At 45.0% G+C, this 72,089-nt stretch overlaps 2 long non-coding RNA genes across 3 annotated transcripts; one reads left to right on the forward strand and one right to left on the reverse strand.

Moving 5' to 3' along the window:
- Positions 1 to 2,770: 2,770 nt before the first annotated feature.
- Positions 2,771 to 5,086, forward strand: LOC121065475. Its single transcript, XR_005817090.1, has 3 exons — positions 2,771 to 3,313; positions 3,757 to 3,911; positions 4,717 to 5,086. It is a non-coding gene; the product is annotated as an uncharacterized LOC121065475 (long non-coding RNA).
- Positions 5,087 to 15,685: 10,599 nt separating this feature from the next.
- On the reverse strand, positions 15,686 to 28,325 carry LOC121065426. 2 transcript variants are annotated; one of them, XR_005817051.1, is made up of 4 exons: positions 27,973 to 28,325; positions 23,760 to 23,809; positions 23,163 to 23,296; positions 15,686 to 17,301 (listed from the first exon to the last, which is right to left on the reverse strand). It is a non-coding gene; the product is annotated as an uncharacterized LOC121065426 (long non-coding RNA). The 2 variants fall into 2 exon arrangements; XR_005817052.1 differs by lacking the exon at positions 15,686 to 17,301 and adding an exon at positions 21,742 to 21,901.
- Between the last annotated feature and the right edge of the window lie 43,764 nt (positions 28,326 to 72,089).

Here is a 72,089-nt window from a genome sequence, read left to right on the forward strand (position 1 = left end):
AAAAAACTGTGTGACTGTAGGGTGAAAGTCTTCAGACAGGGAAATTAATTATATTTAAAGACATTACATCCTCCCCTAAAATGCTTTGTACAATTTCCCTTCCGCAACACAAATAGCACTTCCCTATTTATGTTGTAGCAATGACAAAGCTTGCAAATTACCCCAAATTCTGCAATAAGCTTTTTTTTTTTTTTGACTCCCGTACAGTCGGAGTCGGCAGATATTTATGAAAATTTTCTTCCTTATTACAAACAGTCCAGTCCTGATGGTTGCAAGGTTTGGATGCTGATGTGAAGCTGATGGGCTGTAGAACCTCAGAGGCTGGGGTAACCCCTCCATCTCCGCCTTTGGATGGAAGAATGAAAGCCCTCTGCTCTCCAAAGTCTTTTAGGGCTCTGGAAGGGGACAGGCCTGACTCCGAAGCACCCCAGCGCTGCCCAACCAGACTTTGTGCCCATCTCCCCGCTCCCCGTTTCGCCCTGAGGCCGGCAGAGGGCAGCGCGCCCCCCTCGGCCCAGGAGGCCGCGGCCATTTTCCTCCCGCCCGCGGGCAGGGCCCGGGCAGAGCCGCGGCCGGCCGGGAGGAGGAGGCGGCGGCGATGGCTGCCTCGAGCGGGCCCGCAGGGGGCGAGGAGGCCGGGGGCACTCGGGGAGAGCCCCTCGGTCACCTCCCGCCGGGTTTTGCCACACGGGCTGGTGGGGACAGCCCCAGAAACACGCAGTCCTGCATCCCTCAGGGACAGGTTTCTTCACTCCTTTCCCATCCTTCGAGGAAGTGGCCGTGGGGCAGGATGAAAGTGTTTCAGTGCCAAGCGCTTGGTGCCCTGTGGAAAGTACAGAAATTCCTGTAATACACAGCGATGGAGTAGTTCGACTAACAAAAGTTTCTTTTTTTTTTTTCATCCTAATGATGTATGTCTTCATATGGATCTCGTTTATCCTCTTAGAAACCTGATATAGGCATGGCTCAAATGAAATCATGAGGCTGTAAGTGCCAGAGATAACGTGATATAACAATTCTTTTGTTCAACTTAAAATTATCCCTAAAAGTGTCACTTTTCAGTTTCATTGAATTATACAGTTCCAGTGTTTCTCGTTGCTCTTTTTCTACCTTTGTAATCATTTTCAGTTCCTGCCTCCTAGCTCCCACTACCTCCACATCATTTCTTGACACTGACTGACCAGTGCTGATCAAATTATTCTTGTCAGGGCAGGCTTAAGGATTTACCCAACAGTTTGAAATACTTTTTCGTTGACTGGGCTAGAGGATATGTAATGGGGACGGAGCAGGGGCAGCTAGTTCAGAGCTGTGGATCTAAGTTTTGTAGGATGTCCTGGCTGTTTGGTAGTTCCCTCCTGCATATGTGGCTCACAGCTTGATTTCTGTCCCAAAATGTGCTTTAATGCCATAATACCGCGGTCACTGTAGCACCGTGAAGTGAGTATAGCCAGAGCTGGAGCAAGGGCAGGCTGACAGCCATCAAGGGAAGCAAATAAGTGACTTCATCCCTCTTTGCAACACGCAGTGGAAGTTCAAGTCCTGCTGTCATCGTGCTCTGTAAAGGGCATCAACACCTGCCTTGGAAGTGCTGACACGGCCCGCAGGCACACGGTGACTGCTGCAGATGGCGGCTGGAAGGCTCTCATGGAGGGGCAGCATCAATTAGCACTGGAAAATTGGCCCAGAGGATGCTTCTGACCTGGGGGCACCCAGCTCAGCAGTGCGCTGGGTCTGGACAAGTGCAGGTGTCTAGACTTTGCTCTGTGCCTGTAGCAGTTCTGCTGGATGTAAAAATAATCTGGCATGTTTGTAAGGGGAGAAAATGACCAAGGCAAAGCTGTTCCTCCAACTGAAGGATATGAGAGGAGACACTTTTATAACCATCGGAGTAATCCTAAACAAATCCTGAAATTTTAATGGGAGTCATTTTAGCATATTTCCTGTAATTTGTAATATTTATTTTGATATACGTTCAGAAAGTTTATGTAATATTTTTTTATGCATGAGCTGCTTTTGGCAAAATATAGAGATCTTCACATGCGTACAAATTTGCTATTATGATTGGCTGAGCTTTAATAAATGATTTGTAATACCGAATATTGGACGTGTTTGGAACAGAGATGTGCCAGGACCACATTACCTAGTGCTCCGGCATGGAAATATCTGCTTATGGCAGATGACCTGACCTCAGCTGGCCTTTGTGTGACCACTGTAGGAATCGCTCTGATTTGTAGCCCTGCTTTCTACCCAGAAAGCTTTTCCAGCCTATACAAGACAGTAGCTTTAAGGGGCAGATTCATCACTTACACTATCATATACGCTGTCCCTATCATTTTCCTTTGACTTTGAGAGCATTTTAGTCTGGCTTTGAATATTCTTTGTACAACATGAGAAACACTGGTGAATGGGCCAGAAATTGATTTCGCTGTCACTCATAAAATCAGAGAAACTGCCTGTCATCAGAGTAATTCTGAATTAAGGTCTGAATCTGAATACAGCTTGTTCTGTCCATTAGCAAGTGTGATTAATTTCTGCAGGAAATTGAAAGTGGTACAGGAAAAAAACGAAAGCTGGATTTGGTAAGAAACATTTAGAAACAGGAGTTTCTGTGTCACCTGTATGTGCATCCATGAGAAAGCTGCGCCCTGTATTAACTAAACATGAGTAATTGTTATTTTGTGGTAAGTGCATTCTTTCAAATAAGAACAAACTTGACAAATGAACTGTAATGGTTTTCTTAATACATGAGAGGATGTGCTGCAGTGCTTGATGTCCTCAGTCTGCTGGGTCCCCTTCCCCACAGGTCCCACTCGGCGGCCATACCCAGGAGGAAGGTGTCCTCTCCTTCCCACTCTGGGTCTGGGGCTTCCACACATCACTGACCACTGTTCACCAAAGGAATTCTCTGCTGGCCACCACCCATGTCAGTACCGGCTTCCCAGCCCTGGGGCTGCTGCAGAAATGACACGTCACCCACATCCTTCATAAATCAGTTTCCTGACTGACTTTCTTGGACCACGAAACAGAGAGGAACAGTGCAAAGCCCATGTCTACAGCTGCAGATCCCATGGGGATGCTCCCGCCTGTGAGCACACACCTCCGTTCTGTGCCCGGTCCTGGCAGCGCTTTCTCCTTCAGGAGGCGTTTGAGAACTTGGCCGGCTGGAATGAAAGGCTTTTCTGTTTTGCTGGCTGCTGACCTTTCGCTGAAGGCCACGCTGGCCATGGATGTGAGCGTGGTGCTGCGTTAGCCAGTGCCCAGCTCACCTGGGCAATGGACGGGGGGGTGAATTCTTGGAGCAGCGTTGCTACAGGTGAGGAACCTGAGCCTGCATCCACGCCATGCACTGCACCAGCCTGCCCAGCATTTGCTGCTCATGAGGGTACCAGTTTGAGAAAAACTGGAGACACTGAAGTGCATCTGAACTAAACCCTTTCTTTTAGGGCACATCTGTAAACTAAGCAGATCAGATCAGAGAAGGAACTGTATTGGCTTCCAACTGCTTTTAAGCTACACACTTTGCACACTGCAGATCTGTGCATCAGTGAAGCATTGCTGCTTCAGCAGTGGTGCAGCATGAGAAAGGGCAGTTACATTATTTTCTAGCACCATCTAGTGGGCAGACAGGCCCCAGAAGCAGCCTTCCCGCACACTTCACATTAGCAAAATGTTTTCTCATTATACTGCAGGTTTAAACAAACGGTTATAAAAGCTTGCACTTGACCTCTCCTCTTTTGTCCATTCATTCCTTACCAGCACTGTCTCATGAAAAGATGCACTGATCTATGAACAAGCTGTCTGGCCCAACCCTGGAGGCATGGGGCTGCTGAAGAGCACCAGAAGATCTCGGTTTATCATCAGCCCTTCACGGGAACTTGACTGGACAGGCTCTGACAGAAACTGAACATTTGGTAAGAAAAAAATATGTTTGACAAAGCTGCTACTGATCTAATTTTGCTGCCTGAAATGCACTGGACAAGCCATCTGCAAGCAGATATGAAAAAAGAAAGCATTAATTTTCTATTATTTATAGCGTGTCTGTCACACACACAAAACGTGCCAGAATTTTCTTGGCGGTTGTTTCTCCCCTTGGTTTAAAATGCACAAATAGTAAACAGAGAACAGATAAGACTCAGCCACTGCAATATATAAAAGAGGCAGTGAACAGCAAGGCTGCCTGCAGCCCCTGAGCGCTCCTGGAGCTGGGTTTGTAGATTGTGTTCAAATCAAACAACCTTTAAGCTAAGCTTTAACATAGCTTTTAAGCTGTCAGTACACGAAGAGCCAGGCTGACAGGTATCTTTCAGCAAAAGCTCTGCCTGCTCCAGATGTGCATGAAGACCAAGCCTGTTTGTTTCCATCCATAGGAAGGTTGCAAATTTAGGTGCTGCCTGAAGACATACGTGGGAGGAAATATATAGGAGAGCACGGGGTCCTTGCTTGCTGAGTGGCACTCCCTGCAGCACAGGAAACTAACCAACAGGGCTCTAACCCCAAGTGTATGCTGCTAAAGTTTTACTTGCTTTAGGAGACTTGTACCTTGTTCACTCAGAGCTGAAGCAGGATCTGGCCTCTGGATTTCAAGGAGGTTTGGGAGAAGCCTGTCCTTTGTTTCTGTGCAGACTTTTTTTTTCTGCAAAACACTTGCATTTGTATTAGCTGTATGTTATCATTACACAGCAACTAAGTGCCTTTTTTTCACTTGTATGCTCCCAGATCACCTGGTTTATGCCATTTTTATGTTGATATCTGGAGAATTATTTCCAGTTCTTGCCAAATGAGAGGATGTCTCATCCACTGTAAGTAGCCTAAGGCTTAAATAAATTGTGCAGGAATCAGTAGTGGAACAAGAGAGGACAAAGTCGGAAAAAGGCATTTGGCTGGATCCAGCATTGCACTGATCTACTAGCACTCCAAAAATGCTCTTCCAAATGTTAAGACTTCTACAGATAATGTTCAGTCAGATTCATGCTTCCCTATCTCAGTCTCGAGGAAGGAGGTTGTTAGAGACATTGCTTGAGGGACAGAGATGGTGGCAGTTCCCGTACAAGTGATGCCTGCTCTGGGAAAACCTTGTGGGTGCTATTGCAGCTGACACAAGCAAAGGCTTTCCCTGGCCAGGATGTTGGCTTCTTCAAGTCTGCCCAAGCCTCAGCTTCGAAGTCCCAGAGGCTCATTTTCCTGTACCTTATTTCAACTTTTCCCAAGCACAGAAGGTCCAGTCCCCAGTCTTCGGTTGAATGTTTTTATTTTTTTGAGCAGAACTGCACCCAGTTTGCACAGTGCTGATGTAAACATCGACCTCAAATAATTAGTGCACGTGGCCAGTTAATCATCTAGCTGGCTCCAGGTGGAAACGTGCCAAGACATTTCTGTAGTAGTGAGGCCATTACATTTGTACTTTATTTGCATTGGATGTTTAAATATTTCTGCATCCCCGTCACAGTTTCCCCCACTAATTTTTTAAGTGCTATACATGTTTTGGATGAAGCTGAGCAGAAAATATTTTCAGTTAATATATACATTTGTGGCAGTTTTAGAGCAATTGAATCAATTTGGGTCAAGTCTGATAAATCATTTTGACAAAAAGCAGGGAGAAACCTGGAAAGCATCTTGACATTTTGTTTAAAAATGATATTTTCATTTTGAAATCAGGCTATATTTAAAAATGAAAACTTCAAATCAATCCTGAATGCTTTTTTCCAGTTGGGAGCTAAAAAAATCCATTATTCACCCAGTTCTACTGGAGAATTTGACAGGGCTTGGTGACCTAGTGAACACACCTTAATAGGAGAAGAAATATTTCTGGATAATTTGTGGTTGACCCTATAACAGCTTCCCACTCTGGACTGTCATGAAGGGTTTTGCAAGCAGGGGTCTTACAGTGTGGCAGTCCTGAAGAAATCGTTAGGCAGATGACCATCCCTTCCAGATTACTTTCAAGGGCTGATAAATCACTGCAGCATGAGGAGAACTTCTGTAAGCCAGGAGGCTGGATTCCTTGCAGGTAACATTTCCCACAGTCTCTTGGCCAGGAAAGTTTGGTGGCAGTGTTCATAGAATGATTCTCCATCTCAGCTCTTGGCTCAGGTTCAATAGGATCCCAACAAGGAGCATTATGAAGAAGTTTGTCAGGTCTTGCCCTTTTTTAACCCCCAGGTGTTAAAAACACCTGCTGATGCATAGCTGTTAAGCTTCCAGTGTGTGTACTGATCGTGCTTGTAACCTATACCTATACCCTGCATGAAAGGAGAAGGCAAAGTATGGTTCATGTATGGGTGTTGCACTACAGCACCCAGCAACAGCCATTTCCTGCACTCTCATTAGTGTGTTGCTCGTTACCATCTGATAATGATATGCTGCTGTCAGTGCTCTGGCTTGTTTATACTTGCATAAGAGCATGATGTATATAAATACACCCCCCCACACACATACACATGAATATATTTAATTGTGAATAAAGCCTCTGATCAGTTTGATCCATCCTCTGGTCATGTTCTGACTTCTGTTTGCTTGTTCGTTATTCATAAGCATTTGCTGAATAACACAGACAAACAGTTTTCAGACTATGAGTTTTCTGGGAATCATTCACTTCAGCTATTCACTATTCATCTTTTGTGGTATAAGACTGGCTACTTAAACCACACAGTGGTTTTTCCTTAATTCCTAACTGGGTATTTATAAACAGTAAAATAAAGACGGACGAATTGTGAATGCATTTCTTTGATTGTGAAGATCCTGTTTGCCTGCCTACGTGGGCATACATCCCAAGAGCAGCCTTGCCCGGAACTGCGTGCATCCGTGTAAACACACAGAAATTTGGGCTTTGGGGAAAGATCTGTGAATATAAAGGAGAACAGCGTGCCGGAGCCACGTTTCAGGGCATTGAACCGACCATCTAGCAGCTCTTTGCTTCGCTTTGCAGTGCTGAACAACCCTACTAGTTCTCACATTGAGGGCTTTGGTTTGGCTCCTAGCTTTATGCATGTGCACGTCCCTCCTAGTCAGAGGGCTGTCTGTTTGGGTGGCTCATTGGGCACCTGTGTCCCTGGGTGGACTCCACCTCCTGTTGCTGATTCCCTCTGTGCTTAGGAGGGCATCTCAGGAGGGTGATGGATCACCTCTGATGGTGCCGATTTCCCTCAGTGGACCCCAGGGCTTGAGGCTCAACCACAGACGTTGGCATTTTCCTATACTTGCTGGTGTCAGTGCTCTTGCAGCTCACAAAAGTCCATCCACAGAAGACTGTGAGCACCTTCGAGAGGTTGGCTGCAAGAAGCCTGTCTAGTTTCACGTGATAATGAGGTATTTTCACTGTCAGCTAGGAGTGATTCATAGAGCTAAGGAGAGATTAGGTGAAGGACTGTGGCGAGCTGAAATGATTTAGCTTTTACTGGTATTTTCCAAGCAGAGATCCTTCTGGGGAGTGCTTATATACTATCACCACTAATGTGCTGCCCAGGCAGACCATACTGAGAACCTCCAGAGTGTGGGAAACTGGGTGTCTGGAGAATTTAAAAGTAAAAATATCCTGAAGTATCTATGGTTAACGCAGCAAGTGACTGGGGATTTTGCATACTACATCTGCTTACGTGCTAGCTTTGGTCACCACAATTTTTTTCAACTTGAGCATAGACAGCAGTGGTATCCTGGGGCAGAGGGTGATTGGCTTACTCGCTGCCAGTTAAGATATCCATTTTCTGCCATTTGTTTTGACTTGTTTCTATCTATGTATCTATTTCGAAGTTTATTGCAGAGCCCATTATCATTGTAAATAAACAGATGGAGGAAAGGGAGTTTCCATGGTGATGTGCTAAGCAAGTAGTGTTTGATCTAATCAGTTTTTATTCCAAGCATTTCTTGGTCTGTAATTTAATAACAAAGTAGTGAGTTGGGTTGTGGATCCTGTTAAGTAGACATTGTTATTGCCACAGAGGGAAAATAGCCCTGATCTCAGAGAAGACAGGAACTTAAGCCCAGTTCAGACAGCACCTTGCTACTCCCCAGACTGCAGAAAAGTGAATAGTAATTCTTCTTCCCTTACCTGCAATGTGTTTTATGAAGATCTTGATTCAAAGACGGGGATATGGAGACACAGGGAGGCAAACTACTCTTACAGCCAGGGACTGAACACCGGGCTGCTTTGCACAGTGCCCTGCCCCATCCCTCGGCCACGTTGCAGTGGAGACTGAGAGGATTTGTCCTGGGCTTTGGGAGACGCTAGCATCCAAGTGCTAGCATCCTTTGGCAGAACAAATGGTGGCAAGCAAGGGAGCTGTGCTTGTCATTCCTTCCCCAAACAGCATCAATGCATTCAGAGGAAGTAGAGGAGAAGAGAAAGGGAGAGATTGCTGTAGACACTTGGAAAGAGAAATGACTTAAAATGCAGTAAGATTTACGAAGCATAAGAAAGAGTACAGAAGGCATCAGGAAGCATCCCTAAAGAGTGGGAAGAAACAACGACTTTGCACTTTCCAGGCCAAGCAGTAAATACCATAAGACACCTAGAAATGTCACACCCTTGATAAAGGGTCTGAGGGCACTGGGCTGTCAGGCACTTTACCAGTTATTATTTACTGATTCGCAATTCCTGAGTTGTTACCCTGCCAAATGGAGAAGGGCCAGATCAGCTCACTGAAGTGCCCAGGCGAGATTATGTAAATCTTCCTTTGCCTGTACCAAGTAAGAAGAAGCTGGGACACAAACAAACAAACACATTTATTTCATTTAAGTAGAATGAATGTCAAAAGCTTTGAAGGCGGCACGCTCATGGGCTGGGCTGCCCAAGGGCTGAGAGAGGTGAGGGCAGGGTGGGCTGCCTCTCCTCTGCAGACGCACCAAGGTGGGTCCAGCAACGCTGCAGTGTTACGTCCAAAGTCTTAGATGAGAACACTTCTCTGCAGATGCATTGGTGAAAGCTTTGACCGAGCTGGCCAGTGAGCGTGCCAGAGAGCTGTATTGGATTCCACTTACTAGTTTGATGAGGTACAAGTTTCCATTCTCTCCATGCAATGTCTGTAAACCCATGACCTTGCTGAAGAAGTAAAATAAAATAAATAAATAAAACAAGGGTTCATTTTGTGTCCATGTGCTAGATTACTTCAACAGTCCGTTTTCAACCACAGTCAACAAAGTACCTTATGTTTATCAAGGCAGATTTTCCATTATATATACAAATACATCTTTTTTAAATATGAAAGGTCATTTTGAGAGCCCACAATAGCACCCTGTTACGTAGGCCTAACAGAATTTCTGGAAATGTTTAATTTGTGTACTGTGTTGAAAGCTCCCTCAAACAAAGTCTGCATCGTTTAATCTATTTATAGAACTTCCTTGCTTTTCCTAAATATACTCTCACTCTTTCTTTCAGCTAAGAAAGCCTTACTCTCTTCTATCATCAGTGTTTAGTATTTTATTGTGAGCATTAAGGGATAGTCAAATTTGTTCAAACCAAGCAAGAGTATCTGTCCTCTCTCTCTCTCTCTTTTTTCTTTTTTTTTTCTTTTTATTTTTTCTTTTTAATTTTTTTCCTTTTACTTTTTTCTTTTTTCTTTTCTTTTTTTTTTTTTTTTTTCTCTTTTTTCTTTTCTCTCTTTTTTTTTGTTTTTCATTTTTTTGTGTGCTTAAAGGCCTTTTTTTTGTGTGTGTGTTTAAAGGCCTTCTTGAGGGCTTGGTAAAACACAAGGATTAAAAAAAAAAAGGAAAGAAAAGGAAAGGAAAACACCAGACATACTAAGCTAAAAGACTCCCTCAGTACACGACTTCCAGTCTGCTCTGGTAGACTACAAAGGCCGTGGTCTGGCAATGCCTTCAGCGTTACCTGAGCAGCCTCCTGGAGAAGGCAGGCTTGCCCCTGTGTATCTGAGGGCAGAATTGGGCCCCGTGCTTTGTTCCCAGCTAGGGGCTCAAGTCTGCTGTGGTGAGGTCAGACCGTAAGGAGAGGTAAGGAAAGGCTGCAGAGCTTTCTCTTGGCTATGCTGGGCTTGCTTCAAGAATTTAATTTGGCCATGGAAATATTCCCAGCACAGCAGTATTCCCCCTCATTAAAGGAAGGAATATAGCTGTAACCCATAACCTCTGCAGGGGAGGAATTAACTTTTAAACTGAGCTCTGCGTTCGAGTAGGAAATGAGCTTAGCGGGGTCTGTGTACTAAGGACCGCATGCACTTTGATACCAACATGCTTTCAAGTTTCAACCTATGTGCAGAGGAACAATAGTGAAACACAGACCAGAAATTAATTACTGAGAAGTGGCATCCAGTTAAAAAAAAAAAATCCTTATCAGTTTATTATGCCTTTCCTAGATACTTTCTGGTGTCGTATAATTTTGCTGATCAGTAAGATAATTACAGAAATGAACCATGGAGATTATTTTTCCAGACAGAGGGTGTGAGAGAAAACTGTCAAGCAGCTCTGTATTATTTGTGAGCAGGTGCAAAGCTGCGTTGTGACCTGCAGCCATCCTGCTCTGCGTGTACCACCCAGGTGGGCAGCCGTAAGCAGAGCCGCGGCCAGGCTCCGCACGGGTGGGTGATGCAGCACCGCAGCATCTGGGGAGCCTCGTGGGGCTTACGTCATGAGCCAAGCAAGCCTTTCTTCCACTCTGTCTTGCCTTTGGTTTCTTTTTCTTGCTTTTATTCATGATATGAAAAATAAAAATAAAATTAAAAAAAATAGGATTTGGTTAGGCCGTTAGGTTGATTTAATAGAAGTATAAAGAAAAAGTTGAAGCTCGAAATTGAATCTTTTTTGATTACTCATTCTTGCATTGAAATTTTGCAGAATATACTCTACTGCTGTCCTGTTGTCAAACAACCATGCTTCTCCTGAATAATTTGTTTGAGAAAACTGAAGCAACACTTTCTGATATTTGCTCTGAAATATGGGACCTCGGTGTTGAAGGGATAAACCGGAGTCCTGAAAATGTTCTTTCAACACTCACATAGATTACTGGAACTGCAAGTACAACTTTTGCCAGTTAATACAGCTGAAGCATAACATTTTTATGACATTCCCAGTCGTTTAATATGTTTTCTTTCTAACTGAAATGTGGCTCATCTGCTAAATGAACCAAGAATTAGCTTAATCTTTTCTGGAGCATTTCTAGGTCCAGATCACTCTTCTTTTCTTGGGATATTTCATGAGCCTTAAGTAGTTCCAAATTCTCATCAGATTTTTCAAAGCAAAACATGTCCAACTTTGATTTTACATATGTATAAAACATTACTATTTTCAATTTCTGACTGAAACTTTTCCAATTACATCCTTGGTTTAGCTAGATGAAATATTGCCTTACTTTTTGCCAAAGAATATCTCCTGGATATGTATATAAGACAGAATGTGTGTCACCTTATTTTTGTTAGATTTTTTTTCCTAGTTGTTTTTTATCATTCCTAGAGAGGATTCAGGAAAAAGAGAAAAGCCATTTGATATTTCAAAGTGGCATTTTTAGTCAAGCACCATACATGCTCACCTCTTTATACCAAGGAATATTTATTGACATTTTATCATCTTTGGTGTAAGTCCAATGCCTTTAAAGACACCATTTTTTTCAGGTGAAGCGCTGGGATTTGTGGTCCATGTTCTGGCAGAAATCCCTGTGCTCCAAGAATCAGTGCAGCATCCCAGCTGCCCACAGTCCAGTAGGATGGGAATATGGCTTTAAATTTCATTATAATTTTATAGATAGAACCAGTCTCAGTTTGTTTGGATTGTTTCCATTCTTTACAGAAATAAGGTGCTTTACCTGTTGTGCCAGAGGTTTTTGTTCTGGCAGCATCCCTGCTGCAAGCTGCAGTTTATGGGCAGAGTGATTTTAAACTCCCGGCTTCAGCAGATGTTTGCAAGCTCTGTGCTGTGATGTTGGCCATGCACGTTCTTGGACACCTTTCCCAAAGACTGAATTTTCAGTTTTCCCCCCCATTTTGCTTCTTTGCTTTATTCGGCTCCCATAGTCGTTAGCTTTGTTATTTTCATCACTTGCTCCATTTTCTGTTGTGTTATTCCAAACATGCCAACAACTTAAAGAATCATTGATTTTTAAAAAGAAATAGTTATACCTTTCCTGACACCCTTCCAATATTACAGTCCAAGAGCAGCCTGTCTTGCAGGAATGTAGTGAAAGCTTACTATGAAAAAATGTTGTGCAGTACAATACATTACAACGAAACTAGATTTTCCCTCATCTCTATTTTGATATACCCTGAAAGAAGGTTGTTGAAGTGGTAATTTTGTTTCATGTGCTTTCTGTTTTAGTAATTTTGACCTCAGCTCATCCAGAATGGAGTCAATAATTTAGCAGCATATTGAACCTTACAGTAGTTTAAATAATTTGATTTCAGTGACTGAATCTAGACAAGCAATCTGGAAGTTAGTGTCATCATAGTGGCATCAAGTATTATTGTAATTGACTTATTTTAAACATGAATGCAGAGTAGCTTGTGTTATATTAAAATTCTGTGCTGGGGCTTCAGCAATGCTTTTTTCATATAGAAAAAGAAAATGCAGCATACCCCCGAGGGCACTGTCTTTGGCTGTAGTTCACAGTTTGGTGAGTATGCTTGCTGCTTCTTCTGGCTAACAGAGGGGTTCCATTTTCGTATTGTTCTTTGAAAAAACTCTTATGTGAGATTTTGTCCTAGCTAGTGCGAGCTCTTCAGGCTTGGGGAAAGGGCCTGTTCATCTCTGTCCTTGTCCGGTCAGTGAAGAGGACACAATTATGGGCAGACTCCACTCCAGTGCTGGAAAAAAAGAAAAAAGAAGAAATAAAACAAAACAAAACAGAAACAATTCTCCAGTTCCTGTTTGGCTTCAGTTTAATCCTGTTGAATTGCTTCTAGTGGCCACAGAGCCCAGGAGGAGCATCTTCCATCCCCTGCCTGGTGCTGCTCCAAAGTCAGGATGGAGCTGCTGGGAGGTGATGTCTGAAGAGAGGCAGAGCACAGCAATGAATAGCAATGGTCACTGCCTGGGTCGCAGCTGGGTGAGAGACCTTCTCCTCATCCTACCCCTGCAGAAAATGCCAAGCCAAGTTGCTTAGGAAAAGAGTGTGTGAGCAAGGGATTTAGTCACACCGATGCCCCAGGCCAGAGAAGAGCAGTGCCACCAAATGCACGCAGGCAGCATCTCCATCATGACGTAAGTGCAGAGCGTGTTGTTTTGCCAGAGACCAAATGACCTGTTTCTTTCTTTAAAACCATTTTTACAAGTTAACTTTTTACAGTTAAAAAGTGATCCTTCCTCACCTCGCTGAACAGCTACCACATTTCCACACCCGGGCTGGCTGGCAAAAACCAGCTGGATGAGGACATCGCAGACACGTTTGCCCACATGAGGATTTACTTGTGCTCCTGTCCACATGATTCGTGCTTGCTTTGGGAAGGGGGGAAGCTGTAGGTGTTCAGAGATGTTAAGCTACCACGATTTTCCATGTCTTCATATACATGAGAATCTTCTCTCCTTTTATTTTTTGTCCCATTCAGTGATGATGTAGAGTGCTGCTAGAACAATAGTCACTCTAATCCAAACAGTTATTTCATTGTAAATCACCAGCGTGCCGATTTTACAGTTCAGGTATTATTGTTTTTCTTCTGTTTCTTCACTTTGCAGGCTCAAAATCAGCCAACATAAGCTTTCAGAAAATGAATAAAAAATTAAATGGCTCAGGACTGGGTGATGGCTTGCCAAGTATCAGCCTGGGGAGGTGTTCTGTAACTCTGCGGTAAACCCCACTGTACATAAGCACAAAGGAAAAGCTGACGGACCTTTAGCAGTAGCTTTGCAGTAATAAAGTGTTATTACTAACAGATCCTTTCATCCAGGGATCTCAAAGCACTTTAGGAATATTCCTTTATGGGGAAATGACCAGGGGAAAGGCACGTGGTTTAACCTCCTTTATGCTGTGGCATATCAACAGCTGGGTCCAGACCCTCTCTTCCCAGCACGTGTCCCAGTGTGAGGGACTCAGACGTAGGGACATTGCCATGGCAGAAGGGCTGGGGAGGCATGAGCTACTAGGAGGAAGAAGGGCCAGATGAGACACGTACGTGATGGCAAGTTTCTCTGGAGAAACAGCTCCATGATGAATATCTTACAGACCCTGACAATGTTCTAAAAACCATCAGGGACCCGAAGCATTCAGGAGTGTTTTTTTCCCCTCTTTCCACAACATGCTTTATGCATTCCTCTCTCTTTTGCTGGGACAGGCTGCAGTGGAGGCGCTGTGCTTGTGAGGGACGCTTTGCTTTGGACACATTCACGAACCTGCGGCTGGCAGAGCTGTTTGTCTGGTGTCTCCCTGGCTACAGAGACCCATCAAGCGTACGTGGCCCCAACAGGCATCTGAAGGAAGTCGGCTAATCCTTGCATGCAAAGAGCTAGGTCACGAAGCTTAGTTTGCCTCGTGTTTGCCAAGACTCTAACAAAAAAATGCAGTGATTTTACTTACTGATTTAATCCCTGGCCAACCACTGCAGGACTTGTACTGCAAAGCCCCAGAGTGCGCCTGTGCTCGGTCTGCTTGAGTGACTTTAAGAGTTTGGGCTCTCGCAGCAAGACCTGGGCTAGCGCTGGTCACACTCAAGTGGCATGAGCATCCTTGCTGTTATGCATCCCTTCGGCCCATCTCTGCCACACCAACACCCTCTGCGCCTGCGTGTGCTGCTCAAACATCTGCTGGCAGCCAGCCTGGGGTGGCCTCAGGCAACATTTTTCTTCCTTCTCTTTGCTTACCCCTTCATTCAACAGGTGTATTTATTAGATTACATACCCGCTACGCAGCATTTCACCATTTAGCCTGGGAAAGGTTTTATTAATTTCTGACTCCCCTCTGTCTCACTCAGCAGCTGTTTGTTTAACATGGACTCGGAAGGCTGTACCCACAGACTGATAGAACATAAAGGCAGTCTTTAAAGGATTCATTTCTAAAGCACAGCACATCTGCTAATGAATTTAAGGACATTTTTGTGGCACTAAAATAAATGTTGCAGTTAGGATGCCAGAGTGATGGATAGCCATGAGAAAAGGCGCAAGGGGGGCTACCCCTTGCACAGAGCTCCCATCCCAGCCTTGTGACTAAAGCTCTCATTTGCCTGTCTTAGCTCCCAAAACACTTCTGGTGTGCCAAAATTGTCACCCTCTGGTGTGAACGTACCTTAACCGAGCCCAGCACTGGCCTGCGCTCACAGGGTGGCTGCCAAGGTGGCTGCCAGCTCCTAGGCACGTCGCATGTGCCTTGGCGAGGTGGCCACAGCCCCACCATGCATTCCTGGTGGGAGAGGCACTGGGACGGCTGGAGGACTACCAAGGGATGAGGGCTGTCTTCGTTTGACAAAATAAAACCAATGGCAGAGTCGGGAACTGGTGTCTTTCTCCTGAGAACACCGTTTTCTCCATATGGCACAGATGAGCTAAGACATCAGGTCATTTCCAGAGCATCAGCTCAGCTCTGTGTAAGCATTCAGACATGGGTTTGGACCAGATTTAGTACGAATTGAATATCTGTGAGACACAGCCAAGCTTTCAATGCCCCAAAGTGTCCGCATTGCCCCACCTCCCCACCGGGGAACTCCACAACACCTCAAGGAAACACATTTATTAGGGGGTTTCTACCTATTAGCACACTAGCAATTTTTCTTTTTCCCTCTGTCGTCTTGCAGCAGACAGGTTTCTTGTTGTGGGGAAGATATATGAGCAAATAATTCATTTTGGAGTCTGTGGGTGGCCCCCGAGGTGAACTGGTGTGCACACACCCCCACACGCGGGCTCTGCCTTTGCTTCAAATCAGCATCAGGGAGCCCACGCACACCTCTCCCGAGGCCTTTGTACAAGCCCTTTATCCTTCTACCAACAGGGAAGCCAAGCCCCCAGGGTGGAAGACAAGTTGAAAGCTCAGATCAGAATGATTTGGCAGAAATCGGAGCTATTGCGAGATTTTCCAAGATGAGCCCACTGGGGGACTGGAGAGCTCATCGCGGTTTTAATGTCTTAAAAAAATAGAATGGGGCTTAATCTAGACCATGTGCTGGGACGAGCTGCTGAGCATGGAGGTAGAGGACGGCAAACCCACCCTGATTACAGTGCCTGCACTCCCCACATCTGGATCGCCTGGAAATGGCGCCTTCTTCCTTTCCTTGGCCTTAAAATAACGAGGTTCTGAGCCAAGCTGCCCTCTTGTGGTTGGGCCCTCCTACGTGTGGCCGGCTTTGCACCCTGGGGGTGCCCAAGGCCAGCTTTGGAGAGCTCTCTGGAGCTGCAGCATTTTGGAAGCGGTTGGGGAAGGTGAATTCTGCCCGTGAGCCAGGTCAGGCATGCAGGGTCCCTCAGCTTTTGCAGAAGATGCTCAGGAAAAGCATCTTGAGGCATCGCAGGAATTAGCCCGGCCAGGCAGATCTGCAAGAGGGGCTTTGGACCCTGAAGCTGCGGCAGGAGGAGCCTCTGCAGTCAGCTTGCTTAAGGCACGTGGCAGTGCTGTGGCTCAGGAGATGAAGGGACACGTCTCTGGCTGTTGACTGCAGAGGTCTTCAGGCCCCAGGAAACCGGAGTCCCCAGACCTCCCTCTTTCAAGCTGTAAGTGAGCACAATTGGAGATAAATGATCGGTGGTGATGCCTTGAAAGCAGAGGTAGGAGCTCAGAATGTATGTGGAAGGGAGCGCACACCGATTGAGCTGACTCAAGAAAGTGATTTCATAGAAAGCGTCATCTCAGTTAAACACGGAAAATGAGGAACAGCTTCTGGGAGACTGAAACTTGGTAAAGCACTGGTGTTGCGAATGGTAGTTGCTCATTTTTTTCTGTGTGCCTGGAATTAAGCCCTTTGGTGACAGGAAATTGATCTGATCAAACTTCTCGGCTGCTTCACCAAAAACAGGAGGAGGAGGAAAAGAAAAAGAAGTCACAGGTAGAAAAGTAGGGAGCAGATCAATGGGAGAAGACTTCATGGGGATATGGGACAGGACGAGGAGGGGTTTGGGCTGTCACCCTGTGGTGCTGGGCTCCATCCCCCCTTGTTTGTGTCCTCCCTGCTCTCCTCGTCCCCACTGCTGCTGTGCCCAGCCAGAAGAAACAGAAAGAAGCCTTAACATGGCTTTGATCCAGACATACCTTCTAATTATCTGAGATGGGGCAAGGCTGTTCTGCTTTCTCAGCATAAATACTCTGAATGGTATCTGTCGTGTGGTCTAAGAGAGCTGCTTGCTCAGTCTTTCTGGGCTTCAAAGTCTTCTTCTGAACCAGAGCAGGTGCAAGATGATACAGAGAAAACTGATCCCAGCAAGGGCCCAAGCCCAGCCCAGTGACATCGTCTGCAGGGAAAAACACAGCTTTCAGGTTGCTTTTGTTAACACTGCTGAGAAGTTCATTCATTTCACGTGGTCCATTCAGCCCTGACCAGGCAGCACCAACCTCAGTACCTCCAAGGTATGGATTTGGATAGAAGTTTGCTATAAAAGCTGGAAGATCTCACAACTCATAAACCATCTTCAGTGCCCTCGTTTGGATACGACATTCACTTCTAAGTAACATCATGTTCTGGTTTGGTTTGGAAAGCTTTGCAAGCCTCAGTGGTGAGAAGCGGATCCCTCTCACCAGCCTCGGGATGCCCAGCAGCTAGTGAAGGGGACTGAGGCAGTCCCATCAGCCTCGCCAGCTGTTAGCACAAGGCTCACACTTGCAGACATACCTCCTGCCGGCAGAGATGTGGAAACAAGGTGGGAGAATGATCCCCAGAGCCATCTCCTCAGCTGCTCTGACTGCACAGGAGAAGCGGCTGCCACACCTCTGACTGCAGGGCTTGGTGGGATGACCCCCAGCCTGCTCACATGGCACACGCCTGGTCCCCCTCCATCCACAAACACATGCAGCTGGGTCAGGGTCACTGCTTACAGATGGCACTGGACACTCTGCACAGGGAAAATGCTGAAGTACCTCCCCAGGTGCCAGGACAAACCCTGGGGTGGGGAGGAACAAGGCTTTATATGCCTGCAGTACTCTGATGGGATCAGAGCATCAAATAGGGTGGTGAGGATCAAGCCACGAAGGATCAGATTTGCAAGAATCCCCACGAGGAGCCAGCACCAGAAGGTGCTGAAAAAGCCTGTCACAGCCGAGTCCCCTTGTGTTTCAGCTGTTATGGGGCTGTTGTGGGGTGCCTGGGGCTGCTGGGTCAGCGTGACTCCCGCTCCACAGCCCGGGGGACGGGGACCATGAGAATGCTGTCTTCTGCCTGGACACATTTAACTTTTGACCTGTATCAGCTGTCAGATTAGAAGGAGTTTAGTCACATCAGTCTGAGCAGGAATTAAAGCCAAGCTCCAAGGGTGAAAGGGCAGAGCCTTAAAGGGATCACCTTAATTGACAGGGCCTCTTAATCCCCCTGTTCTTGTACATTAATCCAAATATCTCCAATTCCTCTTCTTAACCTGTTTTCATAAAAGTAAAGAGAATTATACTTAATACAACAAAGCTGAGCGTAGGAGGAAAATGTAACCTTAGCCCTCCAGAAGAAGGGGTTTAAGGCTGCTCTCAAAGCTGCTCTTTATCCTGGTCACTCCCCAGCCCTTCCCTGGCAGTTTGGGAGCTGGGAATGATCAGGCGGCTCCTCCCCAGCCGAGCCGTGGCAGTGACGCTGTGCAGGACGGGGCTGTTGTTTGATGTTCCATTTGCAGTTTACATTTATAATGGCAGTGCTCTGATAACCCGGGGACTTGAAACAGGCCCAAGCGAAGTGGGGCTTTGGAGCACACCACATCCATCACCGAGGAGCCCTGCTGGCGGGGCTCCACCGCTCCGAGCATCCCTCTGTACGGTAGCACGCGGTGCGCGGGACCTGGAGGCTGTGCTGCACACCTCCATGGGGATGCCAAGGGCTGCCCAGAGCTGGAGGTGCCCTCTGCATCGGGGAATTGCTGGGATTGCTTTCCTAATGCCGAATGCACAGAGCATGGCAGGCTCGTTTGCTGTCAGCACAGCAGCTTTCCAGGCTAGCAGCTAAAAGCAGTTGGATTTCCAAAGTTTTAGCACACCCAAGGAATGACAGGCAGCAGCCATTTACATCGGATCGCTTTTTGGAAGCAAAGTACTGGCGTACAAAATCAGTCCTCTCTGAAACATCTTTACGGTAAGCTGCCACAGAAGCTGACCTGCAGCGCAGGAGATGTCGCTGAGATCCCAAACACTAAATGTGGGCAGTACTAACATGGCAAAGTTAATATCAAGCTGTAAATTAAGCTGTTAGCAGACAAACTGAGCTGTTAAACTCTCAAGGACATGGACTGTGCCTTCATGTGCTTTGGTGGTGTAGCTAAGCACTGAGGCCAGGGTTTCTCAGCTCTACTGAAAGATAAAGAAGAGGTTCAACTCTTGGCCGACAGAGAGAAGAGAGAAATCCTGCACTTGGTTAGATCCACAGGAGAAACCTGACATTAGCAGAGTTTCAGGCACTGGGGACAGTGCCCACAGTGCCAAGCTCAGGGCCCCTGCTGGCCCTGGGCAATTTCCCCCATGGTTTGTGCTGATCTGTTTCTCACTGACATACAGAGCTGGCCCAATATAAATGTACAAATATATATATATATATATGTATATATATCCTTAATGCTGCCCTCCTGTCATGCTTGTGCACTGCACTTTGTAGCTGTGCCGGCTTGTTCTGGCTGTGAGAAACTTACCCTGCAAATCGAGCTCCTTTGAAAATATATGTAAGGCATCTATTTTTCTGCTGGCATGGTGGTGAAAGCCACAGAAAACTGTGGAAAGAATGAAGTTTCCAGGGGCAAATTTATTTTGTCTTGTTCTCAGCCGGCTTAAAGTTCAACTCAGATGCTTCAGGAGCCAGATTTGTACAGAAGGGAAGCAGTGTAAGAAACAGTTGTGGATAAAATAAACCTAAAGGCTGTTAAAAAGAAAGAAGAAAAAAGAAAAAAAAAAAAGCCCTTGAGTGGGCTGGAGGAAAACAAACACAGATCCCATGATGAGGAGGAGAGAAGAAAAACTCCAATGGAAAAAAAAAGAAGTGAAAGCCTTTTCTCATAGAGGTCAGTAATATTACTCTGCTGGCTTCAGTGGGCCAGGATTTTATCCATGGTTTCTAATCATGGTGATGGGCTCTTCCTTCCAAAGTTGTTCTTCCATCTCATGATTCATAACATCTCCTGTCTGGACATGCAGTAGCACAGAACTCCCATTTAGTTAGGAAAATACACTTTTAATGGAACGAATTGCTCTTGGAAAAAAACCCTAGTTTCAAATGACAGGAGGAGGGGGGGAAAGGTTCATGAACTCGAGCTAATTTTTGAACCCTGTGAACACACAAAAATCATTCAAAAGGTTCATAAAACCTCAAATTCCATCAGGTTGTCCCCAGGTTTAGGGTTATCAGTCCAGAAGCTCAGATTCCTCTTCAGATCCAGCCCTGGGCAGGCAACGGCACTGATACACTTTGTGGGGAAAAAAAAAAAAAAAAGGCCAGAAACGGAGCCCTGGAAAAGAAACTGTTCAGGCAGCAGAAGTAAGAGAAGGGAGAGTCAGTCCCTTTGAAGTAATCAGCTAAGAGAGGCGTTGGATAAGCGAGGGCCTTTTGTAATCAGATGTCTGAGAGGACTGTCAAAGAAATCTCCCAACACTTGCCTTGCCGCTGATGGTATCTCAGCACAGATAAAATAAAAGCAGCAGTAAAAGGGAAGTCCAAGCCATTATCTGCCCACACCTGGACTGTGAAGGGCACTGAGCAGAGACAGAGCCCAGGCGTGTCCGCTGCTGCTCGAAGATTTCAGGGTGAAAAAGCTGCATGCCACCAGGTTTGGGGATGTCACCCATGACCCTTGGGAGCACGGTCCAGCTCAGACCGCAGCATCCACTCCTGACCATGCACGGGGGTTTTGTATGTACAGAAAATTATTTGTATCTGTGGTATTCACAGCTTAACAACCAGTTTCCCATGAATATTGGGCTGGAAAGGTGTTTTATTTCCAGGATAATGGGGAAATGCCATTAAAGTTTTTTGAGAAAGGTTTGCAGACTTTCACCAGACTGCTCATTACATCTCTCCCCGGCCTCCAGTGTTTATAGAATTAGCTTCACAAGCTGCAGAACCAACTGAAATTTCATATTTAGTATTGCCTTTCCTTGTAATTCCTGGAGCTGAACAGAGTTGAGGTTATGTAGCAGATTTTACTCTGAAGAGAGATTTCTAGGCTCTCTGTACTCCCTGCATTTTAAATCAGCTTGCAAGCACATGTTCTCTTGAATCTTGTACTGGCAAAGATTAATCGAAATTGGCCAGCAGGCTTGAAGGGACAGACGGGTAGACAAAAAAATAAACAAACACCGCCATCATATTTACTCTTTTTTTCTTCGAAGGCTGAGCTAGGAAGACCAGTAACCTAATGAGATACCTAAGGTAATACCACGTAACTTAGGCAACCCATCACAGGCCCTGTTCTGCAAGGAGCAAATTGTTGGTGGGTGCTCCACTAGCACGAAGAACCTGTCTGCACACGGAGTAACCTCAGCTGTGCCCACAGTCACCAGAACAGATGCATGCTTTGAAATGATTGATGGAAGTTTTGGCCATAAATCCATGGCTCTTGTGACATAACAGCATAGAGTGCCCAGTGGGGGTCAAAACAAGGAGCCTCTGTATTAGGAACTAAGTAAATTATATTTATTTTGTTTTGTTTTGTTTTGTTTTATTTTATTTTATTTTATTATTTTATTTTATTTTATTTTATTTTAATTTTCTCTGAGCAGTGGAGAGGCTCTAATTCTGCTGTCTTGGAAGTCCTTGGAAAACAGGGGAAGGTCTGCTTGATTCTGGGATTTAGGACTGTGCTCGTGTTGCCAAGTACAGCTTTTAGGGATTTTTCTATTTGGTCTTTGTGCTTAGTGACATTTCATGCTGATGTCCTACAACCATGAGCGGATCCATCTATGAGAACTTTGCTGAGTTTTTATTACTTCCTAACCTTATTTACTCCAAGAGAACAACCATAGTGTGAATTCTAGCCACCATGCAGAGACCAAAACAGTCAATAGGATTACAGTGGTGTGAAAAGAGACTTTGGACTCTACACTGTATTTAATATGACTCAAATGTCACGTGTGTGTGTGTGTGTGAAATTCCATGCATATTAACTATCTTCTCATACTTATTAAACTACAGTAACAATGTCTCTGCTTTCCACCCTTCCTATTAGTGGTATAAATAGTCCAAAGGTCTCTTGTCAACACAGCTCCCAGACTTCTAGCTCTTTGAGGGGGCAAACGTACTTTGTTTTATTACTTGTATGGCATTCCTCAAAGAAGGGGACTTTGACCTTCTTAAATTCCTCCTGGAGATTAAATGCCAAAACCAGCAGTCCACAAGGGAATTAATAGGCAGCTTCAATACACACAGCAGGACCTTTGGAGGGGGTCAAGTTATTAACACACTGGGAAATGTAGATTGTATCTTCTGATGCAGGATATATCTTGCATTCTAGATCAGATAATGACAATGGGGCCTAGAAAGTTGCATTTCTGAGATGAGTTCTGCAGCTCTCAGGAGATCTTCCAATTATTCGTATTTTACTGAGAATATAAACTTTGCTGATGCTAGAAATCTCCACATAAACAGGAATGCATAACGAACTTATTTTCGAGGAGAAATTGTGCCTTTTTTTTCCTAGCAGTGGGCACCATGTGGCTTTATTTTTCATTACACAAGGAATCTTACCTGGGGGCTAAATACTTATTTAACCTCCTACACCAGACAGTCCTACAAAAAATACTTGGCTAATATTTACATATTAAAGAAAGTTAATGTCAGGCATTGAAAGCCTTTTAAATTTCTTTCCTTTTTTTTTTTTTCTTTCCACATTTGGATAATCAAAGTTTGCTTGCTTGAATTTAAACGAGAAAATATTTGAACCTGACTATATGTAAATGGTCATCGAAAACTCACTTCAGGTTTCTTGCAGTTTATATTTGCACTGGAAACATGATTAAAAATGTTCATTTAAGGACGTGATAGAATTGACAGAAGGTTTTAGATTGAATCACCATATAAAGGTGATTGATTCACCACTATATAACTTTGATAAATGGAAAAAAAAAAAAAGAAAGAAATATGACAGTTTAACACTCCTCCCTTGTTTTTGAACTGGTATGCGTCAGCCTGAGATTTTACCTTTGAAATTCTGAAGAACAGGGTAGCATCTTATGAAATGTCTTCTCTTTTTCTCTCTTCCATTTGCTTTATGTGGCTGGACACAGCTAAGCAACACATTGTTGAGATGAAAACCCTACAGTAAATTAAAATCGCTGAAAAAAAATGAATAAGTTGGAATATATTACTTGTTATGAAATATTTCTTTGGCATCAATTACAATAAACAAACCAGCATCCATTCCAAAACAGCTGTAAACAAATCTTTACTACTCCCTTATTGCCAAAAATCTCACACCACTCAAATTGACATGGAAAAAAGCATTAATGTTAGTGAGGAATGAATTTCAGGAAGGCTGGGTTTGGTCTGGATAAGCATATCTGACATATGCAAGCCTTCTGGGAGCCTATAAAAACAAGCTTTCTTGGGAGATTTCCTGCACTTCTGGTTGGGTTGGAAATGTCATGACAGCTGGCTTCACCGCAGTGCTTGGGCACTCCAGGTTCTGTTCCTGGCCAGAAATTGGGGAACAAAGATGCCTGGAAAGGGAAGAAACCACATAACAATACTTAGATCTTCTAGGGCAATTCCCAGCCAACAAGCTCAGTGTGTACTTACATGCACTCTGAGCTGCACAACAGCTTTGTGGAAGATCTTCTCTCCTCCCTCTGTACAGAAAGAAACCGAGGAATAAACATTTGACACTCCTACCCCCCTTTTCTGCACACCCTCTTTTCAAGCTGGCTTTAGGGTGTATAAATATGCAGCCCAATTCCTACTGCGGCCCAATCCCTATCCTGCCTTGGGGCGCAGGAAAACTGCAAAGGTAAAAGCTGTCACAAATCCATTGTACATGCCCACATGCAAGTGCAAAATTTAGCACCTCTTCCACCTTCTGTCCTTTTCCTGTGAAGTAATTTGGTTTACAAAATACCCCAAATAAATTTTAAAATCTTGCCATAGGGAAGCCAAGTGTGGAAGGCAGAGAATCTGTTGTGAGGTGTGAATCCTAACTTCTTCAGAACTTGTAGCGATGGCAAAATAGATTTGATGTTTCTCATCTTAGGACATGTTACCATTTGTGCACCAGTCTTGTCTTCTCAGACAAACCAAAAAGCATAATGAAACTGAGAGTCCCCTTGCTAAAAGAAGCTGTGTGCTGAAAGACTGCAAGGGGTTAAAAAGGCAAATTTAGAGAAGAAAAATCTAGCAATGGCTACTAAAAATAATAATAATAATAATAATAATAAAAACACCATATCATACTCAGAGGTGCCTATGCTATGAATTACTGAATGCCAGGGGAGCACTCAGAGCCTGTGTCAGTGCTTGCTGGGTCTGTACCTACCCTCTTCTCTGGGTGTCCACATATGTGCTGCAGGAGCACAGGGTACTGGGGGAGTACAAGCAGGAGGTCTCACTGCCGAAGATGGGCTGCTGCCCTGAACCCATGCAGAACAAAGGCCCCTTTTCTGCCCATCCTGCATGAGGATTAGATTTGCCCGTATCTTTGTTCTGATTTTTCCTGGTTTGAACAGAGAAGGCAATGTTTTTGGATGAAAATCTTCCTTCCTCTAGTAAGACTTCCAGGTTTGCTCCAAGTGGCCTAGTGTCTCATTACTGAGCTTCCCCAGACAAACCCATAGTCTTTCCAAAAGACATCCCATGTGAGGCCCCGAGCTGATACTTCCCTGGGCTGTTAGCCTCACTAGCCTATATTCCAGCTATGAGCTATTGGCTGGGTTGTAATGAAAGGCTCCTGGAAATACCTTGCTCCTTTTTGGTAGCCTTGAAGAGCACTCCCCACCCTCTGTTGTGACAGAAAATGGAGCTCATTTTGCTGCCTTCTGCTGGTTTCAGGGATGATTCAGAAGCAAAAGATTATTCTTCCAAGGAAGACATTAATGGAAATACAGCTCCCTCGAAGATATATGGGATAATGAAAGTTGGTGAGAGGGAAAGGTCTCCTTCTGTGGTCTTGCTGGGATACTTTTGTATTTCCTCATGCTTCCTCAGATCACCATTTGCAACCCCAGTGTAACCCCACTGGCATTCCTATTGAAAGAAACTTTGATTTCCTCCAGGAGGCTTTTACATTTCTGAATGGGCAGTGCTTTTGGCTTCCAGCCTAATTTCTCATCATTCCCTACTCCTCTATCCACATCCTGGGAAAGAATGGTGTCACCAACCTGGGACAACAGGGGCAGGAAGGAGCAGCCTGAAGGTGGAAAAGCAAGGCAGTCTACACAAAGCTCAGATGCCAGATCTGTTGTTCTTCTAATAAGGAACCAGGCTGGGTTTATGAACACAATGGCCTTTGATATTGCTACTCAGGAAATGGTCCCTTAGAGGTAATAGATGGTTTCATGGGTTCAACCCTTTGCTGGGGGGTGGCAGCTGATGCCGTGCAAGCTGTTCTCCATCCAGGGCTCAATTCTGCTCTCCTGAGGGCAGCTTGGAGAGCACTGTATCTCTTCTACTCATCTGGAGAGATGGGAGAGGTCTGCCTCCCTCCTGGGGTCTTGTGAAGCTGCGTTGATGTTTGCATGCTTCTTTGAACATAACTTTTTTTGACCAGCTAATATCTGCTAACTTGTTCCATCCTGTTGGACTGAGCCTCATGCAGGTGGCTTTAACCTGACATTAAGATCATGTCAGGAGGAGCAGCCTTTCCTTCAGCCCATCGGCTCTGCCATTTGTAGGCATATCTCTGACAAGTTGCCTGGCTTGGGGTTTTGGTGGGACTTGGCTATTACACAGCCAGCAAGGAGCTCCAATACTGCCTCTTCCATACACAGCTGCATGTGAAACCTGCTTTGGGCTGTCAGATGAGGTCTCCCATGGGATGCACACCCTTTCAAGAGACCTGCCCTCTCCCAGGTCTTCCCCTGTCCTGCATCTCATGTACTTCTGGCATCCTAACTCCCTGATATCATCTCCCAAGGCTCTGCCCTGAGACAGGTTGGTGTCCCCTCCTGTTCCCTTCTGGCCAACAAAGAAGGTGGCAATGTTAAAGGTGTACTTGGCACCACCAATAAGGAGGCTGCAGATCCCACAAGGGAGACCAGAGCATTGTAACTGGAAGAAGGCATAAATCCTTGGCAGGGTCTTTAATCCTCTTACTGCGCTGTCAGTTATGATTTATCTTCCAGTTTAATTTTAATACTGTTGCATCCTCGGTGCTCCTAGCCTGTGCAACAACTGAGCCACATCCTTGGGGGCAGTGGTGAGTGTGTGTTTCAAGCTGTGTAACATGAGACAAATTCAAAGTGCCTCCTCGGGACATTGTCGCTGCAAACAGGCACTTTGTTCATCTCTGTGGTGGAGCCATCAGGCCCTCGAAGTCCACATCACAACTCCTACCCGAAACCAGTCCTGTTTCAGCAGCACCCCCCCTCCCCACGCCAGCACATAATGTTTCTATTGTGCCAACGCTGTTTTTCTGGGGAAGCGGCAGGGATTTAAATATCATAAAGGCAGAAGTTGGGCTTTGATATACTGTCAGCAAAAGCTGAATACTGTAATTTTGAGCAATTTTCTCCAAACTCCCCTTCCCACCCTCCCCTTCCTCTCTGGGGCCTCCTCCCTGGTGCTTTTTCCCTGACAAGCCGCCCCGTCGCTTCTTTCGCATGATCCTCACGCGGCAAATTAATGTGCTGCTGCTGATGAGAGACAGTGGGTTACTGTGAGCCCAGGCTCTCTCGTCTCCTCGCGCTATTACACCCTGGCAACTTCAAAGGTCCAGTCATCCTGTTTCCATCTCCCCGTGGGTCCGCAGGGCCTGACTCAATGGCACAGTTCAAAAGTGCAGGCCGGCCGGGATGGCGGCAGCCCCGGCCCACGGCGCTGAAGCTCTCACGCAGCCCCGGCCAGTGCTTCTTCCCCTTCTCCCCCCGAGATTAATTGCCACACGGGGGGAAAGGGAGGGGGATAATCCTCCTTTTCTCGCTTTGCTCCCTTTAATTTCCAGCTGAGGCAGCCTTTTGTAGAAAGAGCCCTTTTCCTTCTCTTTTTTTCAGCCGAGTATTTAATCTTCTGCGATCTGCCCCTCTGCGCCGCCTGGCAGTTCCCCGGGCGGCAACCATGCTGTTTGTTTTAGCTGGTAACCAGATACTGTTTTGAAAAGTAATTCTGATTACTCTGTGAATTTAGGCTTCTTTTTGTACGTGCGCTTTCCTCAGTGGTGAGAGATCTTGGTGATTTCTCCCTCAGCAACAACGATTTTTGTGTAGGCGTGAGGGAGAGGTGTGTGGGGAGGGGGCTGAAGGCCTGCCTGTCCCCTGCCTGCCCTCAAAAACAGGGAGCACTGGTGGAAAATGTGGCTGCATTTTAACCATCTGTGGGCCTTTGCACCCATGGTGGGATGAGGACAGCAAGCCATGGAGAGCCAGGGCTGTGTGGTGGCCTCCATGGCTGCAGGCCAACACCTTGGGCAAGGTGGTGGGACCTTTCTGAAGGCCAGCCATGTGCCCCCGAACCCCAGCCCTGCCAGGCCGTGAGGGAAAGGCAGCTCCCAGCCTGTCCATTGTCTCTCTGCCCAAACAGCAGTGGGAATAAGCTTAGAGGGGCCATATATTCTCCACTCATCCCCTGCCTGAACCCTTCATAATGAGGAGCAGTAAATATTCCTCTTCTGCTCACTGGCAGAGGTCCCAGGAGGGCTGCTGGCTGCTGTGGCGGTCCTCGCTGTTGGGACAGGGAACAGCCACCCTTCAGGAGCACCAGTGCATGCTCAGAGAGGCTTCCCCAGAAAGCAGAAGACATCCCTCCCCACAGCTACACAGACCTCTGCTACCACACAGCACGGAGTGGTGTCCCAAGCCGTACCCACCCCAGGGGTTGTATTGCAGCAAGTCTGGCGCTCTTGTTCCCTTGGTGCTGTGCTTTATTTTGCTTAGGCAGTGGCTGCTGGAACAACTCGAGTGCTGGCCTCGGTCCGAGGACTACAGTAGCTCTTCCTCCCTGGAGAAAGCAAGACAGCCTAAGAATAAGGAGCAGCTCGGAGATGAGAGGTTTGTGTTAAACCCCACAGGATTTTAATTGGGTTGTGGATTTTACTCCCCCAAGCTGCCCCTCAGCTGCCCCCTCAGGCACCCCAGACATCCACATCTTCTGCCTCACATGAAGCGTATGGATAGCACAGATAAAATAATAGAGAGAAGACAGATGTTCCCGCAACTGGAGTGCTTTTCCATGGAAACCTGGGCTCACGTCCTTGCATTGTTACACAATAGATAGCCTTGGGTACATCTAACATTGTTACTTTTCATTTCTTCATCTACAGAGCAGAAGGACACTCCAGTTGATGTAGTGTATCTAGTTTTGCTCAGATTTATGTCTAAGATTAGCAGAATTTCCAGTATCATAGGTTTATCAAGGAAGAACCTCAGTGTGTGCCAAAGCCAGAGCTGTTCCAGAAAAGAACAAGACCTTTCACTAAGTACCTTTCTGAATATATTTTCATCTCAGTCAGGTGCTACAAGGTTTAGCACGCTCCTATGGGGTTTTGTAGCCTGTTACTGGAGGATCTGTAAAAATGTAAGGGTTTGCCAATGTTACAATTGAATTAAAATAGGTCTGAAGTTCCCAAACATGCCACTCCCATTACCTCAACATAATTTAACTATGTTAAAGAAACAAGGAGATTGACAAGCCCATGCAACATAGTAGGGTATGAGTTGCTGGTATTAGGGCACTGAATTTCATCCTGACTACTTCAATTTGAGTCAGTATTTTATGACCAAGTTCTCAGATCTCAGTGGCTAAAAATCTTGCTTCGGGCATCCCCGTTGTGTTATTTTCCACATAATGACATCGTTGCGTGTAATGAGATGTTAGCAGCTCATTCACTGCTTACATCTGTCTTGGAGGAGAAAATTGCAGTTTCGTGACTTATACACTGACTACTGTAAATATAAGTTAGTCATGGCAAATTTTGAGAAGTTCAAACTTTGGAAATTATGGCAAGAATGATGAAGACGTAAAGGTATGTTTCAAAGGAACCACCTATTTTTTGAGAACTTGGCTTCTGCTTTTAATTCATTTCATGTTAGACGTATCTCTCTTGCAAACCTGTCCGTGCATTTTGAAGGACATGGCATGGTGAACAGGGACTGATTAAGCCAGCAGGAATTCCATGAGGTTCAAACCTTAACTACAACTCTTGTATGGTTAATTTGTGAGAAAAGAACAGTAGAATCAGATGTAGTTTGTAGGACAAAAAATAAGCAAAATCTACAAGCTGTTTGTTGCTTTAGGTAGAATGGCAGTGTTGGATTCAAGTTACCCAGGAAGCCTCTGTTTCTGTGCACTCTTCTTGCAGTGGCTGGGATCACTGATGATACAGACATTTTTCCTGATACAGTCATCCTGGGGTTCGGTATAGGATTAAGCCACTCTCATGCAGGCATTAAATTTTAAGCGTGCATCTGAACACCAGGTATCTCAACTCTCTTTATAGTCAACAGACTCCCAGTCAATGTGGCCAACAGAGTTTGATTCAATTGTCTAAATAAGACCAGCTAGTGCCAAAGGAGATGCTCTAGGATATTGGGGAGGTATCTGACTGGCATGTATCATGATGGACATCTGAGATGGAGATTTGGAGATCTGCATGCTTCCAGAGATACAGTTGGAGGCCACATGGAAAAACTCCTGTTACCTATAATGGGTCTAGGTGTCGGTGTTCAAACACTAAATTGAGTTCAGGGAGCTCTGTGTATTTTTCAATTCAGAAGGCAAGAAGTATCTACTTTAAGGTGAGCTGAATCCCACTGTGAATGCTTAATTATGCCTAAAAATACACCACAGTCTTCATGAGAAAGTCTAAGCCTGATGCCAGCAGCTGCACTGATTATTTCCTACTCCCTGAACTCCCTTCTCTTGAGACCAGGTGCCCTAGGCTGTGCCCCCTTACAACATCCTAGATCCTAGAACCAAAAAAGTGGTTCTGGAAAGTCCTTTTCTATTGATTTTATATGGGAAATAAAGTGAAACATTTCATATCTAGCTTGCTCAGAATAAGACTTTTCATCTTGATGAGCCTGCAATGGGATGTGTGCTTTGAGTCTGCTTTACACCAACGTAGATGAGGCCCCTTCCTGGAATCTCTTTTCCAAGGCTCCTCTGAGGGGACACTGGTGCATTCTGGCAGCCACTTGGTCATGGCTCACAGGGGGACATGTGCCCTGGCAAGGAGCCTGGCCCTCAGACAGGAGCTGGGGACATGAAGAACCTGAATGGATGGTCCCAGCAGCAGCAGCAAGGACTTAAGGGGACACATCCATACACAGATTTTCAGCTGAAGAATGTCAAAATATTTTGCACTGCAATGTCAAAAAAAAACACCAAGTATGTATTTTACACAGACATTTACAAGAACGTTATATTTCCAGAACATTATATTTCTTGAGAAACTTTGTCTATTCAACATTTTCATTTCTGATGAAAGCAAAAAGGCAATGACCACGATTTCTCAGGATCAGAAAGTCTGATCTTCTACTGCCTGAGTAGTATCTACAAGCAAGTGAATAGGGAAAAGTTTTTGCTCTCATGTTTTCCTCTCTTTTATGTTACGGCACTTCTTGTAGCCCCGTGTCGGTGAGTACAAAGTACCTCCTGGCCATGACATCATGCCACAGAAAACAGGCTAATGAGGCAAAGGAAGCAAGGCTCACTTTTCTGCAGGGAGGCTGGCTCCGATCACCTGGTTGTAGTTAAGACAGATCACACTGAGCTGTTCTGCTTTGTAAGAGCTGAATTTCATTCTGTTACTGCATGTTTATCTGATATCTTGTAAAAACTGTCCATTTCTCCTGCCTTTAGATCTTTTGCTTTTCTGAAATACTAAATCTCCAACTGTGACCCTTCAGCAAAACCAGTTCACTTCATCAAATGAATACTGTGACTTTGATTATGTAGGAGCTTTCATTAAAGGGGTCCAAAGTAAAGCAGACAAGGAAATGTCTTCATGATTTGCAGCAATGCATTGAGAAACAAAAGGAAATGGATGGCAGAGATAAGGAAAATAAAATAGCCACAATTTTTTAATAAGGGGAATGGAATTTCCCCTGAGGGTCTGTGTTATAATGCTCTTTGGTAAAACACAAGCAAAACTCATAGTAGTGGAACTTAAATACAAAATATTGCCAACTTTAAACAGCACGACGAAATTGCTAAAAGTCAGAAAATGCTGACACAAAGGCATCACCAGCACATTTTGAGCTCTAGATAATAGTGCTTCCAACAAACAATTAGCCATGATGCATTTCACCAATAAAACTGGAACTGCCATGAAGACTCTTGCTATGACATATGCTGCAACAGCATCACATTTTGCACTTTGCTTTCTTTGTTATTTTAAGTGTGGAGTTCAATTATGGTACAAACATTCTGATTCTTTTCCTGTTTGCCTACGCTATAGTTTTGCAGTTCTAAAGAGCGAAATCATCTGTGGGTGAATGAGACTGGTTTTATCTTCCTTGGGACCATTATTTGGCTAGTGCAAGGGCAGAATGTTTACAAAGGGGTCTGATTAACTTTCAATACCAGTACAGACTGTCCAGATCGGTGCAGAAAATTAGCCAGTCTTGCTGACAACCTCACATGTAAAATCTTTTTCTTTTTTTTTTTTCCACATAGATTTTCTCATAGTCTAATGTTAAGCAACAAAGGGAGTAAGACTGAGACTTGGGTTTTAGAGTATTTTGTTGATTTGGATTTTTTTTAAAGGAGAAATGTGTTTAATTGTTATTCCTTTTACCAACTCCTTCATGAAAGTGATCCAAATAGCCACTGCAGGGCTTCTGTCTTATGTAAAATCCATTAAAACTATCCAGCAGGGTTGCCTACAAGTTTAATTTCTTTCTTTCTTTTTTTTTTTTTTTTTTTTTTTTAAATAAAACTTCGAGCAGATCCCAGACCATGGTAGAACTCATATAGTTATGTTTTAATTCCTTCAGCCATGCAAAGTACAAGACCCCCAAAAGGATTGTCTTACTGCTAACCCTTCAACATCATCTATTTTCTCACAGCATTGCCAAAATAACTGATTATCCTTTTAACAATTACAAAAGTATTTTAGCACTCCCCCACAATTCAAAAGAGGCTGAAGGGATTTTGTTCGAAGTTTCCATGAAGATTACTCCTCTAGCAGAGACCAACATGGATGAGATCAGCCCAGAACTGTTAAAAAAAAAAAAAAAGATCAGCGAGTGGAAAGAAGGATTTTAGGACAGAAATTGTCCTGCAACCTTGAGGGAGAAATGAATCTGGCATAAATCTGAAGTAATTTCCCTGAGATAGTGTGCAGCAGCCCCAGTTGCACTGGCCCAGAAGATCTCAGCTGGAGGGAGCCAGGACGTGGTCCAACCGAGCAGGAACCAGCACCTGTGGCAGGAGAACGGGGCAGGTGCCAAGCAGACGGGGACAACACACAGGAACAGCAGCCCCTGCCTACTGCTGCTCCAGGAGGGGCATAAGCAAACACGCAGGGTGTCTCAGAAGCTGTTAAAGGATTCACAGACATCAGGCCAGAAGAGTCCTCTGGATCATCTTTTCTCACCGAGGGTCAAATGTGATTTTCAAATAATATCCTTTGAGAGCCACACGGTGGCACACCCCTCAGCATTTGTAGTCTAAATTTTCAACAAGGCACTGATACCCAGAAAAAAAAATAAAAAAAAGAAAAAAAAAAGATCAGGTTCAATTTCAAGGCTGTTGTAGTAAAAACACACTCAACCCATTATCTAATAACCTTGGAAATTCAATTACAATGTCTGAGATCTAAAGCATGAAGGATACTTCCCCCCGCCATGCAAGTTAGACAAAAATGCTGAACCTTGGGGCCATTAAGACTCCCCCCTTCAAGCTGTTAAAGGTCCGGGATGGCCTCTGCCCTGCTCCCCAGAGGAGACCTTGGGACCCCATTAATGTTAGCACAATTGTCTGGCTCTCCCTCTCCATATGGATGTTGGGTAGAGGGGATACGGAGAGCAGCAAGGGGCGACGTGACAGGCTGGTCCCAGTGGGGTGGCACTAGACCCTGCCCTATGGAGGCAGGACATGGGGCAGGTATTGGGGCTGCAGCAACCAGCTGTGGAGCAGCACTGGTGGCAGCAAGCTGTCTCATCCTGAGGGGGATGGCAAGTCAATCTGGAGCAGGGTAAAACCTGAGCCTGGTCCAGCCAGAGGGTGAGGAAGTTGCCCTTGCTGATAGCCAACCGTAGGATTTCCCCCCTGGCAGAGCCCTGGGAGGTGCCTTCCACCATCGCAGACCCAGAAAGGCATCTGGTCTCTGTCAGGAGACATCAAGCGCCAGAGAAGCCACCATTTTTCCTGCTTTTTAATTCTGGTCGTTAATCTCCTTTCACTGATTAAAAGTTCATAACTCGTTTCTCGGTTGAAGTTGCCTGGAGTTAAGTCCCAGCCATCGGTTCTTGTTATGCTTTTCTCCCCTAGATTAAAGAGCTCTGCCGTGCCCAGGATTTCTGCCCATGGAGGTACTTATCCTTTGTAATCACATCATTCCTTGATCTTTTTGATCAGGCCACCAGACTGAGCTCCTCAGTCCCAGAGATATCTCTTGGAGATAGCGGTGATGATCTGCTACTGATTTTATACTGCGCTGACTCCACGCTTAGCTGAGAGCACAGGGCCAGATCCTCCTGTTTAACATCACTCACACAGGAGCACAGGCCAGGGATATGGGTAAGGATTTGGGGATTAAACTGTTAGAAAGGATTAAACAGATTCCCCAGTCTCTGCGATATTTTTTTTTCTTTCTGTGAAGGTGGCCAAACTACAAAACTTTGTACCTTTTCAATATTTTCCATCCTCATGAGTTACACAAGTACTTCTTTCCTCAGAAGCTGCTGCTTTACTCACACTACATCTTTCTTATGCAAACACAGCAATATTTACTGTATTATCCTGGTTTAGATTAAATTACGCTGAAATTGCCAGCCTCTCCCTCAGGATCTGTGTAAAAACAATTGTGTTTCTTTATGTAAGCTCTGGGATCAGTAGCTCAAACAGCAGGACACCAGCCAGGCAGCGGGCAGGGAGCACGGCCTGGGCAGGAACCGTCCTGCGGCTGAGAGCACGTACCTGCCACCCATCCTGCACTTGCAGGGGACTGATGACACTGAGTTTCAGGACTCTGTGTGCATATTGTGTGCAAAAGAGGGACTCAGGAAGCCCAGGAGCAGCTTTGGAGGAGATGCAGGCCAGCAGCCAGTGTGCCAGACCACACAGAGTGGCAGTGACAGGAGGAGCCCTTTGAGAGGGCACCAGAGGAAATTTCCTTCTGAATTGGGAGCAAATAATTGTCCCTGCTTGCGTAAGTCATCCTGTGCCCGGTACACGCTGTGTAGTTCTGTAAAGAAAGGGGGGTCCATTGAGGAAATAGCTAATTTCATCTTCAGTTTCTTCTCTGAATAGCTATCATCTATAGGATCCAAGGATCTGGCCACGTACTCAGGTTGGAAGAAGGCAGTGGTATTTGGCCAGCAGCAAAGTAAACAAAGTGGGTTTGCAGAGGTACCTTTGGCGTGGATTCAGTGGTGCTCCGGGGTGTCTCCTACATTCAGACTGCATCCTGATCTGGCACCCTAGGCTTTGTTCATCTGAGTTTATGGAACTGGAGATTGCAGAGCTGACCTCATGAACCTCATACTAAACACTTACACGTCCCTGTAGTAGCTACACAGATAGCTCAGTCTCAGATAACTTTCCAGAAGATAAGAGCAAAGCTGTAGGGATGGCTGGCTGGACACAGAGCTGCATTTGGAGTGGTCTCTGATGCTGGCCCCAACAGCCCCAGTCGCTTTGCTCCATCCCCATGCATGCATCTGGATCACCCGACAGCTCTGGCTGCACACAGCCTGGGGCTGTGAGCCATGTCCTGATGTCCCTGAAGCCACACGTTGGCCAAGTGACCGTCCCTGTTCTAGTAGTGGCTTCCTGACTGCTGGCTGATCCCCCTGATATCACTTTCTTCCCTTTGCAGCTGAAAATTGTGATTGCAATATCAATCATTTCTTTTTCTTTTTTTTTTTTTTCTTTAAGAATGAGTGAAGTAATTTTTTAAGGTAGTGTGAAGACTGTACACATTTTTACGTAGCACCAGCAACCTAAAAACACCGAAAAGCTTTACTTCTCTCTCCCTCACTCTCTTTTTCATTGTGAGTGGGGAAAAAAAAAAAAAAGTGTTAAAAACAAATCCCCTAATTTACTTGTAGGCTGAGAGTTCTGCCAAGTGAATATTTAAGTCCAAGTCTGAAAGATGGGGTGTATAATGGATGTGTTGAAATGCTCTAGAGAAATCTGGAGCTGTTTGATGACTTACTCTACAAGGTCAATCCTGTTGCTGTTAAAATGAGTGGTAAAACTCCCTTTAAATTCATGGGGAAGCAGGATCAGGCCCTTTAATGAATTTGTTTCTGTCTTGGAAGGAGTTTTCTCGTTCCTCTAAAATATGCCTATAGATGATCTCATGATCCCTGCTGTCCATGTGTGCTGGCAAGCTCCCCAAGTAGTTACGTGCTCAGATGTGACCGTGTGCCAGATTACCTGCAGTCCTTGTGTCACCAGGGGGCTGCAGGTTGGTGGATACTGGTTCTACATAAAGATTACCAAATTTCCCCTGCAAGCACTACCTCCCAGTAATAAATGGAAAATTTGCTTTCACCAAGAAAACAAAGAAAATATACTCTGCCTTTCTTGGGATTTCAAATGGATATGGTTGAAAGCAAGTTTCTTATTCTGTTTCCAAGTAAAAGCGAAGTTGGACACCTAGATTTTTGCCTTAAGTAGGAGAGAGACAGGCTATCAATCATGTCTCATGGAAGGCAGCTGCTCTGAGTGCTCAAGGTCCTGCAATGAGTCACCCACGTATCTTGCCGAGGAAGATACCAGAGCTTTCATGACATGTGGTTTGACAGAGCTGTGACTGATTACATCAAGAAGTGACCAGAGTTGCACTGTGTTTCTGCATCTGCTCCAGGACCCCTGCACTAACATTCGGATATTTGAGATAGCTGCCATCTCTGAATACATAGAGAAGGTGCAGCTAAGTCAGAAGTTAAAATGTTGGCCTTAATTGCTGATACTGTATAGATTGCCCCAGATTCTCCTTAGAACAGGAATGATTAGGATATCTCAAATACCAAAGTATATTTCTGTCAGGCTCCAGCCCTTTGACTTGAATGAAAATTTTTGTTGAAGTGGTGAGCATCACGCATTCAAAGTGTCTGTCTGCCTCTGGCTTACATCTCCATACCAAGGCTTGGATTTCAGAGCTTGGCAGTGCTAAAACTTAGAGTCACAGAATTATAGAATTGTTTAGGTTGGAAAAGACTTCTCTGAGCATCAAGTCCAACCGTTAACCTAGCACTGCCAACTCTACCGCTAAACCATGTCCCTAAGCACCACTTCTACATGTCTTTTGAATACCTCTAGGGATTTTGATTCTGACCCCACTACTTACAATAAATAGGTTGGTCTGTTTTTTCCTCTTTTCTCCTTTTAAACACAAGAACAGCAAACACAAAATAATAAAAAATACTCCATTGTATTTCTGTACTTTCCCAAGTGTTCAAAGAAAACAACAGCCAGAGCTAATCCTCATCTGTGGTGACAGTGGCACAAGGGTTTCTCTTTAACCTTCTCTGTCCCAGTGCTGAATCCTCCTGGCTGCGAATGGCAGGCATCCCCCCACCAGGCATCTTATTCCACCGCACTGTGGCCTTTCCCACAGGGACTGGGAAAAGCTCTGCGCACAGCTAGGGACTGCTGGAGGAACCCAGCCACAAGACCAGCAGGTTACAGGGCTGTAACCACCAGTGCTGGAGGGTGGGGTGCCTCGTGGGAGAGCTTGCTCACCCCTTCTTTCACCCCCACAGTCATGAGGAACCGTGGGTTTCAAAACATTTGAGAGGGAGCTGAAGCTGCATGTGCTTTAGGTTAAATTTGACTTCCTTCTTCTTTGCAGTGGCTTGAGGATGAGCTTCGTGCTTTTCTTACACTGCTCCACTTTGCAGCACAGATATGTGCGAGCACTGTGGGAGATGTGCAGCATTTTAAGCAAATAAGTTTTACCGTATAAGATTTTGGACTGTGTTTTGATGCATTGTTATCAGAAATATAAATAAGAGGTTCTCTCTGCTTGAAAGCTTGCACATTTGCATCCTTGTATGAGGCCTTCCATTTCTGCTTCCTTTGAAAACTCCAGAGAAATCAGCTGTGCCAAGGGTAGTGCTGTCTACCCTCACCTCCTGCCCCATTCCCTTTCCAGTTGCAGTTTCACCCAAGCACGCACTAAAATGCCTGGGGCAAATCTTTTGAGGCTGGATCCTAAATCATACGTGGAAATGTTAAGTTTGTTTATTTGTTTGTTTTAAAGACCACTCTGTATTTGTAAAGTTATTTTATACTTTGTGGAATGCACTGAGCTTGTAAATACTGGCTGAGAAGTGCCCGGCAGCAAGGGGGGAGCTCCCCCTGCCCAGGAGAGGAGAGGCAGCCCCAGTGTGCCACAGCAGAGGGACTTTCTCACAGCTCACATCCTTCCTCCCACTCAGGCCTCTTGCCTCGCAACGCCAGCCCTCTCTGAAGACAGGAAAATCAGAGTCTTTAGGCACTTCACTGCTATCATCCATATCCAACACCAGCGATCTCTGTTTTCTGTAGGGTCCTTCCCAGTTGCCAGCCCTGGGAGAGGACCCGCAGCCCCTGGCTGGATGTCTCACATCTAGGAGCGCAGCCATCATTGTCCCCTCATGCCACCCAGGCTCTCTCTAAGCCCCGGCCAGGAACACCAAGGGCCTGCCACTTTCTGTCCCCATTTCCACTGGAACATCACAAGGGTGTTGAGTGGGCGGCAGCAGACTGCAACAGCAGTGCTCACTGCATGGGACCCCGAGCCTGTGCGCTGTGAATGCTACGCGAATTACTTACCTCACCTCTGCTCTGAAATGCTGCTGCTCTTGCGGTGAGCCAGGCATAGCAGCAGCCCACCACAGGAAGCAAAAAAAGGCTAATGAGCCTGGCTGAAATGGCGGGGGGGGGGGGCTTGAAGGCAGAATCTTGTCCCTCAAATTGGAACGCACACAGGATCCAGTGGTTAACACCGCTATTTTTGCACAAAATGCCTTGGGACTTCAGACAACCGCATATTTATATGATCATTGGAATTGTCTTCTACCCCCGCTCCTGTTTCCTCAGCCTGCTTGTTGCTCTGCCTCCACGGACATCCTGTGTTACAGCAACCCAGAGTCCCATGGAGGGCTCAGAGCTGCACTAGGCAAGGACTGTCATCTAGGTTCACCAGGATATTTCAGTAATTAACACGCTCAAGTGCTCTTGGAAGAATTGCTTCCATGTTACGTGCTTCCAGCTTTAGCACCTGGCAAAAAGAGATGGCAAAAAGTGGGGGAAGGAGATCTCTGAAGCACGTTGAAAGCAGCAGAGAGAAACCTTCAGGGACTAACCTGCTAGCCGATGGGCTGTTCACGGACCATTTGTTTTTCACTTGAGGTTCTTTTCTGAATAATTTTCCCCCTGCTCCTCTCTCCACAGCCCCTCCTGTAAGATGCTTTGCAGGGAGTGAAGCTGCACGAAAAGATGGAAGGACGGGGAAGAAATGGGAGCAGATCCAACTATACTTAAAAGATTTCAGTCCCTTCCCACCTGTTCTATAGGGAAAAGTGTTGTTAAGAAGCTTTTCTGCCTATCTGGAAGAGGATTTTTTGGTCTGAAGAGGAACAGGAGCTCCAGCCCAAGCCTCCTAGACCTCCCATGGGGATTGTCCTTGGGTTTTCTCACATGGAAGGGTATCTCCTGTTCCGACACAGCAAAACCCTTTGGAGGTCTGCCTGGGAGCTTCCCACTGGTGGCAGACCCTTAGCCCAGGCCTGGATCTGCCTGGCACTTACAGAGCTTCGTGTGATTGCTTTCCCAAATATTTATTCCACAGCTAGGGGGGAAGGTGCTCTGCCCCATTCCTGCAGGGCTGCTGCCCCCACTGTGCTGGGGTCCCCAGGGGAAAGGTAAAAGCAAGACATCATCGCGCAGCAAAGCACAGCTAGACATCCCGGGCTGCCTCTGGTGACCCCGGGCTGCTCCCGCTGCCGCTGAGGTGTGCGCCCACGCGTGCAGGCGTGCACATAGGCAGCAGCACTGCTGGACAGCCCGGGCCACAAACAGGTTTTATTGGTGCAGACATGGACAACACAGAGCTTTAGGCACCATCAAGCTGCAGATTTTTGTTTTCATGTTGAAGGGTCAGGTATCGCGTGGGAACTGGACAGCTGACAAGTGGGAGCCACCAAGGGAAGGGTCGCATGCTTCAGCTGCTCAGACATCCCAGCTTCTTACCGCCGTGCGGGTCAGCCTCTGAGCAGAAGCCTCATTTCTGTTAGGAAGCCATGGCCAAACTCAGTAACCCTTACCCTAGGTTACACATCAGCCTTTTACACTGTTACCAGCACGTACAGCGACTCACATCCTACATGCCCAGGGAGTTTGCCCGAGGAAAGATTTCAAATCTGGTCTTTAACAAGCAGAACTAAAATCCTTTCCTTGGGGTTATTTCTCTCATCTTTCCTTTTCTCCTTCCTGCACACCCTCTTTTACCTGCAGCATTTTGAATGCAGAGTCTTTCTAACACACAGGTCCCCTCGGCACAACCATCCTATTGAGGCAGGAAAAGTAGAGGGGCTGCTTGGTAATAAAATAAATAAATAAATGCATAAACAGCACGTGTATCTAGAGAGATCAGCAAGGGGTCTCAGCACCAGGCCTAGGATGATCATCTCAGCAGGGTGTCCCTTGTCGATTGTTTGTCCTTCCTGAACCCCGCAGCTCTGTGCCCACGAACCATAACCCAGGGACGAAGCCCTACGATCCCTGCCTCATGCCAGGGGACCTGAGGACCTGGGGTCCCAGACAGAAAGCCCCGGTGGTGCTGCCAGCACAGCCAGGGAGCGCTGCAGCCATGGCTCTGCTTTTCAGGGCTAGCCTTTTGGGGCCCATTATCTGTTTTATGTGAAAGTTCCTTCAAGTGAGCCCGCAGGCAGGAGTACTTTTTAATATTTTAAGTTCACATTGCAGGATATTTGTACAGACAGAGGAATATCACCTTCTCTCTGAGAATAATAGCAGAACTGTTTCTAATGCCTCCAAGCTGGGCAAGGGTGTGAACCCTTGAACAAAATTCAAGTAAAACTGTGTTCAGAATGATTTTCACTTCTTCAGGGAATTAAGTGGCAAACCAGGAATTATCAAGCCACGATTAAGTGGCAGACCAAGAATTATCACAGAAATCAAGCAATGAGCAGTGGCAAAGCAACAAATGACATATTTGTACCGTGTGAGGTGCTGTAAAGACAAGCAGTGAGAGGGTCTTCCAGTTACGGCAGTAAAAAGAAGTACGAGCATGTCCATTTCCCTCAGGTTTGAGGCAAGGACCCAAAACAGGTTTTTCGTACACCCCAAAGGGGTCAGTGCTTGCTCCTGGTGTGTCGGTGGCTCCAGCTAGGTCAGTGAGCACTAACTGTGCCCCAGGACCAGGGCTGATCCAGGACCTGGCTGTGGTATTTGTTTGCCCTTGTCTTACCCTTCTGGCATCTCTTTGTTTTTGGCCATGTACACTAGCAGACCCAATGAAAAATAGAAAGCCACTCAGAAGACGAGCAGCGGAAGGACTCTCCCCCTTATGGGAGCATTTGTTTTAATTTAAACTATCTAAAGATAATAAATAACAGGGCTCCATAATGGCATAATTTTCTCATCTTCTTGGTTTTCAAAGTACTTTTTAACAAGCAAAATGAGGTTTCAAACATGTCTGTGATATCTTCTCTGGATTAAATATTAATCATGATGCCAAAGTAGTAAATACAGAAATCCTGCCTGGTTGTTCTGACATGCAAGTCCCTAATTGTGTGGGAAGCTGCTCGGGTGGGTTTCAGTTTCAGCAGGAGATAAAATGCCATGGAACCAGTACAGTATCTGTGTCGCTACAAGATTTACAGCCCGATTCCCTGCTTGGAAACAAAGGAACAAATAGCTGCATGTCACGCACCGAACTGAAACATTATGGATTACATTATTGCTCTAGTTTCTACAGGACTTCTCAGTGGGGGAAAAAAAATTCTATTAACTCTCTTTTACGACTACCAGCAGGGTAATGTGAAGAGAATAATCTCCTCCATTTATAAGGTCTGGGGGCCTTAAAACCTGAATAGCAGCCCAGGAGCTTTGTCACAAGGACTGTCTGTTTCCTTTCCTTCATAAAATTCCTATCTCCATTAATCTCTGTTTATTTTCTTTCTGCTTTTTAATTTGCTTAATGGACTTCAGCCGAAGTCTCTCCTAGAAGTCAGAGGAAAGTAAACTCTGATAAATCCTTTGGGACTTAATAGTCACAGTTAAGCACTTCTTTGGATTATTTTGTCTGACTTTCATCTTTGCTGCTGCAGAAATGACGGCTGACTAGTACTGCAGCCCTAACCCCATGATTTAAGAGCCTGGGAATGAACTGACAAAAGATATCCTTCTTTCTTTCTTCGTCTGCAGGCACGGACATACAGAAAGACTGGATTTAAACTCGTAAAAGGCAACCAGGGTGTCCATGCAGAAAACATGCTGGAAGCTCAGTTCTCAAAACACCAGCCTCTGCCAGTCTCTCCCATGCACAGAGGGTTTCCAGGGGCAGGAGGAAGCCCCAGCTGGATGGGGACTGTGGTGACTGTGCTGGACCCAGGCTCCGTGCTGGGGAGCACCGAGAGGTCTAGGCACCTCCAACCTCAGCCTCCCAAGGCCAGGTACAGTTGCAGTACAGAGGGAGGTACCAATGCTCCTCTGTCACGCAGGCTGGCACCCTCACACCTCAGCTTGCAGCACAGACGGGGACAAGGAGGGGACTGCAGGTCCTGAGCCTAATGTGGAACCTGCTCTCTGGTGTCCCATACTGTGCACGGGAGCCCTCCTGCAGGAGAGGAGACATTTGACATTTCCTTGTTCCTGGTCCTACAAACATCATCTGTTCAATAACGCTTCATGTTATTAATATATTATTATTTTCTTTTCAATGGGTAGGCTTTGAATGACAGCCAACACTGGTATTAGTCTCTAAATACCTTTTTGTTAGCAGTCCAAATCCTTGTTCTAACTCATATATTACTTTCTATGCAGCAGATCTATTTTTGTACAGCATTTATTCCTGCAGGATCTGCTTACTCAGAAATTGCATTGTATAATTAGGTCCCAACTGCCTATTTCTAATCCTGAACAAAGGTTGACTTTATTGTTCATTTCTGCAATTCACATTTTCATTTTACTTCTTCCATGTATGATAGCCATAATTAATTAGGTCCCATTCCACCAACCTTTCTATTTCCTGTGGCTAATGATTAGGCGTTTAAAAAACCCTCCATGGTTTTAATCTGTCGCTGGAGCAACTTACACATGTCCACCTGTGGTGAGACCATGGCGTGAAGCAAAGGCAAACACTTAAATCTGAGGTCCTCTAACTGACAAAAAATAGTACAGACAAATGATGAGCCCATTAACTTATTGCAAACTGTAACTGAAATTTTGCATATATTTTGGCCCAATCTGCATCAACTGAGGAGATTTTTTCCTAAAGAAAATATCCAACCTTTTGATTTTTTTGACCAACTTGTTAAAACTGCTGCCTGTGAATGCATAGACTTCTCTCTCAGAAGGTGGCCATGGAGAAGGCCATTCTGGCTGTTTTTGTGCAAACACACAGTTATGTGCCAGAAGAAAACCTGTGCCATTGGGCAGCCCCCATATCACAGTTACATCCAGCCCTGACTACTTTGCCTTGGATCTGTTTTTCTTCCCTTGGTATACAAGGGCTCAGACCCCCACATACTAACCATAAATCTCAGCAATGCTTCATTACAGCAGGGCATATCTTATCTGAACGTGCTTTCTTCCAGCACCAGGTGGTCAGCCATAGCACAGCTTTGACTTGCTGTTTTGTAGTACAGCTTGACATAGCAGTAACAAGACATGGGGAGCCGGGAGTTAATATGCTGAGGGCGTACAGTTATACAACTCCCGGGACTGAAGGCCTTATTTGAAAGAGTGATTCATGTCTTAGAGATACCAGCAAATGGACTGTGATAGCATCACAGAGAAATGTGCTCTTTGGGAAGGTTTTGTCAAACTGCGGTGGCTACCACAATTGCTGTACAGAGTAGATAAACCTTGGTGTGCTCGATACTAGGCAGCTCAGGGCATAGGAGAAGAGTGGCTGTGAGGGTACAAAACTTTGCCGGATGCAAAACCCACCCAAGAAGCTGGCTAAATACTCCCGTGGTTTGTTCTGCGGAGGTTGCTGCTGCCGGCAAGCTTGCTGCTGGCCTCCAGGCTGGCTGTGGTCCAGCTCAGGGGTGTCCGCACCGCACAGCAGGCACAGCAGGGATCAGTGGGTGTGAGAGCTGGCTGCACAAGCTGGTGCTTCTCCTGGGACTGGCTTAAGAGAAATGTTCAGGAGCCCTGTTTTGGAGTTGCCGGTGGTGAAACAAAGGCAGAGGCTGGGATCTGGTATCTGCCTCTGTGAAGTGCACGCTGACCGAGGAAAAGCTGCACAGCTTGGCCTGGGATGATGGGGAGCAGACTGGACCCTGCTCAGATGAGACTCTTTCCATGGCCGGACAGGAACCCCTGCGGCTTATTCGTCTCACTCACTGATCCATGCTCTGATGTCTGGGATCCTGCTGACGAAATTATCACATCTAGTAACAGTCAAAGGGGCTTTGTGGGAACCATGTGCTTCCTGTCTTCTTTGCATTTGTGAAGAAAGACTTTGTCATGTTCCCAGGGTAGAAGTCACAATTTGCATTAGGAAAATATAAACAGAAAGAAAAGATCGGCCCCACGATAGAGCTGGCACAACAACAACAGATTCAGGAAAGTACTAACTAAATGCTGCACAGTGGGCAGATTTTCATTTAAATTTGCAAGCTTTTTTCAAAATACTGTATTCCCACTCTTTCATGTCCAAAACCCAGCCAATACAGAACAGAAACATAGCTTTTGGCGGTCTTCGTTTTTTAGCTAAACTTGTTTGTGTTCCGTCATAGTGCTTGAAGCGGAGCAGTAGCAAATTACATTTGTGCTTCTCAGTTTGTGACACACTTTACCATGTTTTTTCAATAAAAACGACACCACTTAACTTTGCTGGGTCAGTAATGAAGCAGCAAGAGAGATTTTGTTTGGCAAGAAAAACTAGCTAAGAATCCAGAGCTTCTTACAGCTGAAGCAAAATAAAGGATTTAGGTTAATTAGACTATTTATGAACTCTAAACTCTTCCCTTAATTTATGTATTATGATGAAATGTATCTCCGTGGCCCCTCCGAGCAGTCCTCCACACGCTATGGGAATATTTTTCCCATTCTGCTCAACAGTGGCTATGCGCAGGCCCTGCAGAGCAGACCTTGTCCCTCGGGGTATCGACGGGAGCCGTCATGTCTGTCTCACTGAGACCCTTGGACATGAAGGAGGACCGCAATCCGGTGCAAAGACTTCCCACCAGAGGATGGCCGGCTGGAAGGGAGCAGGAGCAGGCTGTCCGTGTCCTCAGGGGCCACCTCAGCTTGCTGGAGACATCTTGGCCCTACAGCTTTTCGGAGGTTGCAGATTTAAGTGCACCGACCTGTCTCTGTCTCCAGACAGAGGAATGGGTCGGCCACAGAGGTCCTGAGGACTCTGGTTATGTTCTCCAAAGAAAACCTGGAGGTGAAAGCTCACTTCCAGGTGTCAGATACTACGACCCAAGTCTCTTCTCACATGAGCCTGCTTTTCCTCTCACTTCTCACAACTTTAATCTCCTGAAGCCAGCATCTCTAAGCATGGTGCTACAAGGAGCAGGAATGTGAGCCCCAAGGGCTCTCCTAGCTGGGAGTATTAAACAAGCAGAATAATTGGGATTATTGATGAAAGAGTGATGGATGATTTCTGTTGGGAGTGAGTCTGGCTCATCCTGGACAGGGGCTCCCAGAATATTTGAGCTTCTCAGTTTGTGACACACTTTACCATGTAAACAGTGGCTGAGGGGCAGTGGGAGGGCCAGCACTGGCGGCCATGAGGCTGTCATGGCGGCTCCCCTCAGGAAGAGGAAAGCCCTCCCGCGCCTAGCTAGCAATAAGTCTCCTTTCTGCACTACAAATATTTTTGGGTGGCATTGGTTTCAATGGCCAATAATGTCAATGGCACTGAACTGTGCTACTAGGAAATGATTTATGTTGACAACTATGCCTTGGCTTTGCCTTGAACTTTAGTTTCTGTAAATGCTGTGTCAGACTTTCTTCCAGTCACAGAGGTATATTCCAGCCACTGCACCTCTTACGAACAACATTTATTTATTGTTATTGTTGTTGTTGTAGTTGTTTTTGTTGTTATTATGATAGAAGCACTAAGTTTTGTCTGGACTCATGCAATTTTTGTTGGGGTGAGGTAAAGAAGATATTTTTCTTTTATATCTGAAGGGTATTTTCTCCATCGAGTTTTATCTGGTCAATTCGTATTAGAGTTGATGAAAGTTATGCAGCTAAAAAGCTTAACATAGCGAGCTGGGAGTATCTACATATATATATACACATACACAGACATGCATGTACACACAAAGGCATGGTACTTTATTTTCCAATTATACTATTCCCTAATATTGAAAATGCAGAGAAAAAAAGAGTTATGATATAAATTGTCTTGAATTAATGACACCCTAAATTTCTTAATTGATTAAGATCATGTATTTTTTGAAATCACAGACCCAGTTTTGTAGTTTCTTTAACAGTCTTCATGCCTGCCTAAGAAATATACTGAATGTTCTTTATTGTGATTATTCGTGATGCCTAAATTTCACACTCAAGAGGATACTGGAAATGCTATTAGCTTCGAAGGGTATTTGAATTTGTTTGTGGTTTGGCAACACAGAAAATGATGTTCGATGTAATTTTTGTTCCTATTTGTAAGGGAATTTAGTAATTTTAGAGACTGAATGTTTATCCATGCTTATCCATGAATACCACATGAGTTAACTGCATCAAATCTGATAATACCACATAAGAGGTAGTAGAATACTTTCATACATATTTTTTTTCCCAATACAGAGATGAAAATAAATATTTCTGGATTTTGTCCAATTCTGATGATTGGACAAACCCAAAAAGCTAATTTGTGAATAGGAAAACATTTTTTTTTAATTTTATTTTTAAAATTCTGCTTTTTCACCTCACTTTTCCCAGGTAAAATATGGACAAATAAAGTCACTAAAAAGAAGTCATGAAACACACTAATTGTCTTCTCCACCCTTCCCCTAGCTGATCCAGACCAAAAGCTGAAAAGAGCAATGTGTTCAGGTTTCCTTTTTATTTATTTTATTTTTATTTTATTTTATTTTATTTTATTTTATTTTATTTTATTTTATTTTATTTTATTTTATTTTAATTTTTTCATTTAGTTGAAAATCACAAAAATAGAGAACATATTTTAGGGAACAATATTGCTTTTTTTTTTTTCATCTGTTGTGCCCTGATCTATGTCCTGTGCATGCGTCCCCTGGAATGGCAGTGCTGTTCCAGGATGGTACAACTTGGGCTGTGAAGAGATTTCTAATCCCCCCAGGCTCCCCGATGTGGGTGCAGTTTTGTGACAGTGAACTCAAACTCTGACTTTCTATGGGGGTGTTCTATCAGACATCAGCCAGGTCTGCCTGGGGGTGGTTGAGCTGGACAGGTCAGTCTTTCACCTATTTCTAGTGATTTTTGTTTGCAGCTTTCTTTATAAGCATTGGTGAACTTCCTGCTTACACTCCCAGCCCTTTTAGCTCCTGTCCTTATCTGGGCCATGTCGTCCTCCTCCATGCTGAGCATAGGGCCACTGAAACACATGGAGATACACTGCTGTTGGACCAGGCTTACACATGAAAAGACTCACATGTGAATTCAAGCCCAGGGTTTTTGCATAACTGTCAAGGATGGGCTCTAGTCAGCATCACTAACACACTTTACTGAGAGGCTTTGCACCCTCAGTTTACACCAGCTATAAATCCAGCTTCTTGGAACTAACCAGGAGAGTCTTTGGATATATTCTCCTATCAACATCTGTAAATATTACAAGGTTTCTAGGCTACTGAGGGGTTAAAGTTGTTCTAGCAAGTGTCCTTAATAAGGAATTCAGACAGTTTCTGTTTGGTTTTAATTATGACAGCCTTTCATATAGATTGGAGGGGCTCCTGGCTCTGTCCTGTTGAGACATTAAAGGTCCCTTTGTTTAAAAGCTCAGAGCCAGATCTGAGATTGCCTGCAGTTCACCTTTAGGATATGGAAAAGTGCTGAGACATGGTAGGGTTTGATGCTGGTAGCCCGCGTGGTGGGAGCTGCGGCACGGGGTGTTGTCAGCATCGCTCTCCCTGCTGCAGACTGCTTGCTCCAGCTGCGATGCTATCAGCATTCCTTGCTGGAGTCTGTCTGAGTGATGGCTGATTAATGAACTGGGGCTACAGCTATCTGTGAGAAAGAAGAATTGCTTATTTCACCCATGTCACAGTCCTAATTGGGAAAGTCTGACAGCATCTGGTTCACTCCATGTATAGGCACCAGATACGCAAAAAGACTTCTTCCAAGATTGCTGTGATTTTCTCTAATCTTTCCCCTGCAACACCACTTTACCCAGGAAATAAAACAACCGACCTTGGAATTTCTGAGATAGAGAAGGAGGAAGGCAAAACATGACCCTCCACCAAAATAAGTTCTATGAAACGAAGTGCAGACCACAAACTTGTTTCATAAGCACTTTGTCAAAGAAAGTCTCATTCACAGTTTCATATGAAAAAAAAAAAAATCTCACAAGTAAATACACCAGAGATCTCTGATCTCTGTTCTGAAGACCAGTGAGCCCTTTTAATTTCTGATCTTAAAATGAGATGTCTGCCAGTTTATTTGCTTTCTCTTCACCTATGTGGTGCAACAAAAACAAAATAAAAGGCTACTGATACACCCCATATCATAAGCCAAGATGGACCAACATGTGGCAGCAACCCACATTGTCACTCTTGCATGTGTACCAATGCAGGAGGTCACTGGTTCTTCTGCGTTTCCATTTAAACCACTGCTCAATATGCTACCAAGCTCATCAGTAAGAGACCAGATCTCTTAAGAAATGTGCTGGATTCACTGATGTTACTCCCCAATTTCTCATGGTAACCAACTATTTTCTCATCCGCATTATTCCTGGCAGGACATGTAGGGTTTTCCAGATGGTAGAGCTGGCCTCTATTTTGCCTGACTGAAAATATCACTGAAAGTATAAGGCAGCAGAAGTTCAGGTCTGACATCTGTGTTATTGAAATTAAATTTCTCAGCCATCTATGACTTGCTGCCAGTCTGCAGCATTTGGGGTGTTTCAGCTATGTAGAAGACAAAATTGTTCACAATTGCCTGCAAATGAGCACATACCAGGAATCTTCCTGGGCATTTGGCTCTTTAGAAGGTCTACTAAATAGCAATTCTCATAACTGTGATTTATGAGCTGTAGATGTTGCAAAATGTGCTTGTCTGAAGGACAATATTAAATCAGAGCATCAAAAAGATATTGAATGCTGAAGGGAGTCTCTTCACTGGCTGCCATGTCAACCTGCTTACTCTCTGTTGCCCATGATAATAAATCTCATAGGAAACACAAGATTTCTGCCACAGCAGCACATCAGGACTTAGGTATCCTGCCTCATCTTCTAATCCTCTGCCAAATCAATAAGCTCTTCTTAAGGATGGGAATTTCAACTGCAGTAAGGGGAGATACTGTGGGAGGTATAATGTAAGCTGAGCGGACTCTTGGCTTTGCAAAACCTCACTATTACCCCAGAGCCACCTGCAGAGCGTAGTAGGAGCACTGTGACTTGTGCAGGCACTGGGCCAGCCTAACTCCTAGCTCCCAAATTTGCTTCTTCAAAGGAAAATCTGAGTAGTTCGTGTACTTCAAGAAAAAATCTGCTTTATTGGGAAACTGTATTTTGGCGAGATGAGCATGACTGATGAGCTCACCTTGGTGTGCTGTGCAGCAGTGTTTGAGACTGAATGAAAATCCATCTCTCTGGTTATGTGGTTGTTTCAGCCTGTTGTCCTTTAGTGTAATGGCTGGCAGTTCAAAGGAAACCTTTGAACCTCAAGCCTGTACGCTTTCAAAATGCATGCGTTGGGCCACCTTCTGGGGTTTGTTCATGGATCCCAGAGGTGAGTGAGGAACCTGACGTTAACCTCCTTCCAGGTCCTGGCACTGCAATGAACTCTGCAAAGTTACAATAGCATCAGCAGTATTTCCAGATCCATTGCAACACCCAAGGATCAGGAACATTTGGGCTCATGAGCAAGTCTCTTTTGCTGTAGCCACACACTTGCAGCTGTCACTTCTCCTCAGGGGATTTTCCAAGGAAGTTGGTGGCACAGACTCTGTGCTGCACACACACAATTTTAAAAGAATCTGTATTCAGATCCCTGGTTCCTCTAACCTGGAGCTGTGTCAAACAATACAAATCTGAAAACAGTGGAGGTGCATTAGGAGAAACCAAAGGAGTTTTATCATAGAAACATAAAAAATAAAGGCAAAAGAAATTCAAAGTACAGCAGTCCCTGTGGCCATGCCAGCTAACTAGGTCGTAACATACTCCATCTTTCCAGGAGCACATAACTTTCTCCTACTGATCAGCATCACAGTGCTACACAGAGGACAAAAATGATCTGAAAAAAAAAGGTTAAGGTGTCTCCATGGCCACAGTGATTGTAGCTAGACCCCGGAGATGGTTACTTGCACAGTCTCAGGACCCAGGAGGCACAAAGCCATGATGGAGTAGGAACAGCAGCACCACGGCTACCTTCAGGGCCATGAAGTAAATGCTATGGCTTTCTCAGACAGCAACACTGAGGTAGATCAGTTGCTGTTATCTGCAGCAGTCTCACTTGCAGTCATGATCTCTGGCTTGAAGTCTGAGTGGGGAAAAGAAGGTTAAATACAATATATTCATGAGACCCTGAGAAGAGGAGAGGAAGAAAGGGGTTAATTCATCCGTGATTTATACCTTTTGCAGCTTAATGCATTGCATATTGGTGTTAGAACCCAACAGGGCTATGCTGTTCCATAGGGATAACTTGCATAATAAGGTTAAACATCTGGATATGTGTAGGAACAGCAGGTTCAGTACATACAAGGTGAGGTAAAGTCAGAGCTACTTAGAAATACTACATGCTGAGCCCAGTACTCGCCTTGTTTGGCCTTATATTTGAAGTCAGCGCATGGTCTGTGCTCCTGCCCATTCCAGCAAGCTCCCCACTTGTTCCCAGTTGCCTTCCTGAAACCTGTTTGGGTGGCAGAAGTAATGCAGCCAAAGTGCGCAAAAACCGCCTGGGCTGGGCAGTCTGGTTTAAAGATTCCAGTCACCGGGTCTCCCCAGGGGGACTTTTCAGGTATTGCAATAACAAAGCATGTGGGGACAGATTAGGAAAACTCAGGTCTCCCTTAAATCCATCCACTAGGTCTTTGCAGGCAGCTCGGAAGCTCTCTTCCTAATGGTGCCAGGGGGACAGCTGGAGGAGGCTCCACTGCGTCCCCTTTTCAGTCTGAGCTCAATGAACCTTTGTGGTCCCACCGATGCCAACGTGAGAACATTTCCTCTGAAGTCATTCATGTAAACAGCACAGGGATGGACTCTGAGCATTCAGCTTTGTCCCACATGACGGGGACAGTAGCTCGACTGTTGATTTATTTAAAAGGAAAAACAACAACAAAAAGCATTGCCAGGAAGTTGTATGACTGTCAGGAAACACTCGCCAAAGGGACTGTGCTTAACAGCATATGCAAAGCCAGCAAAAAAATCCACTCCTTTATAAAGTAACGCTTTTTCTTTATATTTTTGACAACATATTAAACTAATCTGTTAGGGATGTTAACTCTGTTCCAAATCCCTTTTTACCTTCTTTAAACGTTTTTAAGCATGGAGTATTTCTTTAGGACACATTGCACAAATGGCTGTAATAGGGAATTTATTTTCATGCTTATGTGTTCCCTTTTTGTCATTAACATTCTTTCCACTGTACCATGGCCAGGAATGGGTGCCAGGTCCTGAAGTTTAGAAATGATTTCTGCATCATGTGGAAGCTCTTCTAATCAACTGGTGTTCTGTGATACAGTGGGAAAATGCAGGGATTTTGAGCTGAGACATTTTCATTGCATCTTCCTATAATGGTGGAGCTCCCCCAGAAACTGTGGCTCTGAAGTTTCCTGCCCCAAAATCTCTTTCTGCCCTCTAAGAGAAGAAGTGGGAAAAATGTCCAGTAATGCCATGAACATGGGTATTTTTTGGAGCAGGATGGAAAATGGAAAACGAAATTCATCAACGCTTTCTTCAGCAAATAACATGCCTATTCAGGGCCAAGGCGTTTATTCTGTGGGTTACATGCATTTTGTTGCTGTTGTTGAAGGAGAGGTCGGTTCCTCTCAAAGTAAGGTGCTTTCTGGAAAGGGAAAATAGCCCTTGGGAAAACAAACAAACCAACAAGCAAACACAACAGCCAACCAAACAAATAAAAAACGCACTTCCAAGTGAGAATATATAGGTGGGGTGAAAATGTTTAACTCTGCTGAGCATTACCTCCCATTGCCAGCCCCTCGGATGGGAGCAGAGGTTCCTCCTCCATGCACAGCCCCATCCTCTTCTCATGGAGAGCTCTGGGAAGCGAAGAAGCAGCACTCAAATGACAGCTGCTGGCTCGCAGAGCAGAATGAGGCCAGCCACGGGGCTGTGGTGCTGGGTGCCTTCCTGCAAGCTCGCTTTCACTTGCCTCATCAGCTGTGCATCCAGTGCTGCATTGCACTCAGGCTGCAACAGCCAGCATAGTGCATGGCTTTCTCCTGCTGCACCATAGCTCAGGGTGGCCTGGTGGTAACACCCAGCCCTCCGTGCCAGCTCTAATGGCCATCCCCCCCAGATCATATCCATTTGGATCATGTCCAAATCCAGATTTGGATCATATCCAAATCATGCCCCGGTAAACCCTACTAAAAAGAAGGGTAGAATTCCCATTCCCCCACCCTCATTTGTCTGTGCTTTACCTCATCTCTCGAAGAGCTTGTCTATTTGGGATCCAATCTGGTGAAACACCTTCCTACATATTTTCATTGCTTGGGAAAGCAAGCACAAGCTTAACTATATGCTTTGCTGTCTCAGGGTCTTTTTGGTGTACGTTACAAACTGGTGCCTACCCCCCACCATTAATTGACTTGAAGGTAAGGTACTGAAACTGAGAACTGGAGGAAGCTCCTATTTCAATGTCCGATACAAACTAGCATGTCACTAAGCTTCTATAAACACAGGATTCGGCCGAGATTACATCAGCACAAACCCGCTCAAACTATTCATCTGAGAGTAGAATATCGCATTTCATTAAGAACGAGAACTGTAATTTCACAGCTCTAGTTCCCATAAAATAATAAAGGCAGTGAGCGAAGAATGGACGTTTTTGTTGAACATTAGATGTGTCAAGAGATGAAAAATCTTGGCTCCAAAAATGGTAGGAAGGTGTGCACAGTAGTTCAGTACTTAAGATATTCACTAAATAGACATATTTCAGTAGTATATGGCTGAACTTTCCTGTTATTTTAGCTATTAATCCAGACACTGCTTGTTTACTCCTAGTCCACATTTGCCCAAAGTTGTGTTGCTTTAATACCTTGTTGAAATGTTCTAGTTAAACATAATTTTTAAATGGGTCCTATTATTCATATAATGATTGGGAAATTACTCATTTATTGATCTGGAAATTTAGCTCTTCCTTTGCCCAGTCGGTGATTTTTCTGTGTGAGCATGGCTGCCTTGGGGATGGGAACAGTCATGAGAAAGACAGACGAACACAGCATACCTCATTTGCTTCTTCTTCAACAGACCACCCAAAACCTTGGGTTTTGCCCTCAAAAAGCCTTAGCAGATCCTTTTGCAGCTCTGTTCATCCCAGGGTGGTGGCACAGGCTGAGGGCAGCTCCCTATGAGGCTGAGCTGGTGGGAAGGGGATGCTATGTCCTTTGCTGGGGATAAGGCAGCACAAGGCTGACAGCAGGCTGCAGAGCCTTTGTCATGTCTCTGTGACTGGCTACACACAGTCAAACAGAGACTCACCAGCAGGGAGATGCATAACTCTTCTTGTGACCATCCCTTCTTTGTCAGGATGAATGCATTGTTTTTTATTTTTTATTTTTTATTTTTCCAAAAAAATGTCTTCAAGCACACGAGCAGCCAGCAGTCTGGGGCCTGGACCTGCTGCCAAAGAACTGCAGACAGTAAAATCACAGCATGTGAGTGGAGAGAGTTGCAAAATCCGGGGCCAAATGGACCAACACATCCACATTCTCAGTAAGTGAGGTTTTGTTAGCCGTTAAACCATGTGTCCGAGGTGGGCTTGCCAAACCAAGTACTACAGATTGGTCTAAACAACTGTCTAGTTTTCATCACTGTTTAATACTTCCTCGAGATCTGACACCTGCAAGTTTAATAGTCATGACTCTTCACCTTAGCAATGCTGCTCTCCATCTTGGTGCAACTTCACTCCTCTCAGAGCCAGTTGGTCATTCTTCACCTTTGGATGGAGTCTCCAGAGGGGTGAGCTTCACAAAAGGAAATTAAGAAAATTTCCCCCTAAATCCCATTTATAACCTGCCTAAATCTCCTTGGAGAGATGACTCACGCTGTGAAGTACTCTAGGAGCTTGCTCATCAGAAACACTCTTGGAAAATACGGTCTCGTGTTCCTGTGATGTTGTCTTTAGTTGCCAGGCCTAAGGGATTTCCAAAGCTTCAGAGGGACACTGTTGCCTCCCAGAGCAACAGAAAGGCTGCCCAGGACCTCAGTGCATGAATATCACTGATTAAAATGGGAACTGTTTCATATGGCTGCACGGAGTGTCACGGGGACCTCTCCAGACCCTTCGTGCTCCTTGCTGCTCCGGTGGCTGTTTGCAAGGCATCTGCCTCCAAGTGCAGAGCTGTGTGTGCTGGGAGGGGATGCAGCAAGGCTCAGGATCAAAAGCTCATCCTGAATACCACCCCTGGATCCCAACGTACTTCTTGCATAATGCAATTTTAAAACCAGAAGGGGCTGATCTGCCAGTTCAGGCAGTGCACAAGTTGGTCAAAACTTGCAGATAACTGGTGATTGGCAGAGATTTCACGTGTGAGCTTCCCCTGCCTCTGGGCAGCACCCTTGGAAGGTCTCCTCCCCACGCCGTGGCACTGGTGATCCACCCTTTTCCTCTCTGTGCTGGTGCCTGGCCCTGGGGTGCAACGACGAGGAGGAAAGAAGGGGAATCTGATACTCCCGAGGGTGCCACATCAGAAGGGACCCTATTACTCTGCATTATAAAAATCCTGCTTTTGAAACACAACAGCTCTGAAAGTGTCAGTTATTTAAATTGTTTATGAGCCTAAAAACTGGGATTTGGATAGGTTTTCACAGGCATGGCACTGTAGAGTGCTCCCAGGTCTATCATCCCCAGCTAGCACCTCCCAGCTGGGAGAAGGAGAGCTCCTGTGGTGACTTTCTGAGTGCCACAGAGTTGTAGCACAATGGGGAAAAGATGAGGTTCAGACAGTAAAGGCAAGCTTCCATGTATAAAGCATGCTTTCCTTGGAGGGATCCCCTTTCTATTACTCATCCTAGTGACAATAACGTTGTGTAAAACCAGCCAGCCTTTGCCTGACACAACCTTCAGCAAAGCAGCATGCCCAGCTTGCCTGGGGAAGAGAGGAGAAACGCTGCTGCGAGCTGAAATGCCCTGCTTGCCTCCCGAAGGCACTGCTGGAGCTCCCCATCCATCGCTGCTGCCCCAGACCCAGCAGATGGCACTCCTGGCTGGGGTTTCTCCTGGTCCAAGGGCAGGATCTGCCTCCAGCACGCTCAGCTGGAGAGGGAGAGAGGGAGAGGGCTGCAAGGCGAGCGTGGTGAGGCAGGGTGAGCTCTGTCAAAATCACAGAATCACAGAATGCTTGAAGTTGAAAGGTAGCTCTGGAGATTGCCCAGTCTAAACCCTTGCACAAAGCAGGGTCAACTAGAGAAGGTTTGTCTGGGACTGTGTCTAGTTGGGTTTTGAATATCTCCAGTGATGGAGACTATACAACCTTTCTGGGCAGCCTGCTCCAGTGTTTGACCACCATCACAGTCAAAAAATGTTATTTATTTATTTATTTATTTATTTATTAAATGGAATTTTTGGTATTTTGATTTATACCCATTGCCTCTTGTCCTGTCACTGGGCAACACTGAGAAAAGTCTGGTTCAGTCTTATTTACTACTCCCTTCAGGTAATTACAGACATCAACAAGATCTGAGCCTTTGCTGCCCCTTGGTATTTCTTCTTACTATCTTATGAAACAAAAACAACATTTAATATATGCCCTATAGAAGTCAGCAGGGTGCCACCTAGAGAGAGTCTCACTGGGGGAAACATTTTCATATTACATGCCTAACTATGGGACTGAGATCACAGCAAGATGCAGACTTCAGCACATGGTAGGTGTTTCTTTCTTTTAAATAGAGACAGCCAACTCCAAAATTTTGGATCAAACTATTCCCGACTTTGGGGGAGAGATTTCAAGCCCAAGATCTTGGTCTCTTGAAGCTTTGCTGTTGATAGATAGAAACCATTGAAGACTTTTCTGGAACTTGGGTCCAGGTGCAAAAGCTGTGTAACTGGGTGAGCTTTTTTTGCTAAAGCTTTTAGAAACCTTACCTGGCCTGTTCTATCCATATTGGACCCTTCCCATCATGATAACTGGCTCCTAATGGTAGGCTGGGTAAGGAGTTTCTCCTTCCCTGGTGTTTTCTCTTGACAAGCATTGGCTCCTCTAGCCAGAGGTGTCTGCATGCCAAGCCACAATATTCCTCCCAGCGTGTTTTACATAGAGATTTATTTATTTATTTCTGTGCTGCATCCTGCTAGCTTGCCAGTGGAAATCTGCCTGGGGGATTTGTTTCATGTCTCCTGCAGTGGGACCTGGAAATCTGCCTTCTAAGCTTTACCAAAACACTTCTGGCCAATATTAGGAGAAGATGCCAGAATATAGCAGCTCCTGTAGTGCATGGGAAATGTATCTCCCTTGCTGGCTAAAGACTTTTGCTCTTTGATGGTTCCTAACTTCACCATCACCACCACAGCCACTTTCTCCTCTTCCCCCTCTTCTTCCTTTTTCACCTCCTCTTTTCCCTTCTCCTCTTCCTCCTCCTTCTCTTCCTTCTCCTCCTCTCCCTCCTCTTCCTTCTCCTTTAGATCTGCAGTTAATAATACATTTGTTTTCCAGAAGGCAAAGGAGTATTCTGCAGCCCTGCCAAGGAGCCTTATCTGCACACTACACCTGAAATTTAAGATTCCTCTGTAGTCATGGAGCAATATTTATCATGCCATTTCACTGACCAGATTTACTAGTTCCAGCCCCCTAACTTCTTGCCTAACAGAAGTCTTGAAACCTATTTTGTTAATGATCAGTTTAATCCCTGCTTCCTAAGAATAGAGACAAAAGACCTTCCCTCAAAGTAATGTTTAAAGCTGAGCATTAAACAAGTGATATCACAAGGCTTATTTTGCTGCTCTTGTTGAATCAACACAAGACTGTATTGCTGAATGTATGAGTCCTTCAGATGTGTTGCATGTTGAGATAGAAAGGCAAGCTAAAAAGCTACCTGATGCAAACCTGGCTACGGTAAGCAGAACGCTGTCAGATGACTGTAATGGCTCTTCAGTCCCAATTTCATTTATTTCAGTCCATGGGATTTTGCATTTTACTTTATGAGTTCCTAGATTTTGTCTTTCAGCACTTCATCCAAATCAACTGTCTACCAGGAAGCCTTCCTGAATATGCTCTTGGCTTTGGTTTAGAAAATTTCTTTACAGGAACATCAGCCGTAAGTGAATGTTGAGTCAAGTTTCAAAAATGCTGCTCCACACCAGAAAAGAAGAAAGATGTGGCAGTGGGTTTTGGAAGAGCTGCAGTTTGGCTCTTCAGTATGACATCATGGGAAAGCATCACCACTGAGCTGTTGCCATGCCAAGAGTACAGAAGATGCTAAAGATAATGAAGAGATTCCAAATGTCCTGAATGTTGCGTTAGCTTCATTGAAACAATCCTAATTTTTGCAATAAAAACTTACTGAAAACACTTAAAGAATAGTTCCATGTCCATTTCCCAGTTGCATCACATTGATTAACAGCCAAATCTGTAAGATCCTAAGCAGATTTCTCCAGCAGAAAGCTGGCCACATTACAGGAAAAGACAGCTTGTCACGGGGGAAGAGCCCGTGTCAGTCTTGCACCAGAGGCATCCCACTGCTCCTCTGAGCAGCAGAGATGGCAGGACAAAGAGCCTTGTGCCGGCTGCAGCTGGCCATAAAAGCATGTAGATTTTGCTCCACATCCCTTCCTGCCTTCTCCTGATGGTGAATGTCAGCTGCGGAGAAGGGGTGGGCCAAGGGGAGTGAGGGAGATGTCTCCCATGGTTGGCAGGAAAGGTTGGAAAAGAGGATTAGAAATGGTTATTTGAATGCATGAGCCTGTTGACAGAGTCAGCGTTAAAGATCCCCCTTCTCGTTCTTAGCACGCCCTAACCCAGCTGGAGCTGCAGCTTCCCAACCAGAGCTTTCATCACTCAGGCTCTTCAGACCAACCAAATTCACACTTGCCTGTGCTAAACTACAGCCTTGAGCCCTGCAGGAGGGTGTGGGAGGAGAGAAAAGTACCATTTCTACAGCCTTTTCCCAGGCTTTGTAAATCCAGTTGTGGCCCTGGGTGTAGCTGTACTTCTAGGCTGCAAATTAAATCTTCAAAAGAAGCTGGTGTGAGCTCGTACCTGTCCAGTCAGGCAGCTTAGAAAGCCACAGCACAGAAACATAAGCTGGTACAACAAGTAATCAGCGCACTTGGGGTTGCCTGAGTCATCGTCATACCTTGCTAATGAGCATCTTGGGGGCTCGGCTACCAGCAGGCAAACTCCTTTGGAAGTTGAGATCCCACAGTCCTAAACCGACTTGTGTATATTTATCAGTTCTTCTCAGATCTTGAGATGAGCAAATGCATGGGCAAGATCATCACCATCTTGGGGCAGGAGTGCATGAAAACACACAGGACTGACTTAATGGAAAGGAGAGGCTACCAGCAAGGAATGCAGGGGAAGATCCTCAGAGGTGGTGCCGAGGTGCCTGAAGCACGATGCGGGGAGAATTGAGGTGGCTGGATTGAAGCTCATGCTGCAGCAAACCCACTGAACCCCTGAATTTTATCTCAAGGTTGCTTGGTTTTCAATCACAAAAGAATGACAAGGAATAGAGAGGCAAGAGCCCTGTTACCTCAGTACTCTGACAGGTCACTGAATTGGACCTCTTGCTTGTCCTCATCTGTCCAGTGACCCCCTGTCCTCCTCTGTCCAGTGACCCCTGTGTCATGCCCACCTACAGGAGCAGGAGGAAGGAAAAGGCCTACAACGGGATGCTGTGGAGGGCAGTTATTAGGGTTTTCTTGGGAGAGACGAAAACTCCTTCCTCTCTTGCTTGACCTTGCTACCACAACTGCAGTGGGTAGTAGTTCTTCCCATGTCTCCCTGAGACAGGCACTAAATTCCTACAGGGAAATAAGGAACATGATCAATCCCTCTGTTCAGGACTTTTATCGTTTATCAACCTTTGAGTTTTTGTGGACTAATCTGCAGGGGCACCAAGGTTTTTCTACAGGCTGAGAATTATTGTTCAGGGACTTGACTCTGACTCTGCTGGGCACAGATTCACAAGGGGTATCATGGAATCACACTATGGCTTGGGTTGGAAAGGGACCTTTAAAAATAATCTAGTCCAACCCCTGTATAAGTGAGTTTTCAGGCACCTAAGCATTGCTTACAAAATCAGTGCATCTTTCCCTATTTTTGGCAGCCTTTGCCAACAGTGCTTATCTCTGTTTCCTTGAACTGATATTGGGCAGTTATTTTTTTAGGTATCAGAAACTCTAAATTAGGGTCACACAGGGCTGCAAAGCACCAATGTATCAGATGATCATAGCTTCCAATGGCTGTTACAGTAAATTAAGATTGTTTTGCTCTTTTAGGACTGAGCCCGAACAAAGTCAAACACATGCACTCACATACACAGCCTGTCAAGCCTGAGGCTTTAAGGCACTGTGTGTAGCAATATGTGTGACCTCTTCCCTGCAGCTCCTCAACAGGCCGATGTAGGCCATACACATAGGCCTGTAGGTCACGCCTGGCTCACGACGTTGATTAATCACTTTAACATTATGAGACTCGCACGTGTTTCTGACATGAGGATGAGATGTGGAAACACATTCCCATATACAGGTCAGCCTGAACGTGTCAGCTTGGTGAAAAACAGTTCTTTTCTCAGAGAGCCGAGCAGCGATGCAAGTCCATGTGTCAAGTCTTACATTTACAAACAACTGCCCCATAGCTCCTTACGCATGAGAAACTGTTGTGTGGTTGTTTGGGGGTGGTGGGACACGTGGGGGTGAAAGAGAAGTTTTGAAGGCAACCACAGGGCAGAGGCATCTCCCTGACACTGTGAAATGATCCACATGTATAACCCCATTTGCACCTTTTTGCCCCTCAGTGCGGTGTGTTTCCTTGGGAGGAGCACTGTTAATGCAGCCAGCCAATTTCCAACATACTGCTTTGTCTCTTTCTGCGGCCCTGCATTTGATAAACATGTGTGCCACGTGCCTAGAAGAGATAGGCAGAGTGTATTTAGTTTGCCCCCTCCATTCCTCTCTTCACGTTTACATGACATGGTGCTCCATACACAGCGCTGCTTATCACCCACAGTCCAGTCCAACACATGCAGTATAAAATGAGAGAGAAGGAAGCAACTCTCAGACACAATGCTTATGATCTGGAAGCTGCATCACTTTAATGTGGCTTGTCATAGCACTGATAAAGGCTGGTGGATTGGAGATGGCTGCCTGTCAGACCAGTTTCTTATCACTGCGCTGCATTTTACAGGACCCAGAGTGTGATGCAAAGATACCCGAATGCAAAGTCAGCTCAAGTCGATCAAGCTGGAGCTGCTGGCACAGCCCTGGGGGGTGAGATAGGGGACGGTGTGTAGAGGTAGCACCTGGAACTGCTGTGCTGCATTTTTTGTGCTCTGGGGTCCTGGAACAACTACTGCTCCGTCACAATGCAGCACCTGGCCCGGGAGGCAGCCTGCACCTCGGCAGTGCTGGCTGAGTTCACCCTACAAGAGCGAGGAGCAAGGGAGAGAAGGGGTTTGGAGGAGCCAGCCCAACTGGATTAAAGCTGAACCTTTGTCAGGTTGTTCAGGTATATGTGCTCTGTGCTTCAGAAGTTTTACATTACCAGGGTGATGCCGGCCCTGTACTTCCCCAGCTGATGGGGACTTGGCTATAAATCAGCGCGTAGTTAGCATGATTCGACTTTAAAGCCCTGCATAAATGTTAGCTGACAGCTCCCTGCCGTAGATGTTCATTATCTGAAATGGGGAGGGTGAAGGCATTTGCTGAATGTCTCCCGGTGAATCGGTGACAGAGCAAGGACGTGCACTGGGGGGCCCTGGCTCCCCCAAATACTCACTAGACCTCGTTGCCTCTCATGCTAATGGCTTCCACGCACAGCGAGCATTACTGAAAGCCCCGAGTGAGTGTGAGGAGGATGCCTGCTAGGAACCTTTGAAGAGTCTTGTAAAGACAGGACCTGCAGGAAATGCCTGAATGGTGGTTTAAATGGCCATACTTACATGCACGTGAAGTCTGCTGGGTTCTCGTCATGCACATTATGCTAGCAGCATCCTTTAAAGAGAGGGCACTCGTGTACCCATTCGTGCAGCTACGTGTCTGAAATACACTTAGCCAGGTAAAGCCACTTGCCTGCATTTACCTCCAGATCAAAAGCTGTTCTGATATCTGGGTGTATTTGAATTACAATTAAACTCACAGCTGTAGCAGCCCTTTTCATGCCAGACTTAGCACTCTGGTTTCAGGCAAGTGAGTAGGAGTTAGAAGGTGCTTGAAAGCATGGGCCTTTTTAAAAGGAAAGATGAGTAAGTAGTGAACAGTTTTGGCTTGCAGATGTTTCAGTTCAGCTTAGGGGCAGACATTTAGGCCCTGGCGTGCTTTCCTTAACAGTTTGAGCAACTGCAGTTCAGACACGTGCTGTTCCTCAACGCACGCTCCCCTATCTGCTCTCCTTCGCACACAGCAGCTGTGCATCTGTGAGAGGAGCTGGTGTCAAATTAATAGCAAGTAATTGCTAAGAGCTGATGAATCTCTCAGATGAAAGGCGCCATCTAATTACAAACTTTTGTCATTGTTCTTTATTATGAAGGCATCAGTTAAAGGACTGCTGCCCCTATAAATTTTTGTTTGTTAGTTCATGAGATTTTAAATTTCAGTTATTGCGTCTTGCTAATGTTCCCCAATAACGTGTTAGTCTCAGGTTTTGTCTCTTTTCTTTCTTTCCTTCTTTCTTTCTTTGTCCTTTTTATCTAAATGAGCTTTTTGCCTTGTCTTTTTGACAAAATCCCTCAGCATCCCATACGTGCTCTGTGCACAAGCTACATACATACCTGTATCAAAAGCTGTGTCTGAAAGTTGCCTGTGTATTTGCAGTTATGCTTTAGCTGATGTTGCAGTCCTGCCTTAGCTCCAATTTCTTAACTGCCTTTCTGTAAACTGCAGTGCTTTTTTGAGGTAGATAACACTTGTGAAAGAACGTGGAAAAGTTCTTAGAAGTAAAAGCTGATCAAGTCCAGCAGTGAGCTGGCTGTGCATTTGTGTATGCCTGGGCATGTGTACATGCAATTACTACAATGCCAGGCTGCAGAGTGTAAATAAGAACCACAATAACAAAGCAGATATAAAATAAACAGCTCAAAAGATCAAAGAGAGAAACTCTCAATATATGTGAAACAGAATATTAGACATAGCACTAAATAGGATCAGACTGGAAACTTAAACCACTTCTGTGCCAAGTCCATGGCTGGAATAACTTCATGGAGTTTAGTGGTGAACCAGGGATGAGTTTGGCATGTGGTAAACTTTTTGTTCTTGGCTAAGTTATGACATAATGTTGAAATTATTGTTACTGAAGTATAGCTGCCTCAAATTAGCTTGGGCTCCAAGCAGGAGTTTGGTTGTTGTGAACTTAAACTGCATGCAAAGTTAACAGAGGCTAGTTTAGACAGTGATTGCTTGCAGTTGATTAAAGTAAGATAACCATCCTGCTGAAAACCATAACTGAATTTCCACAGCCATTCGCTCTCAGAAGGCTTCAATTAGACTACTGTGCATCCCTTCCTCTGCACTGGAAACCACACCGCTGCTCTCCGAGCCACCTATGCACTTACACGGGCTCTCTTCTCCCACTGCCATACGCTGTAGGAGCTGGAAACTCGTCTTCAGCTTTCTGATCTGGGCCTGAAAGTTTGACCAAAAAGCTGTTTCCTCTAGTTTGCTATCACAATTTGGTAGAGGTTCAGATAGAGGAGCTGAAATGCATCTGCGTTCTTGAGATAAGCAATTTTTGCCTACTGGGTTTATTGCTGCAAGACCTGATCCTGGGCAGCATTAGGTAGACCCCACTGTTTGACTGCTGTGCCATCAGCACAAGTTGTGTGCATCGTGGATGCTGTGCTGGAGGAGGGACTGGGTGTACTGAGTGATGAGTCTCAGGGCTTTCTGAGATCAGAGAAATAATCCCAAAACAAAAGTACTAGTTCTAAAATAAACAAAAAGCTTCAGCCCCCGGGGAAAATGTAATGATTCAGAATTTTGCAAGAAATATAACCCTGGACTATCCTTACTTCTTTGTAAAACAACAAAACACTCCATTGCACATCTGAGTTTTGCAATGCATTCTGCTCCTTTGAATCCCCACCAAAGCAAGTAGCAATGATTATAATTTTTATTTTTATTTTTTTTTAAATGACAAGAAAATACCTCAGTCATAAGAGCTCGTGTATGAAAGATGCTCTTAGCCTAGCAGACTTAAGCAGACCTAAGATACCAGTGCTGCAGTTCCTTGGTGGGAGCATAGTGGAGAAAGGATCTGCAGAGTCTGCTGGGTCCCACTCATGCTGGGTTCTCCTAGTGCCTGACTGATTTATAGCTGCCCTAAATAACTTGGCTTCCCCTTGCTGACAGCAGAAGTCTGCTTTGCTTAATGCCACTGAACAGCAGAGGCTCGGTGTCATCTGCACTTCTGACGAGCATTTACTTGTGAGCTTACTGATAACACATCCTCCAAGGAAGCCAATACTGACAAAGCAATAGTTCTTCCACTGACAAAGTTACTTAAAATAATAAAAATATAATTATAATATATATAATAATTAAAATAATAAAATAATAAGGTTATGTTACATGTTATTGGGTTTTACAAGAAGATGCATAAGATTTAATTTCCACAGTGTACTTCAGTGACCTTATTAATCCCTAACACTGCAGTGATTATGTCCCAGCCATCTCCACTAGGCTTCGCTGAGCGCCTCAGTGTTATCCTGGTACGGGGCCAGGTCTCAGGGTAGAGGACAGGAGATACGTGGCTCCAGTGCTGATTCAGATGACAGGAGATACGTGGCTCCAGTGCTGATTCTCGGTCATCTAGTGACACAAACACTGGATGTAAGAGGGAATGAAAGCTAAGGAAGAGTGTGGAGTACAAATGAGAGTGATGACAGAAATTCATGTTTTCAAGGCTTTCCTGGCAAAGTGAGGCTGCAAGATGTTGTATTATTGTGTTCTTTTAGTTTGCTACAAGACATACTGATTACACAAACGGCTCCCAGATGAAAAGGGTTGGGGGTTTTGGCATCTTTAACAAAGGGAGTTTTTCTCCAAACTGGGTTTACAATTTGACAATATTGCTAAAGAATTACAGTGTTGTATTAAATAAGCTTTTTCTTTTTGGTTGCTCCCACTACAGTCTGTTTTGTTTCTTCAGTCGTTCTGATATGCCAATAACCAACCAGCCATATGATGCTCCAAAAAAGAGCTATGGCATTGCATAGTCAGATTTTTTTATTTTTTGGAGGGGGCAGGGAGTCAAAAGTTTACCATTAAATGCTTGAACATTCAGGGATTTTCTTCCCCCCCCTCCTTTTTTTTTTCCATAAGTATCAAAAGGCTACTTTTTCTGACGTTCAGGAAATTACATTCTACAATTAACCTTAATCTTATTTGTCCTTACCCCGAACAGTATCTTTTTTTCTTCAACCAGCTGCCATCTTATTGCTGGGGAAGGTATTTGTGGAAGAAAAATCTGTTGATTTTTATCTTCAGTACTATCTAAAAAAGATACGCATGGGTTTGCTTCATGTCTGATGTTAAACCAAAACGCTAATTTGGAAGCCATATATTCAGAATGTAAATGACTCATCTTTAGGTGAAACTGACCCTAATTAGATCTAGATCAGCCATCATTTGACAGAGAGAAAGAAAATTCATTTTCTCTGAAATGTGGTAATGGCTAGGAAACTAGCCCCAGAACCTTAAATTAAAAGCAGGTTTTAACATGCTGGCTCCATGCCTGCCTTCAATATCAGCCTCTGCCTGTTTTAGTTAAATAAATGGTAACAAAAGAAGACAGGCTGGGTGACGTTAAATAAAGAGAAATTTAAGAGAGTAATTATAGCATTAAGCAGGGCCAGAGGTGAGGAGCCGTAAACTTTGTGGAACAAAATGCAGCACTGCAGTTTCTCCAAAAGTTTATTCACTAAAACCTTTTCGCTCCTGGCTACACAAAGGTGTCTGTTAGCTAAGGTGCCTGTCCCCAGCCCAGGGCATGAGTGTGCTCATGACATCAGTCTGGCCATGCTCCCGGCATCCAGCTGCCTCCACAGACAGCTGTGAGGGGTGGGATGGGAAACGATGGGGCTCTGGAGGGCAAGGGTGGGTCCTGGCATGATCAGGCATCCCCCACAGAGTGTCTCACGCTTCTTTTCCATCTCATTTTTCATTTAATTTTGATAGCACGTGCAGCTTGTGGTTCTTATCCTAGCTGATAGAAGGCTTTGGAGAAGAAAGTTTGCTGGAGGAAGGGCTGTATCTCCTACAGCCTGGCTTTGAAGGGTTTCCGTTAAGGAGACACAGTGAAAGAGCAGCCCATCCAAGTCTATGGGAATCCTAAAAGAGCGGTTCTGACTACCAGCTATTTTCACGAAATCAAAGTTTTCCCTGAAACTCCAATTGCTCTAATAACACATGGTGGGCAAAGCTCAGAAGATTAGGGGCTTAATTCACATAAGCACCCGGGAGAGGCTCACAGAGGGGAATTGAATTTTTAAAAAATCGTCTGGGCCTCTCTCGTCTTTGAAATGTGATGCCCTTGTTATGAATGAGGCTATTTAGGCATCTGTGCTCTGTGCGTGCGTGTGTTTGTGTAGAGACACATAAGAAACACACTCATGACCAGAAAAATACGATAGCCTGATGTTCTTAGAGGACAAAAAGTCAATTTAACACTCTCTAAATGTGTAGCTGCAGGAGCACTGATGTGCAACCCCAAGTGTAATGCGGCTTCCTTCTGGAGATGAAACCAAGGGCACAGCCATGCTCCAGAAGGAGAGGCTTCGATACCGGCCAACACAGTATATACCTTGTCTTTCCCTGGCCCAGTAATTCCTGTCAAGGGCCAGGAAAGGCATTCCCAGAAAAGCATTCAGAAATCAGGATCCGCACCCAAAATTCTTAAGTTTTTTCTCATTACAGACTTTGATATTGTTTGCTGCTGCCTTTGCTTTCGTACTTTTTCAGCTGCAAGGTTTCCAGCTTTTTGTTAACTTTAAGAGTCTGAGACAACAAAAATTGTCAATTAATTAGATAAATTCAGGATCTGGGGATTTAGGACAAAACATTAAATACTGTGAGAGTTGGCACTGGTAGATGAAAGCTACGGAAAGCTCCAAGAATCTAATGCCTATTTCAGGAATGTCTTATGTAATATTGAGTTAATTTGCTGCTGGATACTGAATGTGGTAAGGGGGGGAGGGGAGGGGATAATATTTATTTCAGTACAATTTTATGGAAAAAATTATGTTCTTTCCTTTTTATGGAAAAATAAGTAAAAATTTCACCATCATTTTAGTGAATACTTTTCATTCAGAACATTTTTCCACGATCATTCATGCAAGGTATTTACCTAAATCTAGAAATGAAATGTCAATGGAAAAACACCCACAATATTATTGATCAGACTTTTCAAATCCGTTCCTTTGAAAGACTTGAAATGAAGTACTCTAAATGTCAGTATTTGATTACAGATTGCTTTCACATGTTTGAGGCTGCAGTTCAGCCAGCTGCCAAGAAAGACACAGTCCGCTTGCTTTGAGATCTCTGTATGGGGAATACCCACAGCAAGGTCTCTGGTGGGTTCATGTTCCCTTGAGTTTTTAAGGTAACTTTTACAAATTCAGGACACGCTGAATTTCACAGAAGTCCTGATGGTTTCTGGGTCCTGACAACTTCAGCTATTTGGAGTATTTGCAACTTAAAATATTCTTAGAAGGTAGAAGAGCAAATTTTATGGCCCTAGTGGCTTGTTCATGAATTTCAAAGTGCTGTTATCAGGACTGATGCATAGGGCTGGGGACCTTTCTCCCGAGAAAAGGGGAAGGCGAATATGCATTGGGTTCTTTAGGAAAAAATGAAAGTGCTTATGCTGATCTTATAAAGTTTCTTTGAAAGGATGAACGAGTCCATCCTCACCCAGTAGCATTAACATGGTGGGAACACTTCCCTCCTGCCTCTAAGACTTCCCTCAGGAAATCCCATTTTTTCTGGTCTGTGGTGTCACTTGGCAGTAGGCAAAAGGAGACACATTTAAGTCACCTTTTATGATTTTTTTGGGGGGTGGCTGTCTTCCTTCAGTTTACAAGGATTTTCTCAAATTGCTCCCATCACTTACTGCCACATATCTGCCACTCACCCAATCCCTGCTTTGCTCCCTGTAGAGCTGTTATCTTGAACTCTTGAACCAGCCTCTTGCTGCCTGAAGGTCAGTCCTGGTTCCCTGAGGCAGCAGTGATCAGCAGAGACCTGCCTCGTCTCACAGGTAATGACCTGGAAGTTATGCACTTGGTCTGGGGAATTTTGCAGTGGCTATTAATCTGCTCCTTAAAGCTGAGGCCAGGCTCTGAAGTTTTAACTGACATTTCTTGCCTTAGTTGGCACTATGGGATCTTTAAGTTTCCAAATCTGTCCCTTAGTGTTCAGCTATTAGAAAAGAGTGACTCCGCATCCAGTAACTGCTGTCTCATGCTCGGTCCCAGCTGGGGAGCGACTGTCCTGCAGCTGGGACAGTCAGGGACAGTCACCCTGCAAGCACTCCCCCAGCCCGGGCTGGGACAGGCATCTCCTGCACCCCACCTCTGCAGGCCTTGGCCTTACTACAGCTTGTCATGTTCACCACCGTAACTCCAGCAAGGGGCAAGGAAGCCCTGATTTCTAGGAATATGGGCTGTGGTTTGATTTCTGGTGTGGACAGAGGTGGCTGATGCTTTGAGCGCAGTGTGTTGGCACACAGGTAACGGAGAGCAGGTGTGGTGTCAGAAGTTACCCAAGCAGTCAGCAACAATCGTGTCACCTTCTCGAGGTGCCTCCAGCTTTCTATTTTCAAAAGTGTGCTGTGAGCTGAAGTGAAAGACATACGGGAAAGTATAAAAAACATCCTGTAATGTTTTACCCATATTGCTGGATCTACAGGCAAAGCAGTGGGAATTTAATCTCTGGCAGCTCAGAGATGGGGGAAATGTTACTGCCTGTGTTAGATACTCATTGAGGAACAGCAGCAGAGAAAGGTGGATTCAGAGAGTTTTGCAGATGTAACACCTCACAGGTATTCCCAGCGTATAGCAGAATGGAGCCCTGCCCATACAGAAGGGAACAGGACCTGATCTGTGCTGGGAGGGGATTTCTACATGCGTGTCCCTTCCATAGCAGAGCTGTGGGTGTCTCTACAGCTTTCCCAGCCCAAGCTGGTGTTCTGAGCTCATGGTTACTAACAGGTTTGTTCTGTGGCTTTCTTCAGCTTTCGGCAGGGAAGAAACCCCCTATCTGTCGTCCAGCTGCAGGGGACTGTCTCTGGCTGATGTCCCTGTGGCATCTTTTCTGCCCTGGTCTGAGGTGGGAAACCCAGGCTGGAGCCCACCCCAGGAGCTGCCCAGTGATGGGTCCTGCCCATCTCACATGCTGGGTCCTGCCTCGGCACAGCCAGGCTCACAAACCTGGGCTAATTCACCCCGCCAACAGGCTCTGCTGTGACTGCATGCTTCACTCCAGGCATGCTGTCGAGCACTTTGAAAGGTTAAGGCTTTTGCCACTTCTCTAAGAACCGACTTAATTAAAAGCCATCACACTTTTCATATGCTTATTCCAAGGGCTTAGAGTATGGGTTTTTCAATGTTCATTTGCAAACTACCAAGAATACAATTATCTTTAAAAATAAAACCAAAATTGTCTGAAAGGCAGGAGTTTCTGTGTTGGAGCAGTTATCTATGCAGTCTTATAGCTGCTTTCTTATGCTTTTTATGATTTTATTGCATGCATCTGCTGCAGACAGTGGTGTTCTCATACAGCAAAGGGCAGGACACTTACTAGCAGAAGCAAAAGGAATTAAGTCTCCGTTTTTTTAGGTATTAAGAGTTTTCCTTGTACACACACGCTAAGAAGGGCAGCCATATCAAGGTAATCTCCTTGTTGTGGTAGCTTTATGAATGTCAGCTCTTCCATGACTAATGTGTCCCATATTCTTATCACTCAGATCTTGACGTCACGTGTTTCTTTTTAGAGAGGGACATGATTAAGCTTTGCAGGCACCAGGAGCTCACAGATCAGCTTACACTCCACACTCCGAATGGGTTTGTAGCCAGTGTGCTGAGAATAAAGACTTCCTGAGGAGGATGAAACCAGCATTCATATGTAATATGAAACACCAGATATAGAGCCTGTAGAGATCCACCAGAGCCCAGGACAGGGAGCGGGCCTTACAGCAGGAGAGTGCCTGTGAATTCCAGTATTTCCCTAGGATTTGCAGGAGAACTAGTGCTGGGGCTGTCATGCTGCCAGCTGCTTACATTTGAGGAGAACAGGAGGGGCTCAGGACAGAGGTGACTGGTCCATCTATCTTGTGAGGAAGAGGAAGCCACAGAAATAACTCACAAAGCTCCAGAGAGCAGCTTTCCTCAGCGTGTGCCCTTGGATAAAACCTGGCATTGGCCAGAGCTCTCAGAAGTTACATTTACCCCAAACCTTCCTGGTCAATCAGAACAAAACTAATAACCCGCAGCCACCACAGACATTGCTTATAATCAGTCATCTCCCAGGGTCCTGCAATGAGATAGCGGTGGCACTGCTCTTGTAGAGCACTAAAAACAAAAGCTGAGTGCCAGCTTTCCCAGCCCACCACTGTGCCCAGTGCATCTGCAGCCTGGCACTGGGAAAAGTGGGCTGCAAGTCCCTTGGCACGTGGAGGATTCACGCCTTGGATGGCTCCCAGTCTGCTGCTGCTCTCTGCTGCCCATGGTCCCTCCTGAAGACGCTTTTTACACCAGGACATTCTCACATTTTTGTTTTCCCTTCTCTTCTTTTATATATAGCCACAACTTCTTTGATGTGAGTTTCTTATAGGGAGAAAATCCTTTCTGTATGTTCTTTGTTGTACAAAATGTCAGGATAAGTTAAATGGAGTGGAGATATTTTATTTTTTACATATAGGACATTTACTATAAAGGTGGGTTTTAGAGAAAAAGATAGGCTTTTAGAGAGATGAAAGGTTTGAATTTAGATCACAAATAAATAAATATGTCTGTATTTGGAGAAACTTTTCATTCTAACACATTTCATGATGTACTTTAGAAGACAAGATGAAGAACTTTTTGTTTGATATTTCAAATTGAACTTTGCCTATTCTTCTCATCAGAAATATTTTTCATCTAAGAACTGATCTGAACTTCACAAAGATAAGCAAACTGGTTTTAAGGGATTAAATACTCTGAAATAAAGCGTTCCATTAGGGGTTAAATCTAATGTTTCAGACTGAGCCTCAGTATCTTTTATCTTTTCTTGCTTTTATTTTTTTCCTATATTCTAAAATATATCTGTGTTTGCTTGACCTAAGCTTGTTTTTCCCATCAAGTAGAAATGACAGTTTCTAGCCCAGTATTGGTGATAGCCCATCAGTGTTGTATAAAAAGTAATAATGCACTATCTGGATCAGAGGCTGGTGTATACTTCAATAATGGCTTTGTTGATTAGGCTTTATTTTTAGCAGAAGTGATCATTCAGCATATTCCATTAATAAAATCACAGTAATTCCCAATAAAGAGTGGCCCACTGTTTAATATCTCTATATCACTACCATATCTACTGAAAAATTTGTTCTGGATATCTTCTTCTTCTACTAATTTTAGCCAAAGGTCATGAGAAATATAATCTAAAGTATATTGGGGAGTGAGGGAGGGGGGCATTCCTTAGCAGCTTGAACAACTCTATTGCTGTAGAGAAAAAAAGACAATTTCTCTGTGCTGCTAACATGGATGGTTTCACTTGAATTGACTGTGTGTGCGGAAAAACTTAAACATCTTCAGTGTCCCATTCCTTTGAAGCAGTATAAAATGTCTTTGGCTTTTTCTTAGACAAATGGTCTTCTTGTATTCCCTTCAGTGTAATTTTTGTGTAACATATTAGGTATGATGGTTCTGCTGTGTATAATTGCAATTCATATAGAATTAACAATCACTTTTTTTTTTCTTTTTCTCCCCAAATGATGATTACCTATTCTGCCTCTTTCCATTTGTTTTTACCTCTAAAAAATCCTGCTCATTCTACCACAATGGAATAAGGCCACTACTGTATGTCCTGAAATTAGCTCTTCTATCTCCATGGCTTTTCCTCCAACGTCAATGCCCCGGCTCAGCAAGGAACCCATGACTGATGCAGGAACGACTATCCAAAATGACGAGGGACAGTCCAGACCCTGAACCATGTCCACTGTGCACAGGAAAGTTCCTGGGGCCGTGGTCCCCTGGCTGTGCCCGCTCAGCTGCGGGTCACCTGCCTCTACAAAGAGGTACTTTTGCTTCATTCTTTGTCTCTTCCATATTCACAGTCTTAACTCGGATTTTCCCAGTTGTGCCAGCATTGGCACATCCAGGTGTGACTTGGCACTTTCACATCTGTCTCCTTTGCTTCTTCCTTGGCTGTGGCTAGGTCAGGAGGTCCCACATCACACAGGGAGACCTCAGAAGGTCACCAGGTACTCCTGGAGCAGCCAACTCAGCCATGCTGCTGCGTGGGACTAAAGCTGGCTCGGCATCAGCTACTGGGTTCCCCTCAGGCAGCAAATGTCATAGTGATTTCTGAGTTGGGAATATCTGGGCAGAGTTTGGGGAGTGTATTAAGAAAACAATAAGGCTGAACAATTGCAAAGAGTCAGAAAACACCATGTGGGAGGTATACACAGGCTGAGTTCAGCCCCTCTGCATCCCTGCGATGCCTGACAACCTGTAATTACAGGCTCACAGACATGACTTCTACTTAAAGTTTCACTTCAATCATAGATCCACAGAGACAGCCTCTCTTTTTGGTGTAACCATCCTTAATTTCATTGACCTAAGCTTCCCAACTGTCTCTTTTGACTTTGGCTTTTAATACAATTCATTCATTTTTTTTCCCTCTATTTCCCAAATAGTCTGTGGAGCCAGACTAATCGCCACTTATCAAGTGCCCATTGTGTTTCTGTTTCCCTGTCCCATGGTAACAGACACTTTTATTGTGATTATTCATCTGCTGTTCTTTCATTAATGAAACATTTAGATCTCACTGCCACAAGGACTTTTCAATAACCTTATGCTATAAATACACTTTCAAACGGAAACC

Source organism: Cygnus olor, chromosome 2, assembly GCF_009769625.2.
Source record: "Cygnus olor isolate bCygOlo1 chromosome 2, bCygOlo1.pri.v2, whole genome shotgun sequence".
NCBI classification, from domain to species: Eukaryota; Metazoa; Chordata; class Aves; order Anseriformes; family Anatidae; genus Cygnus; species Cygnus olor.